The sequence below is a fragment of the Oryctolagus cuniculus genome, chromosome 4, assembly GCF_964237555.1.
Source record: "Oryctolagus cuniculus chromosome 4, mOryCun1.1, whole genome shotgun sequence".
Lineage (NCBI taxonomy): Eukaryota > Metazoa > Chordata > Mammalia > Lagomorpha > Leporidae > Oryctolagus > Oryctolagus cuniculus.
In genome coordinates this window covers 42,613,957-42,686,045 of record NC_091435.1, presented here as the reverse complement: position 1 = coordinate 42,686,045, position 72,089 = coordinate 42,613,957, and positions in this window count along the sequence as shown.

Sequence of the window (72,089 nt, the reverse complement as noted above, 5' to 3'; positions counted from 1 at the left end):
ATCAAGGTCTAGGTAATTGTTGGTCTAAAGAAACTGCTTTGTTCTTGGTATTTAGACAAACTTAAATGATTCCTCAAGACGGAAACCCAATAAGAACCAATATATGACCTGTCAAATAAATCAGTCATAAAATGAATCTAAATGAAGAATGGGATTGAGAGGTAGTGGGAGATGGGATGGTTGTGGGTGGGAGGGAGGTAATGGAAGGGACAGCCACTATAATCCAAAAGTTGTACTTTGGAAATTTATATGTATTAAATAAAAGTTGAAAAAATCAGTCATAAAGCATGATGAAATAGTTATCTGGAGAGAGAGAGAGAGAGAGAGAGAGAGAGAGAGACAGAGAGAGAAACGGACACAGAGAGAGAGAGCAACACAGCTAACATACTTGTTTGTTTATAAGATGCATAAAGACTCAGATAGTCTTTATTCTCTCGAATCAAAGGGACAGATGAGATGAGGGATGGTGCCTTTCTTCTCTCATCAGTCTGTCTCCCAGCAGTCTAGTACTCAGAGCCTAATATTTGCAACTGGTTTTGTAAAAATCAAAGTTAAGGAAGTTTTATTTTCAATTGACTCTCTGTGATGCTTTTACACTAGGTTTTCTGTTCTCTTTTGTATACGTACTTCAGAAGATTAAAGCAATGCTTTTTAATACTGTCTCAAATGTTATTTCACCTTGTTGAAGTGAAAAATTGAATTTTTTTTCTGTAATTTGTATCTGGTCTGTTAATTTCAGTATGAAATCTTAATACACTCTAGCTGTTGCTTCCTCAGGCTCCTAAATGTGGTTGTGTAGATGTACAAGTGTTTGAGCCTGGAAGACAGACACATCATTAGCCACCTTTTCCTCCCTAAATCACTTTTAAATGGAACCAAAGCCTTGTATTTTGTCCTATCTCCTTCACCTAGTATGACCTCTTATCAGAACACTTCAAATGCTGAAGGTTCCAACTCCTTTTGCTCAGAGATCACATCTCTGAAACTATGGGATGACAACATGATCTCCAGGTATGATTATGTCCTTTGCCTCAGCTTCGTTCATATCTACCAGATCTACATTATGAAAGCATCCATATTCAGGTTCATTTCCCAGCCCACCTCCTCCTCCCAAGCCTAAATAACTTCCTGATTGCAATTATCCTTTAAAAAGTATATCAACTGGTCTCATTTTTCATCCAATACTTAAGGGCATGCTGATACAATAGAGCTTGGAAGCCATCTATTAATGTCATTTTCTCTTGTTAATAAGTGTGCTTTGCTCACCCTTTTCTCAGAACTCCCATTGCTTGCATATACATTTTGTACTTATGTATGATTAATACATTTTCCTGTTTAGTTTCCTCTTTCCAGATTTTCCTCCCAACAAACCTTTCATGATAGTAGTAATATTTAATTGTTTCTCATTTTATACCCTTGGAAACAATACTGTAAAATTTTGTGACTTTCGGCAATATATATTACTTGTAAAATGGTACCTCACTGTTATTTTAATTAGAAGTTCATTCATTGGTAAAAGTGTTCAGCATCTCCTCATATATATATTGGTCATTTGTGTTTTTGCTATGTAAAATCCCTTTCACTCATATTTCTTTGAATGTGAGTAACTCATTTTGAAAGGCAGGGTTACAAACAGAGTGGAGAAAGAGAGAAAGTGAGAGATCTTCCAACAGCTCATTGACTTCCCAAAGGGCACCAGCGGCCAGGGCTGGGCCAGGCCAAAGCCTCTAGATCTCCTATGTGGGTGTGGGGGCCCAAGTATTTGGGCCATTTTCAGCTGTTTTCTCAGGCACATTGTCTGGGAGATGGATTTTAAGTGGAACAACCATCTTGAACAGGTACCCTTATGGGATGCATGTACGACAGGTAGAGACTTAACCTACTCTGCTATGATATCAACCCCTCAACAGATTTTTTTTTAATGAAAATGTAATTTGATTACCATTTTCCATTTTATTTCTGTGTCCATGAAATATTCTCTCTTAGCTTTGTGATCTTTTATTTTACTCTAAGCTTTTTGTTTTTAAATGCACTGAAATTCTTAATTTTTTTTTTTTTTGACAGGCAGAGTGGACAGTGAGAGAGAGACAGAGAGAAAGTTCTTCCTTCCATTGGTTCACCCCCCAACGGCCACTGTGGCCGGCGTGCTGTGCTGATCCGAAGCCAGGAGCCAGGTGCTTCTCCTGGTCTCCCATGCAGGTGCAGGGCCCAAGGACTTGGGCCGTCCACCACTGCACTCCTGGGCCACAGCAGAGAGTTGGACTGGAAGAGGAGCAACTGAGACTGGGACTAGAACCTGGGGTGCTGGCACCACATGCAGAGGATTAGCCTATTGAGCCATGGTGCCGGCCTGAAGTTCTTAATTTTAAGTAACCAAATTTATCAGTATTTTTTCTTAAGGTTAGTATTTTTATTTTCTTTTGAAATAAAGTTATATATATTCTGAAGACATAAATATTCTATCCTGTATTTTGTGCTATTGTGAAGTTTTATCTTCCACATTTAAGTCCTTGTATTTATAGGATTGTTTATTATATCACAAAGCAGAAAACCAATTGCATAGAGTTATACTTACAAATTTGAATAAATAAAATCATTTTCTAATACATACTATACATATATATTGAAATATTTACTTTAAAGACAGTGTTACAGAGACAGAGACAGAGCAGAGACAGAGACAGAGAGAGATCTATCCTCTGGTTCATTCCCCAAACAGCCTCAGTGGCCAGGGCTGGGCATTGTCAAAGTCAGGATCTTCATCAGGATTTCCTATGTGAGTGGCATGGGTCTAACACTTGGGCCATCTTTTGCTACATTCCCAAGTGTGTTTGGAGGGAGCTGGATTGGAAACAGAGCAACTGGTACTCAAATTGGTGCTCTTATGGGATAAGGAGTCCCAGGATGTGACTTGACCCGCTATGCTATAACACTGGTCCCTATACTTTCTTAAGAACTTATATTGAGAAGAAAGAGGCATAATACAGTGAGTTATATGCACTCAGAAATCTTAAAGAATTGGGGGAATGATTCTCAAAAAACCACAAGGAAATTTCTACTTCTCATAAAACGAAGAATGTGGAGTGTTGCTGAAGGGCACTGGGAAAGTCCATAGCTAAGTGCCACTGCGTGCTCCCCAGCTCTACCCAGAAATGCACATCACCCACTTGGGAAAACCTACTGAATGTTGGGAACCCTCCCCCTGACTAAGAAGGGACCATTGCTACAAGCATATACCTCAGATTGTAGTCAACACTGTAGCAGTAGTCTGTCCTGCTTGTCTGTTGCTGCCTTTTAGCATGTTCAATAGATCCAGCTCTGCTCACTCTAACTGCTCAAATGAATTCCTCCTCTGCCTGCCGCATCAGCCTCAACTGGTCACTCTGTGACAAAGAAGTGACAGAAGAGTTTGTTTTTCTGCCAAATATTAGCTCTATTGTTTTTTCATTAGCTGTAGTATTGCAATGTGTTGACTGCCTATGTGGTATTTGACACACCACATAATGCAGTATTGGATGTCTTAAACAACATATCTTTTCTATACTTCCCTTGGTTCTGAATTTAATCTCTTGGTAATTACAACATTGGCAGAACTTGAGCCACACCAGGACTTTGCATAAACACTGCAGATGTGTTTATAACATTTAGTTTAGTAGTTTCTCTTTATCTTCAGTTTTACTTTGTGGATTTAGTTATTTGAAGTCAACTGTGGTTTAAAAATATTAAGGGATATCGCTTCTCAACATTTTGGCTAAGATTGAGTATGAAAATATTAAGAGGAAACTTCCAGAAAAAAACTGTTTGTATGTTTAAAATTGAATGCTGTTTGAAAGTGTGATTAAGTCTTGCACCATCCCACTTGTCTCACTGAGGAAGTGAACTATCCCTTGTTCAGTGTATTTGCACTGTATACAATGTGCCTGTCATTTTGTAGCAGAATCGAGTACCAGATCAGATACAGTATCGTGACAGTTGTATTCAAGTAAGAGGGTAAATAATAAGCGAAAACTATGTGACAAGATCTACATCATTTACCTTAGTTCATCTCTTTATGTGGATATTACATTATCCTACATTATCACAAGAAGATGGATAAGGATGATAAGGTATTTTGAAACAGAGAACAACTCACATAACCTTCACTACAGTAGAATGCTATAATCACTCTATTTTATTATTAGTAGGTAATGTTAAGATCTAATATTGTTCCTGATTATAAATTAAAGTTGACAATAGTACGGCCGTATACTACTTAGCAATGAACACATGTTATGAGAAATGTGTCTTTAGGCTTTTGTAAATTTTTTAATGTAAACAAAGTTCATATATTTCATATATACAGATTTAGGACCATAGTGATACTTCCCATCCGTAGTGATCCCTTCCCGCCCTCAGTGTTGCCCTTCCTCCTCCTTCCTTTCTTAATCTTTCTCTTAATTTTTGCAATGATCTACTTTCAGTTTATTTTATACTCATAAGATTAACCCTACACTAAGTAAAGAGTTCAACAAACAAAAAAAGAAAAAGAATCACTTTTCCTCAACAGTAGATACAAGGGCTGTAAACAATCATTGAATCTCATAGTGTTCATTTCACTCACATACATTACATTTTTTGATACTATATTAGTTACCACAGATAAAGGAAAATGTAGGATATTTATTTTTTTGGAACTATCTTATTTCACTAAGTATAATATTTTTCAGTTGCATTCATTTTGTTGCATAAGATGAGATTTCAATCTTTTTTATGATTGAGTAGCATTCCATTTTATCCATTATCTATCTATCTATCTATCTATCTATCTACCTATCTATAATTTCTTTATCCAATCATCAGTTGATAGATATCTGTGTTGATTCTTACTGTGCAAACATCATAGAGTATATTTACACAAGCCTAGCATAGCATAGATTGGTCACTCAAATGACCTCTTTTTTTTTTTTTTCATTTATTTGACAGGTAGAGTTATACACAGTGATCGAGAGAGACAGAGAGAAAGGTCTTCCTTCCGTTGGTTCACTCCCCAAGTGGTCACAACGGCTGGAGCTGTGCCGATCCAGAGCCAGGAGCTAGGTGCTTCTCTTCCCGGTCTCCCATGCACGTGCAGGGGCCCAAGCACCCAGGCCATCCTCCATTGCCCTCCTGGGCCACAGTAGAGAGCTGGACTGGAAGAGGAGTAACCGGGACTAGAACCCAGCACCCATATGGGATGCCAGCACCTCAGGCAGAGAATTAACCAAGTGAACCATGGTGCAGGCCCCTCAAATGACCTCTTAAAACAATCAAGAGACATGATAAATACAAGATCTATCAATCTACTGTTGGCAGAATAGTATTTAAAAGCAAACATTTTATTAATTAATAGAATTATACTCTAAAATATTAATAAACTATATTATATATTAAATGCATTTAATAAATCAAATTATTAATTAAAATTATTAAATTAAATTAATATAAAGATATTGAAAATGAATATTGATGTGAATGGAATGGGAGAGGGAGTTGGAGATGGAAGGGGTGCGGGTGGGAGGGAAGTTATGTGGTGGAAAAGCCATTGTATTCCATAAACTGTACTTTGGAAAATTATATTTACTAAATAAAAGTGTTTATAAAATAAAATAATAAATAAAGGACAAAAGGCAAACTAAAAAAATAAATTAAATTATTAATTAAAATTAATTAAAATTAAAATATTACATTAAATTATTAATTGAAATTATTACATTAAATAAATTAAATTACATTAACTAGTAACAATTATTTATTATCATTAAGTATTATATAATGTGCATAATTGAATGAAATATACTATTATGTGAGTGGCAGACTTGTAGGTTTGTTTTCACAAGCATCACCTCAAATATGTGAGTAATGCATTGACCCATGATGTTATGATGACTAAGTGATAAGCACTTCGAAACCTATGAGTACAATGAATCTTCAAAAAGCTCATAGAAAATTGGTATTACTTTTTTTAATATTTTTAACTTTTATTTAATGAATATAAATTTCCAAAGTACAGCTCTTGGATTACAATGGCTTCCCCGCACCCATAACTTCCCTCCCACCCGCACCCCTCCCCTTTCCCGCTCCCTCCCACTCCCTCTCTGCTTCCATTCACATCAAGATTCATTTTCAATTATTTTAATATACAGAAGATCAGTTTAGTATATATTAAATAAAGATGTCAACAGTTTGCTCCCACATAGAAACACAAAGTGAACAATACTGTTTGAGTACTAGTTATAGCATGAAGTCACAATGTACAGCACATTAAGGACAGAGATCCTACATGAGGAGTAAGTGCACAGTGACGCCTGTTGTTGACTTAACAAATTGACACTCTTGTTTATGGCATCAGTAATCTCCCTAGGCTCTTGTCATGAATTGCCAAGGCTACGGAAGCCTTTTGAGTTCACCGACTCTGATCGTATTTAGACAAGGTCATAGTCAAAGTGGAAGTTCTCTCCTCCCTTCAGAGAAAGGTACCTCCTTTTTTGATGACCCGTTCTTTCCACTGGGACACTGGGATCTCACTCGTGGAGATCTTTCATATAGGTCATTTCTTTTTTTTTTTTTTTTTTTTTTTTCCCTAGAGTGTCTTGGCTTTCCATGCCTGAAATACTCTCATGGGCTTTTCAGCTGGATCCGAAAATTGGTATTACTTTTAAAAAACTATGTCTGGGTTTCAAAAATTTTTGCAACAAGATAAGTTAGTCTTTTAATTCTATTTTCCATAAAATTTTAAAAGTATGCTTTATATCTCCATAATACAGATATTATTTATAACCAGAACAAGCCTTTACCTTGTCTCAATCCATATATTTAACATCCTCTATTCTTCAGGAGTACTTGTATTCTCGAGCTTTTGCATTTCAGTATAAATTGCAGAACCAACTTCTGAAGGTTTCAACATAAACTAAAATTGCATTAAATTTAATGGGCACCCTCTCATCAGGCACTTTTACTATCTCTTTGGAGCTGATCATGAGAGTATTTAATTTAATTGAAGTCATGATCACATGATCACTAGTGGTAGTTGATGTGTCTTCTCTAGATTAAAAAGATTTGCTCTTGAAATTATGTGAGCAGGACGTTTCCATGTGGAATATCTTTTAATTACTGATTTGTTTTCTTTAATAGTTCTATGATTATTCTGGATTTTAATTTCTATTTTTGTTGTTGGTTTTGGTAATTAGATGGTGATGAATTTTCCCAGCTTTTGTTTGGCGAGGAGTCTTTTCCTTTATCATTCTTTATTTTTGAAGAACAGTTCCAAGTATTGCTTTGTTCTCAGTGACCCCCCAGATCTTGAGCCCATTTTATTCGGAGACTGGGGAGATTGAAGCAGTCTCTTGGAGAGCCACCTGAAAAGTCTCAATATTGGGTATGTATTTCTTTTTGTATTTCTTTTGGCAGGCAGAGTTAGACAGAGAGAGAGAGAGAGAGAGAGAGAGAGAGAGAGAGAGAGAGAGAGAGAGAAAGGTCTTCCTTCCATTGGTTCAGCCCCCAAACGGCTGCTGCGGCTGGCGTGATACACCGTTGCGAAGCTAGGAGCAGGTGCTTCCTCCTGGTCTCCCATCCGGGTGCAGGTGCCCAAGCACTTGGGCCATCCTTCACTGCCTTCCTGGGTTACAGCAGAGGGCTGGACTGGAAAAGGAGCAACCGAGACTAGAACTTGGAGCCCATATGGGATGCTGGAGCCACAGCTGGAGGATTAGCCAAGTGAGCCACGGTGCCGGCCCAGTATTGGGTATGTATTTCAATGTTGTCTCCTCGTGTGTCCACAGGGATAAGCCAAGAACCGGGGCTCTTGCCAATCATGTTGTATTATGATGTTGGTGGGGTCTAGGAAGGACTCCAAGAGTACTTGTATGATAGTCTCACCCATTGTGTTTGTTCTTAGTGGTCAACAGGTGTTTAGACTGTGTGGGCTCCCTTTAGTGTTCTTAGGTGAGACACAAGCTGTTGTCTTCAGGAAACTCTAGAAAAGTTGAAATGTTGAATACAGAGTTCAGCTTTTCTGACCCAAGAAGAAGCTGGATTTTGGGGTAGTCACCAGTTCACAGGGTGCAGGATCCAAGGCAGGGGAAATGGAGAGTGCTTGAATGCTAATCTAAGCTGCTGTGTTTGTTTTCAGTGGCTCTCAATTTGGGATTCTTTCTTATCAATGATCAGATCCAGGAAAGACCAAAACCAGTCCTTTTTTTCAGTGCCTGGAAAAATCAGAACGTTGGGAAAATGCACCAGTCCCCTCTTTTTCTCCCAATGAAAACGTTAGTGGGTTCCTTCCAGTGGTATCAATTTGATGCCAGATTCAGGGAGGGATTATGGTGAGAGGATATCTCAGACTTTACTGTTGGTATCAGTGTGGCTGGTTTTGCAAATTTCTGGGAGTGCAGGGGCCTGTTGGCTGATTTCTTAATTTTGTACAAAAGGAATTTGTATATACACTGATTTTTTGTTTAGTTTTGTTTTACAATCAAATGTAGTTATTTTTATTAAGGGCAAGTGTGTGCATATACTGTCACTTGTTTCACTTATAAGCATCAATGATGAGGGCTCTTGTTCTATCCTCCTGGGCCATTCCCAGAGCCTGGTAATAATATGCTACCATAGTGGAGGCATGCCACTGTTCTTTCAAGTATGTGCAGTTTTGGTCTACCAGATGGCATTTTCTCCTGTAACTGCTTAACCTTTCACACCCAACTTTCTTTCTGCAGTTTCTTCCATTGCTTTCTCTTGGCAAAGTAATCAGCACATACTGCCTTCTCAAAAGGACCCCAGTGACCTAAAATTGGATCATGTAATTGAACAGTAGACTGGGATACATAGGTAAACCTTTGTAATGTAACATAAATTGTATAAACTAAAAAAAATTTCTACCATAATTGATTAAACTCATGTAAGTTGTTAGGTATATGTGTAAGATGGTCCCCTTACTGAAATTATAAGTAATGAGTATATGAAGTAAAAAAAATATAGACAAAGCAAAGATAGGGCATCTTATTCCTGAGATTTGAAATCTATGTGGCAGAATGAGGAAGTTAGAGGAGGGGAGTTGTGGTTGGAGAAGGAATTCTTGTGGAGGAAATTGAATTTTTCCTTGTTAGTTCCAAGGTACACTCTAATGGAAGCCTCCCTAATAATGCTTTAAGTTTTGGAAGGAAGAATTTTTTTTTTTTTTTTACTTAAGAGTTGCTTCTACTGAAGTTCATAGGAAAAAATTACTGAAACTATGTATGCTATATATCTATTTTGCTTTGGTTTAGGGCGTGGTAGGAACATAGGTTCAAGAGTATTTTTCAGGGTTCAAATCAAGGAATTGGATCAATGACAGGCAATGTGGGCCATTTGGACTTGTGAGTGAGGTCTGATCTCTGAGGAAGGTATAGACAGATTGCTGGATATAAAGCAATTTCCATATAGAAAGGGAATCACAATGTAGGGAATGAAATCATGATATTTGAAAAATAAGTATGTATTATGTACTCTGCAGACAAACTAGCCTGGAGACTAAAGTTTGAACTATTTTTCATTAGCTTTGGAAAGAACAGACGTAACTTTCAGTTATTTGCATCTTATAACATAAGTAAAACTAAGCATATACCTGTAAGTTATAAAAACCCACCTCAAAGAAGTATTGCAGGATATGTATCTGACAATAAAAATAAACCTGGCACCTAAGAAAGGCTCAAACAGGGGCTGGCACTGTGATTCACTTGGTTAATCCTCCGCCTGCGGTGCTGGCATCCCACATGGGCACTGGTTCTAATCTCGGTTGCTCATCTTCCAGTCCAGCTCTCTGCTGTGGCCCGGGAAGGCAGTAGAGGATGGCCCAAGTGCTTGGGCCCTGCACCCACATGGGAGACCTGGAGGAAGCACCTGGCTCCTGGCTTCGGATCAGTGGAGCTCCGGCTGTTGCGGCCATTTGGGGAGTGAACCAACGGATGGAAGAACCTTTCTTTCTGTCTCTCTCTCTCTCTCTCTAACTGTCTAACTCTATCTGTCAAATGAATTAATAAAAAAAAAAAGGCTCGAACCATTCAAGTTTTTTTTTATTACTTACTATCTATGTGGATATTAGAAAGCCAGGGTCCTTGGGATAATTATGTAGAGATAGCCCAACAAATATTTTTGATCTTTATTTTTCCATCTCTGTCCCATATCTATCTACATCAATAGCTATATATATATATTTAAATTTATAGCTTGTAATGAAAATTTTCTCAAGTGCTCTACAACACATAGATTTTTTTTCCCAGAAAGATTGTGAATCTGTTGTAAATATTGTGCAACATATTCTTAAAACTTAGTCTGTAATATATAGTATCATTTTTATTGCTGGGAACTGGCTATAAACTTGGGATTCTATAATATTGAAAAATCCATTTACTTATATAAAGCAAAACATGAAATACCTAGGAAAGTTAGGTTTTGGGAGCAAATACAATACTGAATATAACCCCAGGGAAAGAACAAATGATCAAATACAGCTATTAGTTGTTTTCACTTACAAACTCTACCAACTTAACACTCAGACTTATTGGTTAACATTTGATTCATCTGATGAGGTAAAATAGAATGTCTTTGTTACTTCAATTTGTTACATAATTTTCAATTTCTAGTTCTCCTTTCAAAGGGGGATGACATTATAATTGGATACCATCTTTACTCATTATATAAAAGCATGCTGTGAAGTCATTCCAGGACTTGCTTTTGGTTTCTACACAATTGGTTGTTTCTGGAACAATTCAGTAAAGGAGAAAAAGAGGAGGTAAGATACACTGAAAATTCGTGTCTTGAGAATCACTAGTCATTCAAAGAGTATGCATAAGTCAAAATTACTTATAGAAAAATTATGAAGATTATTTTCCTCATCTGTGTTTAATAGTCTTTATGAAAATGGTTCAAATTATTAAGTAAAAAATCCTGAAGGCAAATGTCCCAGCAATAGAATACACATTTTCAAATAATGAAGATAATCATCTTCTCATCCATTTATTCTTTACACACTTGTGTACCACACATTGGGTTAGATACTACAGATCTCTCAATTTAATGTGGGATATAGTTATGAAAATATTTATCTTCAAGGAAATATAGAATAAAATTAGGTAAATTATGTATCATAAGTCTACAAATTAGACTCTTAATAGCATTGGATTAGATGGTGCATTGAATTGTTGATCCCAATTCTTTATTTTTCACTCTTGTCATGGAAAGGCATAGACAAAATGACTTCCTTGTACTTTATCTTAATATTAATTACACGACTAAATTTTGTCACTACATGTTAAAGCACTCAAACCAAGTTGAGGATCGAAATGTACGTACATGCTTGTGGTGCCTTGTTGAGCTTTTTGTATCACCAAAAGAGCACACACCTGGTAATCACTTTCCCTTTAACCTAACTACCAACATGAGACACATGGAACACATACGCACTTAAACCAATACCTGGAGCCAACCTGGGTAGATATAAGCAAGTGTAGCTAAGATCAACCAAAAAACATTTGATTGTCAAATCTGAAACTGAAAGAAATAATTCTTTGTGTTGTTGTAACGCATTATTATACGTTTGAGAGTGTTATATATATTGTTATAGTGGACAGGTATTATATAGAGTTTAAGTGTTAGAAACAAGAAAGCAAAGGAAAAGGCTTACTTTCTCAACTAGGGTAAATTTGGCCTTCACAGGGACAAGGAATGATATCTGCAGATATTTTTGGATGTCATAAATCAGGGAATTCCTTTTTCAAATCAGCGGCCGGTGCACCGCGCTGATCCAATGGCAGGAGCCAGGTGCTTATCCTGGTCTCCCACGCGGGTGCAGGGCCCAAGCACTTGGGCCATCCTCCACTGCACTCCCTGGCCACAGCAGAGAGCTGGCCTGGAAGAGGGGCAACCGGGACAGAATCCGGTGCCCCGACTGGGACTAGAACCTGGTGTGCCGGCGCCGCTAGGCGGAGGATTAATCTATTGAGCACCAGCTTTAACTTTTAATTATTTCCAGTTAAGTATCATAATGAAGAAATATCAAATCAGTATCAAATCAAAGCATATTCTTAACGTGAAAATTTTGCAAATGTACATCAATAGAATTCTTTTGGAAAGGAGCTTCTGCTTGTTATCTGGATTAATGCTGTTATTATAAGAATTGTGCAATCTCTCAGATCTGTTAGCATCATGAAAATATCAATGCAAGTCAAGTTAACTCTGAAATATTTTTAAATCAATACTTGTGAGTAATAATATATGAACTGATCATGTATCTGATGGTACAGGGATGTTGCAGACATTAATAAAAGTTGTCTTTATATTAATAAAAGCATAATGTTCTTTAATTTGAATAGTTTGATTAAAATTAATTTAAAGTCAATGAAAATGTTCTCATACACAAATAAGAGAATGCAATTAACATGAAGCCAAGATCAAAGGGAATATGTGGAATGCTAAAACCCAAATATTTTACTCTTTATTTGATTCCTGTAATCATAACTCTTTCTTTGAAGCTTCTTTGTTTTGGGAATTCAAATTGAATTTTCTGTGTCTAATATATGTATCATCTTGTGTTAATTTTTACTGAATATCAAATACTATCAAAATGAACTGCATTTTCAGATAAACAATTCATTCTGAAAAGCATAGATTTTTTTTGTTGCAATATCTGTATCTTATAGCCAACTCAGAGATGTTCCCATGTCTTTGAAATCCTCAATTAAACAGAACTTTTAAAAAAGGCCTTATAGTAAAAAAATTGTGATTGTATGTGTAAGTTTATATTCTTAGCTTGAATATATGTTTCTTGGAGAATATATTTTCCTTTCTTAAGACAGAAGTATTTTGTAGGTTAATATGCTTTTAGACTCAACTGTATTACACATTTGAATGCTAACCTTTGTGTGTTGGCTTATTCCTTTCAAGAATGCTAAAGCAAGAGAGCAGGTGTATTCCAGTTTGTGATGATTCATAGAGGACTGACGTGTCCCAGACCTGAGGAGTTCCTACAATGTAGACATGCACTGGGATGGCAAATCAGGTTCAAGGACAAACCAGATTCAAACCAAAATGTCGTCAAGTAAAAAATAAACTAAAAAATAGGGTCTCAAATTTCTGTTTGCAAAATTTCAAGATTAACTGTTAATGCCTATTTTTTCATTCAGGAGATCATCATGAAAATGACTTTTGAGTGCAATCAACTGAATGAAACATGTTTTTTCAATTTCACTAACTAGAGAAGTTAAAGACAAACACCATTTGAGATAAAAATCAATGTGTTTTGAATATATGCATTCTCTATATGCTTACCTCTGTTATTTTCTAGTATAAAATATGCAAGAAAATTATATGTAAACAGATGCTCTGGGCCATGGGTAGCTACCCTGCTGCCCCCGTATTACATTGACCGAGAACTTCAGAAGAGTGTCAGAATTCTAGAACTAAATTTCATACTTTCAAAAAGGGGCCCTTAATGCAAGAGATGCATTTACAAAATTGCTTCCATTACCTACAAATATCATAAGGAAAAGTGACAGTACTGCCTAAGCAGAGAATTACATCACCAGAAGTTAGAGGAAGAATGCACTTTGTATCCAACTTTAACTGCTGAGAATGAATAACCAGGAAAAATGTTACAGAGAATAAAATACCAACAAAAGTCTCCAAAAGTGAAGTGAGGAAAATAAGGGGCTCATCATTCTAAATTCTGCAAGAGAGCACTAGATTAAATCAGTGGAATCACGCATTATGTGGTAACTTTTACAATTTTATGCTTCTTTACACTTTTTATTAATTGAATGACAATTTCTATTTACTGTGGAGCGTTGGGAAATTCTGACATACAGTGAAGTATTCTTCTCAGAAGAATGAAGGGCACATCCTTCAAAAATGAATACACATAAAAATAATTGCTATGGCTAGCTTCCTAAATTCAGACTAGCTTTAAGAAAAATTGTTCTAAATGATATTTTGATTGAGAATAATTAAAAATCAATAAGTAAATGACAGCTTTTGATATGAAGAAGTGATTGCTAAACACACACTTCTTGACAATTTGACCTAAATGGCCATATCGTAACATGAACCTGTACACAGAGCTAGAAAAGGGTTTAACTATTTTTTTAAAGATCCACTTATTTATTTGAAAAGCAGATTTACAGAGAGACAGAGGCAGAAATATACAGAGAGGACTTCTATTCACTGGCTCACTCCCAAAGTGGCCACAATGCCCAGGGCTGGGTTGATCCATAGCCAGGGACCTGGAGCCTCCTCTGAGTCTCTCACATGGGTGCAGGGGCCCAAGGACTTGGGCCATCTTCTGCTGATTTCCCAGGCCATAGCAGAGAGCTGGATTGGGAGTGGAGCTGCCAGGACTTGAGCCAGTGCCCATATGGAATGCCAGCACTGCAGGTGCCAGATTTACCTGCTACACCACAGCACCGGCCCCTGAAAGAATTAATATGTATTTTGATGAACAAAAGTACCTATGGTGACATTTATAAGTGCAGTATCTTCAACCTAAGGAGCTTTCTTAAGCCCCTTAGGGTAATAATGTATCTAGGTAAAATTGAACAATAGTGTACACCTTACACTGTACATTAAACTCCTAAATTCTTGAGTCTTTATGGACTTTTTTCACTTTATATCTTCATATATTTATAAAATATTAGTAAATGGCATTTACGTTTTGGGCTACTCATTTGTGTTCTAATTCAGAAGTTAAAAAATCATTACTACGGACTTAGAAATATTTCACTGAGAATACTTTTATCAGCAGTATTATTGTCATATGAAAGGTAATATAGGATGTGGAAGAAATATTTTTCTTTTATAAAAAATCCAAAATTGTAATTACATTCAGCGTTTCTTTTTTTTGAAGATTTGCTTATTCATTTGAAATTCAGAGTAAAAGAAAAGAGAGGGAGAGACAGAAAGATCTTCCATCCACTGAGTGACTCCCCAAATAGCTGCAAAGGCCAGGCCAGGTCTAGGCCAGGCCAAAGCCAGGATCTAGGAGCTTCCTTGGGATCCCTCATGTTAGTGGCAGGGTCTAACCACATGGGCCATCTTTTTTTAATTTATTTAAGTTATACAAGTTTGATGTATTTTATAAATACAGATTTGGGACCATCTTTCACTGCTTTACCACAAGCAGGGAGCAGGATCACAAGTGGAACAGCTGGGACAAAAACCAGTGCCCATTTGGGATGCCACTGTCACAGGCAGTAGCCCAACCTGCTATGAGACAAAGGCCAACTCCATTTTCAATGCTTTCTAAACCATTGATAGCAAATGGTCCATAGGTTAACCTAACCTCCTGATGACTTTTGTAAATAAAGTTTTTTTAGAAAACAGCTGTGTTCATTAATTTGCCTATCATCTAGGGTTACTTTGAGAACTCAGCGCATACATGAGTAGTTGTAGCAGAGATCAAAGATAGCCTCTATAAGTGAAAAACATTCTATGGCCCTTTACAGAAAAGTTTCTGAAAACTCTTGCTGTAACCCATCAAAAGGCAATTATTAGTTCTTTGTCACATCTTTTTGACTGTAGAAGTGTCTAATTATTTCTATATATTACATTTAGTAAAGTAACCGTGATTTGGGGATATTAAGAGGTTATTTGCAGTGAATGCTTTTCTGCTTAGCCTAGGGGGTTGACCTTTACAACAAATATAAGAATTTGGGAAAAAAAGTAAATTCAGCAAGGGAAGTTATTAAAATAATATTTGGGACAGGATTGGAGAGGCACAAAAGGATTATGGGTACAATCTGTGGCCCTCAATTACATAACTACTCCACAGTTACTAACAGTTAATAAGTTCAATATTTTACCAAAGAAACCTTTTATTTAAGGAATACAAATTTCACAAGTACAACTTTAGAAATATAGTGATTCTTCCCACCACACTTACCCTCCTACCCCAACTCCCATCCCACCTCCTCCTCCCTCCCTATTCCCTGTCCCATTCTCCTTTAAGATTTATTTTCAATTAACTTTATATAAAAAGACCAACTCTATACTATGTAAAGATTGCAATAATTTGCAGATACACACAAAAAATTGTTTGAGAACAAGTTTTACAGTTAACTCTCAGAATACATCTCATTGAGCACAGAGGTCCTATATGGGAAGTTAGTGCACAATGACTCCCATTGTTAATTTAGCAAATAAAACTCTTATGTATGATATCAGTTACCACCTGAGGCTCTTGACATGAGCTGCCTAGACTATGGAAGCCTTTTGAATCCATAAACTCTCAGTATTTAGACAAGGCCATAAGCAAAATGGAAGTACTTTCCTTCCTTCAGAGAAAAGTACCTCCTTCTTTGATGGCCACTTCTTTCTACTGGGGTCTCACTCACAGAGATCCTTCACATAGAACATTTTTTGCCACAGTGTGTTGGCTTTCCATGCCTGAAATGCTCTAATCAGCTTTTCAGCCAGACCAGGGTGCCTTATGGGCTGATTTTGTGGTCAGAGTGCTACTTAAAGTGATTGTCATTCTATGATTCTGCATTGTAGACAGCTTCTCATGTTGGAACATTCTCTCCTTTTTAATTCTATTACTGTTATCAGGTACTATTTATATGATCTCTTTAACAATTAATCCTACCTATATGTTCATTTTAATACTTAATATGATCAATTTAACACATAAGTTGTCAATTTTACCTTCCAGCTTAATGGGATAGATTCAAAAATCCTCAACAAAATAAAGCCAATCAAATCCAACAACACATCAGAAAGATAATTCACCCAGACCAAGTGGGATTTATCCCTGGTATGCAGAGATGGTTCAACATTCGCAAATCAGTGTGATAGATCACATTGTGATTAATAACCTGAAGAATAAAACCATATATTATTTCAATAGATGCAGAGAAAGCATTTGATAAAATACAACAACCTTTGATGATGAAAACTCTAAGAAAATTTGTATAGAAGTAACATTACTCAACACAACCAAGGCAATTTACAACAAACCCATGGCCAGTATCCTATTGAAGGGGAAAAATTGGAAGCATTCCCACTGAGATCCACTACTAGACAAGGATACCAACTCTCATCATTGCCATTCAATATAATCCTGGAAGTTTTAGCCAGAGCCATCAGGCAGCAAAAAGAAATCAAAGGGATACAAATTGGGAAGGAGGAATTCAAACCATCCTTATTTGCAGATGACACGATTCTATAAAGGAGATTGACACCACCAAGAGACTATTGGAACTCATAGAAGAGTTTAGTAAAGTAACAGGATATACAATCAATGCACAAAATCAACAGCATTTGTATACACAGAAAATTCCACAGCTGAGAATCAACTTCTAAGAACAATCCCATTCACTATAGCTACAAAAAAATCAAATACATTGGAATAAATTTATCCAAGGATGTCAAAGATCTCTATGATGAGAATTACAAAACATTAAAGAAATAAATAGAAGAAGATACAAAAAATGAAAAAAATCTTCCATGTTCATGGATTGGAAGAATCAATATCATCAAAATGTCCATTCTTCCAAAAGCAATTTATGCACTCAATGCTATCCAATCAAAATACCAAAGACATTATCCTCAGATATAGAAAAGATGATGCTTAAATTTATATGAAAACACAGGAGACCTTGAATAGCTAAAGCAATCTTATATGACAAAAACAAAGCTGAATTTCAAGACATATTACAAAGCAGTTATAATCAAACCAGCATGGTACTGGTACAAAAACAGATGGATAGACCAGTGGAACAGAATAGAAACACCAGAAATCCATCCAAGTAACTACAACCAACTTATATTTGATTAAGGCACTAAATCCAATTTCTGAAGCAAGGACAGTCTCTTCAACAAATGGTGGTTGAAAACTGGATTTCTTCATGCAGAAGTATGAAGCAGGATGGCTAACTTACACTTTACACAAAAATCCACTCAAAATGGATTAAAGACATAAATCTATGACCCAACACCATCAAATTATTAGAGAACATTGGGGAAACCCTGTAAGACATTGGCACAGGAAAAGAGGTATTGGAAAAGAACTCAGAGGCACAGGCAATCAAATCCAAAATTAACACATGGGATTACATAAAATGGAGAAACTTCTGTACTGCAAAAGAAACATTTAGGAAAGTGAAGAGGCAACCAACAGAATATGAGAAATTATTTGTAGACTATGCAGCTGATAAAAGATTAATAACCAGAATATATGGAGATGAAGAAACACCACAACAACAAAACAAATAACCCAGTTAATAAGTGGGCAAAGGACTTAAACAGACATTTTTCTAATGAGGAAATCCGAATGGTCAACAGACACATGAAAAAATGTTCAGGATCACTAGCTGTCAGCAAAATGCCAATCAAAACTACAATGAGTTTTCACCTCACCCTAGCTAGAATGGCTTTCATACATAAATCAACAGACAACAAATGCTGGCGAGCATGTGCAGAAAAAGGTTACCCTAATCCACTGTTCGTGGGAATGTAAACTGGTAAAACATTTATGGAAGACATTATGGAGATACCTCAGAAATCTGAATATAGACCTACAATATTACCCAGCTATTCCACTACTGGGAATCTACCTAAGGGAAATGAAATTGGTAAATGAAGGAGTTATCTGCACCACCATGTTTATTGCAGCTCCATTCACAATAGCTAAGACTTCAATTTAACCTAAATGCTTATTAACTGAAGACTGGATAAAGAAACTATGGAATATTTACACTATGGAATACTACACCGTAGTAAAAAAAATGAAATCTGGTTATTTCCAACAAAATGGATGAATCTGGAAAACATCATACATAGTGAAATAAGCCATTCACAAAGGAACAAATGCAATGTGTTCTCCCTAATATGTGATAACTAATAGAGTATATAGAAGGAAATCTGTAGAAATGAAATTGACACTTCCAGAAGCAATGACTTGAACAGACCTTGTCTTGACTCTCAAAGAACAGTTTTTCTTTCTTTATACTATTTATTGATCTCTTCACTTAACATAGAGTTAATCATATGTGTATGGAGTCAATTGAGATAGATCTCAGTAAAAAGTGTGGGAATATGAGAAGTAGGAGAAATTTTGTAACTATAAAGCTGTATATTTCTGCATATATTTTTACAGACTTACTTTTAAGAGTACAGTTTAAAAACTTGCCAAGATTTTTATATCAATACTACTGTATGCTTGACTTAAGTGGTCAGTCCAGTTTTGCAGGTATAACAGAAATATAATTCAAAATTCCCAAGATATAATCCACTGTGTCACAGTATTATTGAGCTGTGAAATAACTCTTATGTTGTATCTGAGTTACTGGGTCTTGCCAGTAGATACACTAATGAAGGCTTTTGTCTAAGTTATGTGACTAATAACTTGACATTCTTCCCTCTGAAAAATTTTTAGATACCCAATGGATGTATTATGTATTACTGGGAACCGTGCCTCTCTCCATACACTGCTTAATACCTGTCTCTAACCAGTACATCTCCTGAGACTGCTGTTAGTTGTGTTTTCACAGTTTCTTTTTTGTTTTTCTTTCCATCTTCTAGGTCAGAGTGATTTATATGTAGTATTGTTTCTCCTCTTGTTCCTGCTGTCATCTCCTGCCTTAATGGTACGCTTATGAGGATGGATGCTATTATTAGTCTCACTTGCTTACATAGTATGGAGCCATTATAATCTCAATAGAAGACGAAGAACAGAATGGTTCAACTATAATGGCTTCAGTGGAAGATGCTCATGCATCATATGATTTCATTATCTCTTTTTGTTTGATTTTAATGTTTAACTTTAAAAAGATTTTAAAGCCAAACTATGGAAAAATTAATACACCTTTTACAATCCTGGCAAATTTTTAGATACACAGTTATCACACAAAAATACTGACAATACAAATAATAGAATTTGTGCCTTTGGATCAGTATCCTAACCATATTTTTTAACCTTATTTCTATGATTTCTTCAATGAGCAATTACAAAATTTTTATAAAGACACTGACAAATGCACGGCTCTGCACTATGATTTTAAAAGTTTTGGAAAAACAAATATTTTTCTATATAAAATTGTTTATGTTTTAACACAAAATTTTAGATACAAATCATTTTGGCCTTGTTATTATCTTGAGAGTAGTATTGTTAAATAATCTGTGTAAGCAGACATTTCTGCAAGTATTTATAACTGAATTCCTTCTCCACTTTTGAAACATATCCAGATGCAACTGCAAGTAAAAGAGTTCCTATCATACATTTTCAGCTTGTCAAGAAATTAACATGTTTTACTGCCATCACACAGGACTCTAGGCCAGAGATTTTTTTTTTCAATTCTAATCTCACTATTATTTCTCCATTTGCAAAGATGTGAGAGCAGTGAAAATATTCCTTCAACAATCAAATTGTCAGTGTATTTGTCTGGTGATGGATTTAGACTACCATTTTACACCTTTGTACTACCATTTCTGAATCGGAGTCTGCTTAGTGGCGTAAAATTATTCCATTTAATTCTGTTACCACAAGCAGATGTGCATTTCATCTACTTGCCACAATGCCCTATCTTAATACATTAAAGCTCATTTATTTTCAAGGCACTGGGACAGGCTTTTCACGGTTTTTAAGTGACACATGGCCCTACCTTGTGCCATGGAGATGTTCCAGACTGCAAAGGGTAAGTTGTTTTGCATGAATATTGAATTTCTTTTATAACAAATTTTCACTCCCAGTACCTTGGAGTAATTCAATACAAGTTGGCTCAATAAATAAGGACACATTTAACTTTATAGAGATAGGATTCTTAATAGCTCTTCATAGAGGACTTTCTACAGAACTAATGAAGTGAGTGGTCACAAATAGAAGTAGAATTTTCTCAAGAGACACTATAATTAATAATTTCTTTGACAAATAACTTCAATAATCCAAACTTCCTAAGTGCAAATTCTCAAGTTGATAGTGTGTGACATTAGGTATTACTTGTTTCACAAACGATCATTAACCTACGTGTCTAGAAGTCAGTCACCCTGCTTGTTGACTATACACAAAGTTAAACTGATCAATGGTCCTTAATGGTCCTGGTTCCTCTGTGAATTGTTCAAGAGATGTTTTTCAAGGAAACGCCTGTACAAACGGAAGTCTATTAAAAGCACTAATTTTGATTTACAATGTTTAATATCTCAGACCAGTGAAAACATTTGGTTGAATATAGGTGTTGTGGCAGTACTTTATATGCTCTTGTAATAGTGAGCACTCAACAAGTACTATTTGTTTATGTAGGAGTATACCCTTACCAGACATGATTCATCTGTAGGAATACTTGTATCAAATATTTACCCTCTGAATAAATTCTAAATTAAGATAAGATAAAAACTGTATGTCACAGTAGAGTTCCATTTAGATGTTTCCAGACAGGGAAATGAGGTAACCCTAAAGAAGAGCAATGCTTGTAAACACGTAAGTACAATGAGGTTAACATGTTATTACTATTTTGATTTAGCTATGACAATAACCATATGTCTCTCTGGGTGAAATTTAAGGTTTGGTAACAATGCAGATTACAAGTGGTTTCTGGTCTTCTTGTGCTCAGTTTGTTATGTTCTCCTGACACTTGCAGGTTCACACCCAGCCTCCAGTCCTGGCTTGCATTTATGTCTGTGGCAAGATGGAAAGCAATCAGTAGTAGCTTGAGTTCTGAGTTATAAATTTGTGTTCTAGTTAGGAAAAAGTGCCTAATGAAGCAACTCACAAGACTCAGAAAAATAAATATGCAAGAGCACCTGTTCTGGCAGGGACACGGAACTTTTCCATCAGGGTACTTTCTCAAGATCCTTCTTTTCTATTATGTAGATTACTGCCTACTACATACTCTTAAAGGCCCACTGAAATTAGATTATTTCCATTTTTACTCTTTTGTATTCAAGTTTTCAAGCATTTTTCATATGTAATTTTCACATTGTAATGAGTGCAATTAAATGTTTAACTTTTCTTTGCACTTCCTGAACATAGATATTAAAGTTTTCTTTTTTCTTTTTTTTTTTTTTTTTTTTTGACAGGCAGAGTGGACAGTGTGAGAGAGACAGAGAGAAAGGTCTTCCTTTGCAGTTGGTTCACCCTCCAGCGCGCCACACTGATCCGATGGCAGGAGTCAGGTGCTTCTCCTGGTCTCCCATGCTGGTGCAGGGCCCAAGCACTTGGGCCATCCTCCACTGCACTTCCGGGCCACAGCAGAGAGCTGGCCTGGAAGAGGAGCAACCGGGACAGAATCCGGTGCCCCGACTGGGACTAGAACCTGGTGTGCCGGCACCGCAAGGCAGAGGATTAGCCTACTGAACAGCAGCGCTGGCCTATTTTTTTCATTTTATACATTTTAAATTTCTTCATCTTTTGTGAAAATATGTAGCAATATAAAATGTAGTTGATTTTGTGTGGATGGTTTTAACACTATAAAATTTTGTTCTAAATGGATATTTTTATGTCTGTAGGAGATTTCATCTACTGTGATAGCTTAAAAGGATATTAACACTGTAAACATAATGTTAAATAACTAATGCTTTTGTGTCTTCTCATAATTTTCCCCATGAGACAATTGGGAAGGAGAGAAGAAAGTTATAGAAATATAGCAGTCGCTAATGTTATCTAGATGTTTTCTAGTTCATCCTTCAAGTGAGCTGTTAAATAATACAGATCACTATTAAGAAAACTGAATTCTAACTTTACTGCAGTCAGATGTTGGGTGTGGTGAACTCAATTTGTTGATAGTAAGGGGGTATGATATTTTACTTTGGTGCTAACAATAATATGGTTTCTAGGATTCTCTTCATTTCTTGTTAAATCAATGGAACGATCTATGTGACTCATTAAAAGATATATTCCACACAAGACTAAGATTATTTCTTCTACCTACTTGTTTTTCTTTGTACTTGAATTTGAATAGTAGAAGCAGCTGGAATCTAAAGAAACTGTAGTCAAGGATGTGCTTTGAGAAAAATCAATGAACTGCTTTGACTGGCCAGGTCAATAAAAACAGCCTATGCATACTGAAACCGACTAAAATAATCATACAGAGCCTGATGGTCTGGGGAGCATGAATGCCAAAACACGCTAACTTGTGTTAATTTTGGATTTCATGAAAGAAAAGAGACATATTTGGCAATAGTGTTAATCCTCAATCAACCTTTCAGATATGATGTTTTAGCCAGTAATTGAACTAGTGAATCATTTGACCTTTTATAATCTTCAATTTGTCCTCAGATTGTGCAGCTCTATAGAGTTAATTCTGTTTTCCTTTATTTTGGTGGCTGTATTTCTTTGTATCTTATTTAATTCAATAGAAGTTTTTTCAGTGAGAGACAGAAATTAAATCACTACTGGTTCATCTTCATTGAATTCAGACATATTGATAGTTCAACCTAGGCCTGATGAACTTCCATTGTGATAATTATATATCCATGCAACCTGTGATGTGTTATAAAGTTCAAATGTATTATATTAGATGCTTATTTTTTTTGACAGGAAGAGTTAGACAGTGAGAGAGACATAGAGTTATAGAGAAAGGTCTTCCTTCCGTTGATTCACTCCCCCAATGGCTGCAACAGCCGGCGCTGCAGCAATCCGAAGCCTGGAGCTGGGTGCTTCTTCCCAGTCTCCCTTGCGGATGCAGGGACCCAAGTTCTTGGGCCATCCTCCACTGCCCTCCTGGGCTACAGCAGAGAGCCGGACTGGAAGAGGAGCAACTGGAACTAGTACCCAGCACCCCAACCGGGACTAGAACCTGGGGTGCTGGCGCTGCAGGCTGAGGATTAGCCAAGTGAGCCACGGTGCCAGCCAGATGCTTATTCTTTTGATTTCCCTTTCCACAACTAACAGTTATTTGGTTTCTCATTTACTAAGCGTGTTATGAATATTACCTTAAATTTTATTTCTAGAGGAAGAAGACAATTCAATCGTGGAGCTCCAATGTTGCTTCTAAGAAGAAGAAGAACATATTAAGCTTGAGATAGGTTATGCATACCATCAAAGATAACATATTCCTGGGTATTTTTCAATAAAACTTGGATGCTCCATTCATAGTGCTCCATTCATCACTACTAAGAATGAAGTGATTAAATGCTGCATAGTATTCATCTACAGCAGTGATGACATGCCACAGCTCTTTCAAAGACCTCTTTGTTTACTGCTGGAATGGCAGCCAATATAGCAAATTAGATGGATACCACCTACTGATTTTTCGCATCCTATCTACTTCAAAAATCTGCTTTGTTCAAAACATATTTGAACAAAGAGTAAGACATTTTCTACTGTTAAAACAGGCACAGGAAAATGTAAAACTTGTTGAATCAGTAAGAATAACACTCTTGAAGAGCTTGGAAGATTGTTATTAGGTTCCCTTTGTAGAGGGACCCTATTTACACTGCTTAAAACAGTGAGTCCTCTGCAACCAAAATGAACTGAAACCATGAGGATCAGGAACTAATTGCTACCCAAGTGTTTAACCTAAGACCTGAACAAGTGACTCATTTTAACATTTGAAATTTAACTGACAAAAGATCCAAATTATTGAAAAATGCAGAGATTTTCACAATGTTGTAGAGATCATACCATCAGTAAATCATTATATTTTACTTCAGAAAATCCAGGAACAATATATTTCTGATCCTTACATCTAGGTAGAGGTATGTGACAAATTTTGTGTGATGAAATGAGGACAGACATGATCTTCATTGCACTTTTTATTACCCATATTCAGAAGAAAAATAATCCAATGAAGTGCCCTGAGGTCCTTGGATGGTGCCTTAGTCCATTTCATGGTATTATAACAGAATAGCTGATACTGGGTAACTTATAGAGAACATAAATATGCTTTACTGTTCTGGAGCTGGCAAGTCCAAGATCAGCCAGCAGTATCTGGTGATGGCCTTGTGTTGCTTTAGCTAATGGCAGAAAATGGAAGAAGTGGGAAAATGCAGATGAGAAAAAAAGTGCTGAGCTCCCATGGTAGCTCACCCATTCTGTCAAGAAAGGCATTAGTGTTTTCTGGAGGACTTCACACCCATTATCCAAATTCCTCTCAATGGGCCACAACTCCTGACTCCCAGAATGGTAAACAAGTTTCAACATGAGCTTTGGAGGGAACAGACCATGTTCAAACCATATCAACTGATAAACCTCTTGGAGCCTAATTTCTGAATCACTGTGTGCAAATATGCCTACAAAAACTTGGTTGGATGAATACAGACAAACAAACAGACTTTTATTGTGTTTGACAAATGAAATTTTGGGGACATTTATTACAATAGATTATTTACTCTTAGTTATACATATATGGCAAAAAGCATGTGAAATATAATGACTGTATACAAATCTACATATTTCAAAACTGAATATTTGATTCCTTATTCAAACTGTACATTTCTTCTTTTTTTGTGTTTAAACAATGAACATTCAAGCAAGGATGGTACAGATTGAATCGTGTCATATCTTATAGCGCTACTTTAAGTAACTCAAAATTGAATCACTAGAAATAGAAAGAGTATAAATGTGGCATAAAGCAAACAATTCTTGTTTTTATTATACCACCAGTTCAAGATACTCTATCCTCTTAGCAAATATATACAGATACTAGCTTTTACAAAATTCTGACCATAGCTACAATCACTTCGTTGTGAAGAATCACATTCTTCAGTGACTTAATATAGAGAACAAATTAGATTTAAATAATATAATTAGCAGATTTTTATTACATATCAAGATGTCATACATCTTGTAAAATAGGGCCTTCTTGTTAAGATGCAAAAACATGACCTTCAAAAAGAATCATCAACATAGTATGACTACCCAGTTAGATAAGTATGTGATTCTCCATGACTAATACCAGAATACAATGTACTCCTTCTGATATGTTATATTTACAAGAAGTCTGCAGTACATTGAGAGATTAAATTTATCAAAAACCAAAAACAACACTTGCATGCTCCTGCATAATGCAAAGTAACAACAAATACTTATGTTAACTTTGAAAATTATTGAGCAACTGAAATCTTTATATTTCCATTTACCACACAGGCATTATTGAGCAGGAGATATAAGATGTTTTTCCTCTGTTAGTCTATATTTGAGTTAATGTTGGTAGTTGTTTCAGGAGTTGAACAATCAGAGCTCATAACCTTTCAGTTATCCAACTCGCTCAATATTCTATTGGATTCCTGATTATTGTTCTTCTTTGAGTTTCTCATTCAGGCCACAAAACTATAATTAGGGAGGGACAATTGGTACTCTGTCTTAGTTCACCCAAATTTAGAGGGTACAACATGAAAATAATAATTGTAAAGACTTAGCACCTACTTAGCAAGAATTATTAGCTAAAATAGGAAGTCACCAGATGGCACACATGGTAATAACATCCATCTGCAAGCCACGTCATGAATAAGAGTTGATTTGAGGGCACGTTTACTTCTGCTTATACCAAATAAAAGATTATTACACCTCTGTTGGGCCACAATTTCAAATAAACTACTTTTTACCAGGAAACAATACAGTTGGTTTAATTAAAAAAAAAAAAAAAGAAAGACTTAGAGATATGGAAAATGATCTAGCCTGCGATATTCTAGAATCCAGATGAAGCATTCTGGTTTGTGAACACATAAATTATCAGTATATTATGGTGACTAAATGCTTAAGATTTATAGCTAGACTACTTAATGTCAAATATTAACTTCATTTCTTACCATCTGTGTCACTTAGACCAACAATTGAAGTTCCCTGTAGCAAAATTACCTTATTCTATTCCATCTGGAAAGTGGGAATGAAAAAAAAAAATATATTATCTACCTATTAGGACAGTTAGGTGTGCAAATACGTTATTTTTAGAGCATTTAGAACAGATTCTTAAGCATAATAAACATCGTATAGGTTTGACTGATTTAGTAACTGTGCCTTTTTTCCTATTCTTATTTAACTAGAAGAGTGGCTTTGTGTGAACTTTGTACTGTTTCCTACACAGTTTGAAATGTTAACTTCTTCAATGCAACTTACTAACCTATTGAGTACATTGCCATGCAACCAATCTAGTACAGATTGCTAGAAAAACATAATCTGAGTCATTATCCAAGTAAATGTACTTGGAGGCTATGAAATGTCTAAGCACATGTACATTCTTAATACTGATACTCATCTTTTTTCTTTTCCAGCTGGTGATGAAAACTATTTCCCTTGTCACTGGAACACATTTCCTTTTTCCTTGCTGTGCGATCTACCAGAAGTGAGGAAAGGTGCAGGGAGCCTGGGTGAATTGCCAGCAGTCTCCACTAGGCTTCCAGAGCATCACAAACTTTAAATAAATCTGGAAATATCGATCTGGCCTTCTCTTTAGCTGGAGAATACCACTATGACATCAACAAACCTTAAGATCGAATATACATGTACATGAGTATCTTCTAAATATTTAAAAGGCTTATACCCATACTTTAGTGAAATACAATTTAAAAAGTAATAAAAAAAAGAATTTTAAACAAGCTCTAAATTGTTCATCAGATTTTCACGCAATTATAGCTGTTTACCAATGTGTATGTATTAGAACAATGTATTAAGGTAGTACTCACATTTATCTTTTAATTGGAAATCATCCTTTGGAAATCCTTTTTGAAAAATATTACTTTTCCTCTATAAATGTATTAATCATTACATTGATACTGAATGTAAAATCACAAACTTTTAATCTGTGAAATTTTTACTTTCCATGAAGGTCAAGTTTTATGGTAGATGGAGAATAACAGTCATCCCTCTCCCCTTTTTAAACCTGTGAATGTATTGGTAGGGAGATGAGTCACTACTCATTTTGTGATTCCAAGGAGTGATTCCTCTTTTCTTCCTGTAAATATAAGAGTTACGTTTTAAACAACATCACATAAGAATGTTCTAGGTCAATCCAAGTTACTCATTATGTAGGAATAAAACATTGGGTCTTAAGTCTGATAAATGAAAATATTTCATTGAGTAAGTTAGTGTGTGCATTTGAATGCATTCTACCTCTAGTTGGGTGAAAGTTATTTCTGCAGCTCTCCCTTCCTCTTTTCATCCCTGTCTTTCTGTACTCAGTGTTGCCCTATTTTTATTGTACCACCTTATAGAGACGTATAACTTGAACATATTTGAACAAATAATAGTTAGCATATATGCTATTATAATTTCAGTATAAGTTGATAGGTATACATCAAAATGGTTTCCCATGTGTCTGCAAGAGATATATTTTTCACTTATTCCATTAGAGAAGACTAGAAGGACACAGAGGAATGTATGCACAATTGTAGGGGTTCAGTTTGAAAGGACTATCTTTGTGAGAAGAAGGGGACAACTTTCTGTGCTAGAACTCTGAAAGCAGGGTGCAGGAGACGTAATAAAGAAAACCAGAGTATCAACTTAATCTAAAGGAAGCTCTTCGATACGGGATGAGCATTTTTATATTGGTAAAGTTTAAGGTAGGAGAAAGGACACAATGTTTCTTCCCTTTTTTCTGTGACCTTATAAAATTAATGAACTCCAACATATTTGTCACTTAATATAGCAAAAATTTATTCCTTATTCCTGCATACCTACTGTTCTTCTTGGTGACTCTCCTGGGTGCTGCATTCAAACATGCTTTCATGATGACTATGAAAAAAGTCTAAAGTTAAGCAATAGCATTGATATATACACTCAGAAATAACACAGATCACTTCCTTCCAAAAGGTTTGTACTAAAGCTGTAGTTGCATTCGTTTGTGGAAATGTAGCTCTACTATGTATAAAACATACATATTCTACATATATATTTCCATGTGAATTTATTAATTTTCTGTGAGTTGAGATTAAATATTTTCCTGTGCTTCCAGACTGATAGGAGCAGGAGTCAACAGACTATGTTATTGAACATATATATTTTCCATATCTGGCTACAGCTATCATCCTGTATTATGAGAATGTAACCAATAGTCATTTGCATCACTTTCTTCCAAGTATCATTATACTATACTCCTGCACCTGTCTCCTAGTGTTATAAAACCCAAGGCACTGTTTATTTATTCCTCATCTTGATTGGACATCTTTGACATTTAATGTATTTGACACACTTCGTCTTCCGAAATCTTTCTCTTCTCATGACTTCTTTGACCCTGACATTTCTATTTCTTTTTCCTGCTGCTCAATTTCCTTCTCTGACTACCGTGCTCTTTAAGATTGATCTACCTCAGAATTTTTCTATGTTCTATTCTCTCATAATTCATCACACTTTCTTTAGATTTTATTATTCCAATTGGCTTTCTTTAGATTTTCACTGATGTTCCATTGTTTACAATGGAATCTTCAGATGAAGAAGGAGTAGAAATGAGTTTCATCTGCAGAAAAAGAAAATAACAGTATTAGTTTCAGGAAATGACATCTATAAGAAATGAGGGTCTGAAAATGAAGGCCATCTTGTTACACAGAAAAACATTAAACAAGCCATGAGAAACATGCTGAATGCTGTAGTTTGAATGATTTTGTTCCTCTACAGTTCATGTTGGAATTTAATCCCCAGTGTATCAGCACTAAGAGCTGTGGCCTTTGGGAAGTGATAGAGTCATGAGGGCTCATGAATGGGATAAGGCACCCTAATAAGCATCCTTAGTTGTGTTCAACTCTTTCATCCTCTTTGCCATCTGAGGACACAGTGTTCATCCCATCTGGAGGATGGAGCAACATGCCCCATTTTGGAAGTGGAAACTGGATCCTTATCAGACAAGTAAGCATGCTGTATCCTTATCTTGGATTTCTCATTTTCCAGAATTGTGAGAAATACACTTTAAAAAATAACTTACAGGTATTTATTTTTTTATTTTATTTATTTATTTATCTATCTATTTACTTATTTATTTATTTTACAAATAGAATTACAGACAGTGAGAGAAAGAGGGAGACAGAGAGAAAGGTCTTCCTTCCGTTGGTTCACTCCCCAAATGACCGCCACGGCCAGAACTGCGCCGGTCTGAAGCCAGGAGCCAGGTGCTTCCTACTGGTCTCCCATGTGGGTGCAGGGCCCAAGGACCTGGGCCATCCTCCACTGCACTCCCGGGCCACAGCAGAGAGCTGGACTGGAAGAGGAGCAACCAGGACTAGAACCCGGTGCCCATATGGGATGCTGGTGCCGCAGGCAGAGGATTAACCTAGTGCGTCACAACGTCGGCCTCTAGGTATTTATTTTTTTAAAAAGCAGCACAACTGACCTAATATACTGGGTCAGGTAAGACTGAATGGTAGGTAAAAACAGACAGTTGCTAGAGTCAAAAACTGATAATTATAACAATAACTTGTTTTTTTTTTTTTTTTAAGATTTATTTATTTACTTGAGAGGAAGTGTTACAGACAGAGACAGAGAGAGGTCTTTCATCCACTGGTTTATTCCCCAGATGGCCGCAACTGCCAGAGCTGGGCTGATCCGAAGCCAGGAGCCAGGAGCTTCTTCCTAGCCTCCTATGTTGGTTCAGGTGCCCAAGCGCTTGGATCATCTCCCGTTGCTTTCCCAGGCACATTAGCAAGGAGCTGGATCAGAAGTGGAGCAGCCAGGACTGAAACTGGTGCCCATATGGGATTCTGTCGGCACAGGCAGATACTTAACCTATTATTCCATTGTGCTGGCCCCATAACTGAACTTATTAAGAGCTCATTCTACATTGACGTTTTATTTGGTAATTTATATATTGAAGTTTATAATCCCTTCCTTCTAACTTTTTGCATAAAATAGTATTGCAGTTCTGAATATTTCAGGTTTTAGGAAACCAAAAACCTGTATACATTGTATAATTTGAAACACCCACAATTAACAATCATAGAATGTTCACATTATGCATAATAAATAAAGACTATAAAGAACTACAAATAGCCAGTATTCAAGTCAGGTCAAATTTTCCCCACAGATGGTTTTGCAACAGACTTAATAGAAGGAAAAATAACTGCTAGATTTTTAGAGCTTAATAGGTTTCTAAACTATACAAAAGGTATTCTATGCTTAAATTATTCAGTTATTGTGAGAATGTTAAATTACAATCATTCACATCCACTGATTGGAAAACTGAGATTTAGAAAAAGTAACCCAACAGTCGTCAACAAGTAGATGACAAAGGGATTATCTGAATATAAGTCTGTGTGACAGTCCACTCTTTCCATTCTCGACCCCTGATAATAGTGTCTCAGTGAAGAATGAGAAACACAAATGCTCTTTGAAACAGAACTTTTTTTTTGTAAAGATTTATTTGTTTGAAAGATAGAATGACAGAGAAACAGGAAGAGACAGAGTGCTTCCCATCCATTGGTTTTCTCCTCAAATGCCCACAACGGAAGAGTTCGGCTGCTGAAGCCAGGAGCCAGAAAAACTTTTGAGGGCTCCCAAGTGGCTAACAGGATTCCAATTATTTGAGCCATCACAGCTTTCTCCTGTGAACATTAGCATGAAACTAGAATCGGGAGCCAGGGGTTGGTATTGAACCAGGGCACTCTGGTATGGTACACATGCACCTTAACTGCCAGGCCAGCCACCTGCCCTAACATTTTCCATTTTTTAGTATCCAAGTTCCTTTCAGTTGCTCCTGCTAATATAATTTTTTCTTTTCTGGTTTATTTCATTTAAGTGTATATCTGAGTCAAGTTTTTCCCTCTTCAATTGCTACGAAGATTAAGTTTAAAATCCTTTTACTTAATTGTGTTGTTTCTGTGCATTAATGACATATAAACTGCTACCAACACTGATAGGATAATTTTCAATTTCCTTAACTTGCCATGACAGCAATTTGTAGATCTAACCCATTTTACCATTCTAATTACAGCTTTCGCTATCCCCACAATCCTCACTATAATCCAGTCACATTGAGTTTCTGATTAGTTTTTGAGTTGTCTGTGCTCTTTCATGCCCGAATATGTTAGCATATGTTGTCCTTGCTGATTGTCAATCTCCCTCTGTTCTTCCTGACAAACCCATTTCTCAAAACTCAAGTCAGCATTATTCCCCCATGTAACCTCCCCAATTACTTGAGGCAGAGTTAATTGTCCTCACTTTCAGGCTCAAATGACAATTTATTCAATGTCCCGAGACAATAATTATCACACTGAATTTTATTTATTCAAATGTCTTTGTCACTCAGTAGTTTGAGTTTATAAATGGAGAGATCACTGACAAATAACCTTTTATAAACTTACTTATAGAACATAAAACAGTACGTGGCTATTGAATAGATGAATCAGAATTTTAATTTAATTTAGGATTCTGTAAATTATACCCAGTAGTAAACTACATTCTATTTATATCTTCTCATTAAAAATAAGCAGCAATTATCCCCAGTATGTTTTAAACTGCAGTGACTCTTTGACCCCAGGAAGTCTTAGAACTTCACAGGAAAACTATCCACTGGTTCTTAGTCCATTCTCTACTTTTACCAATGACAAAGCTACCTGCAGCTGAGGGTGATGGAGAGTTCAACACTGAATCAGCTAGAATCATGCTAGAATAAAATATTTTTAATTAAATTAGCAAAAGTGGTAGAACTAATATTAGTAATTCAGGCAAATCATTTAAATGCTTTTGAGAAAACACATGATGATATTTTAAGGCTATATTAACTAGTATTTTTAGCTGAGGCATTGTACTTTCACTTATATCAACATGAAACAAGCTATATGTCTGCTATTTTAGGATCATTTTCATCTTCTATTAGTAAATTTTCTATTATGTTAGAATGAAAGCCATCAGCATAGGCTCCAAGTACAACTACTAGAATAGAGATGACTATAAAATAATTTTTAGTAGGTCACCAGGTGTTTATTAGAAACTTACATCATGTGGAGAACACCAAAATAAACAAATAAGATCCCAGAGGAAACACCACACTTCTTGACTTTGATTTCTGCTCCCGACTGTAGCCTCTTGCTAATACAGACCCTGGGAGAAGTGGAAATATTTCAAGTCCTTGTGTCTCAGCTTTGGCCTGGCCCAGCCCAGGCCATTGCAGGAATTTAGGAAGTGAAAAGCAGTAGGTCTCTCTCTCTCTCTCTCTCTCTCTCTCTCTCTCTTTCCTTCTCCAAAATAAATAAATAAATTTTAAAATAGTTCTTATTGAAAAAAAAATATTCACTTTGAACCAGGAAGGCAGTTATATACTGTGTACTAACTAAGGATTTATTCTAGAACCAAAATAATATTTATCAGACTTCTGAGACTCCTGTATTTAAAACAGTTTAGTTATTTGAGTTTTGTTTGGGTTGATTATGTTGAATCAGAAGTACATTTTTGAAAGGAATGGAAATGTAAGAAAAATAAATAAATAAATAAATTCCAAAAATTGTAGGTGTTATGTTAGAAGTGTTTTATTTCTGATAAAAATACTGTTTTTAAACTCCAATTTAGGATATTTTTATTTAAACTCTTAAAGACTAACAAAGGACCAATTTACACCATCTGCTTCAGTTTCACTCCGTTGCAGATTTTCTCTTTATTTCTTTCTTTAAATAGACATTCTGCTTGGCACCTTGTGCTAAAGTACACGTCTTTGAGTAAAAAATGTAGTTTGTCTGACTTCCTGTCAAACCAATATTTATTCACAAATATCTGTTTTGTTGTTTTCTCACATAAGATCATATAGCACTTTTCCCATGTGAAGAGTTGGCTAGTTGGTGGTAGTGCAAGGTGCCAGCTGGAGCTTTTGCAGTTTTTAGTGTGCCAGCTGCTTTCATGATGGACAATTTGTTCCCTGCCTTTAGCTTCACTTTTTTTTTTTTTTTAAATGGGAGTGTGTTACTTTTGCTCCAATTATGAGAGAACAGGGTATTGCCTCTTATGCTCCTCACATACTTTATTTTGATTGTTCAGTTAACACCAACAATAGGATTTCTTTGAAACTACTATCCTGGTGACCTTTTTTTGAGACAAAGGCAAACCAGACACTAAGCCACATCTCTTTGTAAAACACCTTTCAAATATCTTAAAAGTCTTCTTTGGAAGTTTCTGTTAACATGACACATTTGAAGAAGAGAAAAATAGAATAGGAGCTAGAAGGGTAGACCAGGGTCTTTGACTTACAAGGATACTTTGTGTGGGAATTTTCTGGGCATCTAACATTTTTGCTTGTCCATGTTGCTGTTTCAGGCAAGTTAAGAACAGATCTGTCTGTCCTGACTCAGCTTTGGGACTATTTTACAATGAATGAGAGAATACATCAGGATTACTTCCTCTACAGTGTTTCAGTATTTTTCCAAAATAACACATTGCACATGAGGTGTGGGTAAGAAAAATCCAGTAAACTGAAAATGTACAATTTTTTTTCTTGGCTATTTATAAGACTTTTTTCACCTTCAAGAGGGCTCTACTTATGCCGTTATCCCTGTGTGTCATTTTTCAGTTTATGTGATCATTGAGAAACAAATTTGAGCTTTAATTAAATAGAGAATTCATAGTCCCCATATAAATACCCATTTCCTTTAGGATGCCAAAATTGATAACTATTAACAACAATATTTCCATTCATTGACAAATTAAGCCAGAAAGAGAGTAAAAACAAAAACTAAATCAGATTATATACACACACAGCCTAAGATTTTGGAAATATAGACTCCATTGAGTAGCAAATAGTTAACATTTTATGTAATCAGAATAGTAAGGAAACAAACAAGAAAATAATATCCACTTTTGTTACAATATGATTATCAAAAATCCTTCTGCTAATTACAATACTACCTAAATACACTGATAAGAAGAGGGGCTGGCATTGCAGGACAGGCCACTGCTTACAACTCTGGCATGCCATATAGGAGTACTGGTTCAAGTCTTGGCTGCTCCATTTTCCATCCAGCTCCCTGTTAATGAGCCTAGGAAAGAGGCAGAGGATGACCCAAGAGCTTGGGCCAAGCCACCCATGTGGGGGATCTGGATAGAGTTTCTGGCTCCTGGCTTCTCTCTGGCACAGTTTTGGCTACTGTAGCCATTTAGAGAGTCAACCAGCATATGAAAGATCTCTTTCCCTGTCTTCAAATACAATAAATAAATATATCTAATATACATATATATTTTAAATATTTATTTATAATTTGAATGGCAGAGTTTAAAGAGAGAGAGGAAGAGAGCAAGAAAGAGAGACTCAAAGAGCAAGAGAGAGAGAACTTTCACCTACTGATTCGCTCTCCAAATGGCGGCAATAGCCAGGGTCAGGACAAGCTGAAGCCTGGAGCTTCTTCCATGAGGATGCGGGGGCCCAAAGACTTGGGGCATCCTCTTCTGCTTTCCTGGGTGCAATAGCAGGCAGCTGGATCGGAAGTGGAACAGCTGGGACTAGAACCAGCGCCCATGTGGGATGCCAGAGTCAGAGGCCACTGCTTTACTTGCTCTGCCACTTTGCCAGTCCTAAAAAATATTTTTAAATAAAAGCTGAAGAACCTTTCCACTAAGTGCAATTTTTAGTCAAAGAAGTTATCAAGATAGAGTATGAACATAATTATTCATTCACCAAGAATGCTTCCCATATACTAGATATATTCAAAAACTTCATGGAAAATGTAAAATATGAACATAATTATGCATGAGTTTTAAATATTCTTTGCATAAAAATAGTTATCTTCTAATTCCACTTTTCCTCGACGTTTTTGATGTACCCTCATTCATCTCCTATACATGTCTGCTATGTGCATTGCACCAAAGCAGCTTCATATTAAGGTTTTAGCTGTTTCTTAATCGCATTAACCTGAACATTGGATAAATCATTGGTGCATATTTTGGGAGTTGGCATTGTAGATGCCAGCTTATCTTATGTTTACTTCAGATAATGAAGTTAAAAGTTGATAGTCAGTTTCATGCTGCTCTTTAGAGAACCAGATTAACATAATAATGCACTGCAAGTCCTTAAAGATTTTGAGAACTGAACTAAATGAAAATACGAGAATGTTTTATTTTATGATAAAGTTTATTTTCTCTTCAGAAATCTTAAGATGTGAAATTTTATGTTCATGTTTGAAGTTATATTTGATCTAAATGTGTGACAGAAAGATTGTTTAGGTTTACTTTACTAGGAAGGAAATTATGTTCTATACAGGACCCAAACAGGGAAATGTATCACTATTCAAGTTAATTCCTTTCCTAGAGATACATACATAGGCATAGATGCCAACATGTGTGTGTGTGCCATGTAATTATACTTGTGTTTCCAGTTGTTTGCTGTTTAGTAAGGAGCATATTCATAGAATTTCTTTTTGAAATGACTAGGGGATGCAATTGCCTAAATTTAAAAGATTTTTTTAAAGAAACACACATGAAAATATATATCTGTCTATAAATAGAGTTATATTCCATGTATATTATCTTCTGTTCATTTTTTCAGTTGAATTTAATATACAACTCATATACAAATAACAGTTTTGGATTAAAAAACATGGATTTAAAAATATTATCAAGTTGTTATAGTAAGTTAATATTTACATTCCCACTGCGGACTTTTACAACTGTAATTGTTTCTAGATGCTTAGATTTACACTCAGAAATTGCAGAATAAGCATTTTTGCCTAACAAAAAGTGACATTTACTATGATACATAAATGAAAGTGCAAAAGCATTGAGAGATATTCGAATAAGCCTGTATGACTCTGATTACTGTTCACTCGGCATTTCTCATCACCGTTTATCCCAAATTCATTCAAATAAAAAAGAAGGCACTGGGGCCGGCACTGTGGCCTAGTGGGTAAAGCTGCCGCCTGAAGTGCTGGCATCTCATATGAGCACCGGTTCGAGTCCCAGCTGCTCCACTTCTAATCAAACTCTCCACTACGGCCTGGGAAAGCGGTAGAAGATGGCCCAAGTCCTTGGGCCCTTGCACCTACTTGAGAGACCCAGAGAAGCTCCTGGCTCCTGGTTTCAGATGGGCACAGCTCAGGCCACTGAGGCCATTTGAGGAGTGAACCAGCAGATGGAAGACCTCTCTCTCTCTCTGCCTCTCCTTCTCTTTCTGTGTAGGTCTGACTTTCAAATAAATAAATCAATATTTTAAAAAAAGGCATTAAGAAAATAAAAACAAAACACAAACCTCTGTGTTTTGGTTCAACATTACTTTAATTAATTAATTAATTAACTGGATTAAATGATTCAATTTAACATGTATTCTATTCAAATGTATTTTTTTAACTTTTATTTAATGAATATAAATTTCCAAAGTACAGCTTACGGATTACAATGGCTTCCCCCCCATAACGTCCCTACAACCCGCAACCCTCCCCTTTCCCACTCCCTCTCCCCTTCCATTCACATCAAGATTCATTTTTGATTCTCTTTATATACAGAACATCAGTTTAGCATACATTAAGTAAAGATTTCAACAGTTTGCTCCCACACAGAAACATAAAGTGAAAAATACTGTTTGAGTACTAGTTATAGCATTAAATCATAATGTACAGCACACTAAGGACAGAGATCCTACATGAGGAGTAAGTGCACAGTGACTCCAGTTGCTGACTTAACAAATTGACACTCTTGTTTATTGCATCAGTAATCTCCCTAGGCTCTTGTCATGAGTTGCCAAGGCTATGGAAGCCCCCTGAGTTCACTGACTCTGATCATTTTTAGACAAGGCCATGGTCAAAGTGGAAGTTCTCTCCTCCCTTCAGAGAAAGGTACCTCCTTCTTTGATGACCCATTCTTTCCACTGGGATCTCACTCGTGGAGATCTTTCATTTAGGTGGTGGTGGTGTGTTTTTTGTTTGTTTGTTTGTTTTTGTTTTTTTTTTGTTTGTTTGTTTTTTGTTTTTTGTTTTTTTTTGTTTTTTTTTCCCAGAGTGTCTTGGCTTTCCACGCCTGAAATACTCTCATGGGCTTTTCAGCCAGATCCGCATGCCTTAAGGGCTGATGCTGAGGCCAGAGTGCTGTTTAGGACATCTGCCATTCTATGGGTCTGCTGTGTATCTCACTTCCCATGTTGGATCCTTCTCTCCCTTTTTTATCCTATCAGCTAGTATTTGCAGACACTATTCTTGTTTATGTGATCCCTTTGGTTCTTAGTCCTATCATTATGATCAATTGTGAACGGAATTTGATCACTGGGACTAGTGAGCTGGCATTGGTACATGCCACCTTGATAGGATTGAATTGGAATCCCCTGGTATGTTTCTAACTCTACCGTTTGAGGTAAGTCAGCTTGAGCATGTCCCGAATTGCACATCTCTTCCCTCTCTTATTCCCACTCTTATATTTAACAACGATCACTTTTCAGTTAAGTTTCAACACTTAAGAAGAATTGTGTATTGATTACAGTATTCAACCAAAAGTATTAAGTAGAACAAACAAAAAAAATACTAAGAGGGATAACATATATTAAGTTGCTCATCGACAATCAGGGTGAGGGCTTATCAAGTCACCGTTTCTCATAGTATTCATTTCACTTTAACAGGTTTCTTTTTGGTGCTCAGTTAGTTGTCACCTATCAGGAAGAACAAGTGGTATTTGTCCCTTTGGGATTGGCTTATTTCACTCAGCATAATGTTTTCCAAATTCCTAACAGGGATCATTTTTCAGTTAAATTTAAACACCTAAGATGAATTATGTGTTAATTACAGAGTTCAACCAATGGTACTAGAACAATAAAAATACTAAAATGGATAAAGTATTACAATGTACATCAACCGTCAGGACAAGAGCTGATCAAGTCACTGTTTCTCATAGTGTGCATTTCACTTCAACAGGTTTCCCCTTTGGTGCTCAGTTAGTTGTTAATTAACTGGATTAAATGTTTCAATTTAACATGTATTCTATTTAAATGTATTTACTATGTCATTTAAATCAATCAACAAATCTAAAAAATTAAATAATTTAATTAATTAAATGTTTATTTTTTTTTTTAAACAGGCTGAGTTAGAGAGAGAGAGAGACAGAGAGAAAGGTCTTCCTTCCATTGGTTCACTCCTCAAATGTGGCCAGTGCGCTGCGCCAATCCAAAGCCAGGAACCAGGTGCTTCCTCACGGTCTCCCGTATGGGTGCAGGGCCCAAGCACTTGGGCCATCCTCCACTGCATTCCCAGCCCACAACAGAGAGCTGGACTGGAAGAGGGGCAACCAGGACAGAATCCGGCGCCTCAACTGGGACTAGAACCCGGAGTGCCAGTGCTGCAGGCGGAGGATTAGCCTAGTGAGCCACTGCACCAGCCAAATATTTACTTTTTTAAAGATGTATTTATTTATCTGAAAGGCAAAGTTACACACACACACACACATAGAGAGAGAGAGAGAGAGGCAGAGAGAGAGTGAGAGAGAGGTCTTTCATCCATTGGTTCACTCTCCAATTGGCTGCAATGGCTGGAGCTATGCTGATCTGAAGCCAGGAGCAAGGAGCTTCTTCCAGGTCTCCCACACTGGTACAGGGGCCAAAGGACTTGGGTCATCCTTCACTGCTTTCCAAGGCCATAGCAGAGAGCTGGATAGGAAGTGGAGCAGCTGTGACTCAAACCGACACCCATATGGGATGCCTGCACTGCAGATGGTGGCTCCACGTACTACACCACAGTGCCAGCCCCATTAAATATTTACATTTAACATACGCATTCTATTTAAATATATTTTAAAATTTGTAAGTGCTTTCACAAAAAAAAAAATAATACCAGGTGAGGTCAAGCTTAACTATTAGCTCCTATTTTTGGAAGTTATGTATTGATGAGTGGGTGAAGTTTAATAAGCTGCTACGATACAGCAAATTCTTGAGTGTTACAAATTAATTTCAAAGACATTTTACATATATTATTTGACATATAATTTACAAACATATATACATATATATATATGAAATAAATTTTCACCAAAATAAAATATGCACATGGTGGAAAATAAAACTGTGGAGTTTATGAGAGAAAAATTTTATGGTCACAACCTTGCCCTTGATACATCTACTTCACTTTTTTAAATTTATTTGACAGGTAGAGTTATAGACAGTGAGAGAGACATACAGACAGAAAAGTCTTCCTTCCGTTGGTTCACTCCCCAAATGGCCGCGACAGCGGGCGCTGCGCCAATCCGAAGCGCTGATCTGAAACCAGGAGCCAGGTGCCCCCTCCTGATCTCCCATGTGGGTGCAGGGGCCCAAGCACTTGGCCATCCTCCACTGCCCTCCCGGGCCACAGCAGAGAGCCAGACTTGAAGAAGAGCAACCGGGACTAGAACCCGGTGCCCATATGGGATGCCAGTGCTGCAGGCAGAGGGTTAACTAAGTAAGCCATGGTGCTGGCCTTGCTTCACAATTTAAAACAAATTGCTTGATGTTATTCTCATGCTGTTTCTTCTCGTGATTGCCTCCATAATTCTAGAAGGTATATCAAGTCTTTTTTCTTGAGATATCAAATTTGGACAGTATGTGATTGACCACTATTTTAACTATTGTTTACTCTTCCTTTCTTCCAAGCTTGGTATCTATATTTTGAGTTTTTCATTTGTGGTATTAGTACATAGTTGCATTACTAAATGTAATGGAATCATTTCGACTTATTTCATATATGTTTGACAATGTTTTTCGATCCTAACTTTGTAAGACAGTATATTGGAAACTCCGTATTTTCTGCTGCCATTCTTTAAAAACATTTATTCATTTGAAAGGGAGGAGGGAGGGAAAAAGAGAGAGAGAGAGAGAGGAAAGAAGGAAAGAAGGAAGGAAGGAAGGAAGGAAGGAAGGAAGGAGGTAAGGAGTGAGGGAGGGAGGGAGGGAGGAAGGAGGGAAGGAAGGAGGGAGGGAAGGAAACAGGAGACTGACAGACTGATAGAGGAAGGTAAATTGCATCTGCAGTTTCGCTCAAATGGTCGCAATAGCCAGAGCTGGGTCAGGCTGAAACTGGAAGCTGGAAACTAAATTCTGATCTTTCAAGTGGATGTATGGACTCAGCTTCTTGAGTCATCCCCCACTGCCTCTCAGAGTCTGAATTACCAAGAGGCAAGGATCAGGAGCACAGTCAGAAGGTGTAAAAGGTGTCTGAATAACTCGAAAAAATGTCCACCCAATGTTCTACTATTCGTGATAATTTATTTCAAAAAAAGTTTTATTCTATCTATTTGAAAGGCAGAATTACAGAGAGAGAGAGAGAGAGAGAGAGAGAGAGAGAGAGAGAGAGAGAGATCTATTCTCTGGTTTGCTCTACAGTTGGCCACGATGGCCAGGGATGGTTCAATCCAAAGCCAGGAGCCAGAAGTTTCATCCAGGTTTCTGACGTGGTTATCAGAGGCACAAGGACTCTGCTGCTTTTCCCAAGTCCTTAGTATGGAGCTGGATCAGAAGTGGAGCAGCCTGGACAAGAACTGGTGCCCATATTGGGTGCCAGTGTTGCAGGTGGTGGCTTAACCAGATATGCCACAACACCAGCCCCTCTTGATGATTTCAAGTCTCACCTTCTGTTTACACTCTGTCTTGTAGCTACAATAAGACTTCTTGGCTTTATCTTTAGACTGGCTATTACACATTAATTTCCCTTTATCCACTGGGAATATGTTCTAAGATCTCCAGTGAATGTCTGCAACAACAGCAACTACTAACCCTAAATGGACTATGTTTCTTTTCATATGCCTTGTCATATAGTTCCAGAGTTAATCTGGCCTTGTATATTTTATACCCTGATACCTACTTTGCAGCACTATTTTTGCACTTCTGGGCATTTTTAGGGTTGTTAAACACAAGTACTGTCATACACAAGCTCAATCTGCTAACGCAAATGTCTATTAAGTGACTCATAGGAAAGTAAGGCAGTAAGCATGGACCCACTGGAAAGGGGAGATTTCACATTTTAGAAGAGAATAATGTGGTGTAAACCTTTATCATGCTATTCAAAACAATAACCAACTTAACTTAAAAATTTGATTCCATAAAAAGCTCTCAGACCGATTGATCTCAAGCAACTATAATCACAGGAAACCAAACTCTGTAATGCAAAATTGATGAGAAACTAACAGAACAATTCAATATTATTCAAATTGGGACCAAGTATTTTGCTAAGATTACCTTTCCTTCTTGCATTTACATTGTGTTAAGTAAGGAGCCACTCTAAGTAAATGCTGACAAAACTAAGATAAAATATATTTTGTTTAAAGTGTTATTTGAAAACAGACATATAGTTTTCTTTTTAAAACTTGAATTTGATTTTTTTTGTCTAACTTTTTTGGTGTTGTTTGTTTTGGTTTGATTTGAATTTTTAGTACAGTTTTTTGTGCTGTTGTGTGTGTAGGTGAAAGGTGTGTGAATCATATTCTCAAGTTTTACATGGTTTCAATATTTCTGTGTACTCAAGAGACCTCTATGCTTAGATCTTGTCTGGTGGAGCCATCCTTTCTCATCTTGAAGTATTCTTTATTTCGTAACCAATGTTATAAAGCACTTATTAGATGCCACCTGCTGTTTTAGGCATCTTACAATGTCAGCTGGGTCTTTCCCAGGACTTCATTGTACTGCATCCTTTTATTGCTTTTATATGCTAGAATCTACACTGTTGACGAATCTGTGCTTTTCCACATTATGATTTTTGTTTTCTTCTGTTTAAAAACATGGTAAAAATGAATGCTCCAGAGGAAACATGTGTGTGTTCAATGCTATTTGAATATTCAGTCCTCACAATTACTTTGTAGCCATGTCCAGTTTCCAAATTCTCCTTCAGAAGTACCAAGTCATTTTATATTGTATTTTCTTGTCATTATATTTTTTAAAGATTGATTTATTTATTTGAAAGTCAGAGTTACACACAGAGAGAAGGAGAGGCTGAGAGAGAGAGAGAGAGAGAGAGAGAGAGAGAGGGAGGTCTTCCATCCACTGGTTCACTCCCCGATTGGCTGCAATGGCCGGAGCTGTGTTGATCTGAAGCCAGGATCCAGGAGTTTCCTCTGGGTCTCTCATGTGGGCTCAGGGGCCCAAGGACTTGGGCCATCTTCTAATGCTTTCCCAGACCATAGCAGAGAGCTGGATTGGAAGTGGAGCAGCTGTTAGTTTTGGATTCATTCTGAGAGGAGGAGTGTGGTGGGGGCAAGAGGCACGGAGTCACCACACAGACCCCAGGAGTCGGGTAAAAGAAGGCTAGAGGCAAGCAGCCCACAGACTCATTTATTTCAGTTGGTACAGCAGCTTAAATAGCCAAGGCAGCCAATCTGGTCAAGGGGCAGTCTATGCCCTAACCAATCACAGCCTGTTGCCAGGCAGTTTCCAAAGCCATCCAATCATAGCCTGTTGCCAGGCAGGCTCTGGAGTCAGCGGCCATCTTGGCATGGTCTTCTCATTCCACCACAAGCAGCCAGCACCCGTATGGAATGCCGGCACTGCAGGTGGCAGCTTAACCCATTATGCCACAGAGCTGGCCCCATCAATACTTCCGATAAATAGCCCAATGTACTTTGTAATGATCTTATTTCTTCCCACTTAGAAGAACTTTGGATTCTTTACATTCACTTGCTTTTCAAAAATTGTATGAGAGTAAGGTTTTTAAAACCTATTGTCGCCGGCGCCGCGGCTCACTAGGCTAATCCTCCGCCTAGCGGCGCCGGCACACGGGGTTCTAGTCCCGGTCGGGGCGCCGGATTCTGTCCCGGTTGCCCCTCTTCCAGGCCAGCCCTCTGCTGTGGCCAGGGAGTGCAGTGGAAGATGGCCCAAGTGCTTGGGCCCTGCACCCCATGGGAGACCAGGAAAAGCACCTGGCTCCTGGCTCCTGCCATCGGATCAGCGTGGTGCGCCGGCCGCAGCGCGCCGGCTGCGGCAGCCATTGGAGGGTGAACCAACGGCAAAGGAAGACCTTTCTCTCTGTCTCTCTCTCTCACTGTCCACTCTGCCTGTCAAAAAAAAACAAACAAAAAAAAAAAACAAACAAAAAAAAACAAAACAAAACTATTGTCTAGTATTTCATTGATAATTATTTTCTTTTGAATTTCTTGTTCTTTTATTCTGATGCTTTCATCATATTTTTAAATCAAATACTTACTCTTATTCTCTGAAATTTATTCCTCTTTATTAAGATAACAATACTCAGTTGGATGCTTATGTTCTTAAATAATCCTTCCAATAATATGAAGGATAAATTCCTATTCAAGACATATTTTCTCTAGTTTTTTTTAATTATGTCTGTGGCTCCAGAGGTCAGTATTTTTGTTTGACTTTGATCTTCTGTTTTATGTGACTTATTATCTAAATATTCCAGATTATTGGCTCTCTGTTTATACTAAGACAGCAGAATGTCTTAGTAGCTGCTTTGCACTTCATTTGTTGTCATGCAAGTAAATCATATCTTCCAGGCAATTCTGGAGGGAATTAGTGAGGATGCCCTATGAAATGGGTTCCTAAGAGTGTTTCCTGAAGTGTAATGAAGATTTAGTCAAGGTAAGAGGATGTCAAAATGGCCAAATATAGATGATCAGCACTCTTTTCTTCCTCTACAAATAGAACCGAAGCAACAAATAAAGAGCTGCATTTTGGAGTAAGCGACAGGAGACAAGTATAAGAAATCATCAAGGAAAGATGAGGATCTTGTAAGGAATGGACACCTGAGATGGCAACACAGAAACAGGAATACAATGCAAAGGCCACTAGGACCCTGGATCCTTTATAGGGGGCACTCCTTAGTGCAAGAAAATGGCAAACAGAGGATTGCCAGCATATCTCACTGCTGTGGGTACTGGAAATACTGTTTATTGGAGCAATACACAGTCATCACAGGCTTTCAGTCCACAGGGAGGAATTGCCTGGAATCTAAAGAATAGCTTTGCTTTAGAGAAGAAACTCACATTGTTTCCCCAGCAATTCTCAGGGACCAGGATATTGTAGTTTGATGCTACCATGAGAAGAGAGTTGCTGTCAGAATTCATACTGCTCAAGGGGTTAACCTCTGCATACGACATATCCCTGGTTTCCCACAAATATTTAATCATATCAGCTCAGGAAACTGTAGTCTTATGAACCTAATTCTATCAGCAAAGCAGCTGTGACCCAGAACCGAACCCTGCACAGTGTCCTGCAACACAGGGATCGGTGGTTCAGTTCAGATGGTGGGTGCCAAGGCATTTGTTCAATGTAATCTGTTGCTCATACCCCTCGACTTGACACCACAGTTTACCATAGTTGGTCAAATATGGACCGACACAATCACTGGGACTGAGGATGGATGCTGCATGTGCCCTGTGTCTGTTACCTCCCTCTGTGGTCAGGTAATCATCAGTGCTCATTGCTTCTGAGAATGAGGTTAAGTGCAAAATGTCAGCTTCTGCCTGACATGGGTCAAATCCATATCATTTTGTGTGACTTAGAGACTATGTTTCACACTCCTCACCCCTTTCTCTTGCACCCAACCACCTATTAGTCTGCACTGAGACTGAAGCTTGGAGATGAAAGCTCCCTTCTCCTACCAGTGCTGCCAATATTGGATTTCCCTAATAACAGCACAGTTTACCCCAGTGGAAACTGAGGAAACATTAACTACATGCCACATTCCTCATACCATCATGCTTATTGCCAGATTGAGACAGTGAGAGCCCCACCCAATTTGCTATGTGCACCAGACACATCTCTATCACTAAAGTTTCCCCACCACCAAACAGAGAGAGATCCACATCCAAAGAAATCAGTTACAGCTGATGAAACTACATGGTGCGTAACTGGAACCAAAGCCAATAGAGACTACCAAAGCAACATCCAAAGACACGTTTTCAGCAAAAAGTTTTCTATGTGAAAGAACTTTGCAGAATTGTAGAGAGAAATGATCCATCTCATGTGCAGTTATCAATATAGGGACACAAGAATTATGTGAAAAGCCTGAGAAGATGATGCCTTCAAGGAACATAGTAACTCTCTAGCAACAGAGCCCAAAGGAAATGCCTTTGGTTAAAAGCCTTATAAAGAACTCAAATAATGATTCAACAGAACCACAGTGGTATGTAAGAGAGCACAGACAACTCAAGGCAATTCGAAAAACAACTCATGCTATGAATAAGAAATTCAGCAAAGTAATACAGATCATGAAAAAGAACCTAATAGGACTCTTGGAAATGAAAGAATACAATTGAGAGACTCAAGAACAAATTTGATTAAGCAGCAAAAAAAAAAGTCTGAATTTGAAGACAGGTCTTCTTAAATTTTCTATCATATCAGAAAACAAAGAAAAAGGAACAAAAAGAATATAGACACTCTCTAACAGATGTGGAACAGAATTAAACAAATTTTTGAATTTTGTGAGTCTCAGAAAGTGAAGAAAAGGGAAAGAGCATAGATAATTTATTAATTGAAATAATAGATACAAAATTCCTGAAATTGGAGAAAGATATGAATGTATCTATTTACAGGAAGTCCAAAGCGGAACAGATTCCGTAAAGGTTCTTTAGAATAGCACATTATAGTTAGACTGTCAAAGTACAAGAAAAAAGTTAATTTTCAACCAGCAAGAGAAAAGAATGGATACATATTTAGGGAAAACTGCATTAGAGTAGCAACAAATTTCCCAGTAGAAATTTTACAGGACAGCAGGCAATAGGAAGACATTTTCAAACTTCCAAAAAACACAAACCTACCAACCGAGAAAAGAATACCCTGAAAAATTTTCCTTCAGAAGCAACGGAGCTGCAAACCTACCTTACAAAATATACTCAGAGAAGTTCTATATTCAGAAGTAGAAGAAAGATAGCTACTATCATGAAAACAAGAGAAAATATAAAGCCTACTAGAATAGCAGAGACAAAAACAAGAAAAAAATTCAATCTATTCAATACAGAAAAACAGAAAATCTCAAAGATAAATAGAGCGAGATCAAACTGAAAGATATTCAAAACATTCAGAAGAAAAATAATAAAGTCTTAAGAGTAAGTGATGCTGGCGCTGTGGCTCACTAGGCTAATCCTCCGCCTTGCAGCGCCGGCACACTGGATTCTAGTCCCGCTCGGGGAGCTGGATTCTGTCCCGGTTGCCCCTCTTCCAGGCCAGCTCTCTGCTGTGGCCAGGGAGGGCAGTGGAGGATGGCCCAAGTGCTTGGGCCCTGCACCCGCGTGGGAGACCAGGAGAAGCACCTGGCTCCTGCCTTTGGATCAGCGCAGTGCGCCAGCCGCAGCGCACCAGCAGTGGCGGCCATTGGAGGGTGAACCAATGGCAAAGGAAGACCTTTCTCTCTGTCTCTCTCTCTCTCACTGTCCACTCTCCCTATCAAAAAAAAAAAAAAAAAAAAAAGAGTAAGTGATAAGAATAAACTTATAAATTTTCACATATCAATATTAACCATGAATTTAAATGGATTAAATTTCCCAATTATAAGATATAGACTGGCTGAATTGCTTTCAATAAATAAAAAAATCCAACAGTATGCTGCCTGTAAAAATTTCACTTCACCAGTAAAGAAACTGCAGATTGGAAGCAAATATGGGAAAATATATTCCATGCAAATGGAAACCAAAAGTGAACAGGTGTAGCTATATTTGTACCAGACAAAATATACTTTAAGGCAACAACTGTAGAGACAGAGAGTGGAACAATATGATCAAGGGATCAATTTAGTAAGAAAATATAATGACGTAAATGTCTATGCACCTACATTGGAACACCAAATTTTAAAAACATTAGATCTAAAAAGATATAAATGGATCAAAAATAAAAGTAGAAAAAACACCCCTATTGTATCAATGGGCAAATCACATAAAATATTAACAAATATACATCAGAGTTATTATATATCAAATTGACCTGCTAGACATTTACAGAACAATCCATTCAATAGCTGCACAATACAAAATTTTCTCATCAGCACAGGGAACATTTTCTAATATAGGCTATAAATTGTGTCATAAAATATCTCTGAACAAGTTTTAAAAACTTGAAATCATTTCATGTATCTTCTGTACCACAATATAACACAACTAAAAACAACAGACAAGGTGAACTACATAAAAATGTCCCAGATCATACAAATTAAATAGCATTCTCATGAATCAAAGAAGAAATGAAAAGGGAAATTTAAAGTTTTCTTGAAACAAATGAAAATGGAAACAGGCATATAGCATACAAAACTTATGGGCTGTATAGCAAAAGCCATATTCACAGAGAAGATTATAGAAGTGGGCCATATTCATGAAATTACCAAGGTATTTTTCAGAAAACTGAAAAAAAAAAACCTGATTCATGCTGAAGCATAAGACTACAAATATTCAAAGCAATATTAAAGAAAACAATACAGCTGGACCTCAGAATCAGCCCTTAAGGCATTCTGGTCTGGCTGAAAAGCCCATGAAAGCATTTCAAACATAACAAGCCAAGGCACTGTGGCAAAAAAAAAAAAAAAAAAAAAAAAAAAAAAAGTCTTCATGAAGGATCTCTGTGAGTGAGTCCCCAGGGGAAAGAAGGGGCCATCAAAGAAGGATGTACTTTTCTCTGAAGGGAGGAGAGAACTTCCATTTTTCCTATGGCCTTCTCTAATTACTGATGGTTATTGTGGTCTCAAAAGGTTTCCATAGTCTTGGCAGCTCATGTCAAGAGCCTTGGGTGATCACTGATATCATACATAAGTGTTGATTGTTAAATTAACAAGAGTCACTGGGCACTTACTCCTCATGCAAGACCTCCATCCTTAATGAGTTGTACTATGAGAATTAACTGTAAAATGTATTCTCAGTTTTTTATATTTTGTGTGTGTGTGCAAATTGTTGAAATCTTTACTTAGTATAGAGTCAGTCTTCTGTGTATTAAGTTAATTGAAAATAAATTTCAATGGAGAATGGGACTGGAAATGAGAGAGGGAGGAGGTGGGGTAGGGATGGGAGGGCAGGTAAGGTGGGAAGAATCACTATATTCCTAAAATTGCACTTATGAAATTTGTAGTTATTAAATAAAAGTTAGGGTTTTTTTGGAAAAAAACACAGCTGTAGGCTTCATGAAACCAGATCTTGAAGCGTACTACAGTGATATAGAACCAAAAGAGCTAATTACTGGTACAAAAACTGATATACAGACGAATGGAACAGAATGAGGCTCTGGTAAATAAATCCACACATATACAGCCAAGTAATTCTCAGGAAAGACACCAAAAACATACACTGGAGAAAGAACAGTGTCTCAATGAATGATTCTGGTAAAACTAGAAGACACAAAACTTTACTCCTTCTCTCAATGTATACAAAAATCAACTGAAATTGGATGGAAGACTTAAATGTAAGATCTGTAAGTTCAAAACTACCAGAAGAAAACACTGGGGAAATATTTTACTATTTCAATCCAGACGATGTGATTTTTTGTTTTGTTTTGCTTTTTGTAAGATGCCAAAATAACAAATAAGAACAGTAAATGACAAATATGATTACACAAACAAAGAGCTTCTGCATGACAAAAGAAACAGTCAACAAAGTGAATTGATAACATGTATAATGGGGAAAGTACTTGCAAACTATTCATCTGATAAAGGATTAATACCCAGAATATGGAGTCAAGGCAGAATAAGAAGTCAAAGAACTCAACAACAGCAACAATAACAAAGAAAACCAAATTAAATGATTTGAATAGACATTTTGCAAAACAAAGTAATTCAGATAATCATAATATTTGTGAAAAAATTCTCAACATAATTATTCTTCAGGAAAATTCGAGGGAAAATTTCAATGAAACATTGCCACTCCCAGTTATAAGGGTTGATATTAAAAAGACAAAAAAGGAAGCTGGTGTGGATGGGGTAAAAATGAAACATACAGCAAGGGTGGGAATGTAAATTAGTACAGCCATTATTTAGAACAGTATGGAGTTTCTAAAAAAAAAATTACAGAATAGTTATACCATGTGATCCAGCTATCCCATTTCTAGGGATATATTTTATAAAACATAATTCAATAGCTGATCCAAATGTAAAATGCGATTAGTAGAGGCTAGGAAGGATGAGTGGGAGGTGGTTTAGTGGGCACCAGAAGAATAAGTTCTAGAGATCCAGCGAAAAGCAAATGCTATATTTATAATAATGAATTATATTTTATGAATAATTAGAAGAAGTCAAAATAGCTAAACACAAAATAAAGAGAATGGAAATGTTAATTATATTTATATGACCAATGTACATTGTATGTATGCATTGAAATATCAAAAGCAAGCTTTCAGCCTACCAGTTAAGGAGCTGGTTAAGACACTTATGTCCTATTAGAGTACTGGATTCAATATCTGCCTCAGGCTACTAAGTCCAGCTTCTTTTAACACAGAATCTGGGAAGCAGTGGTGGAGGCCCATGTAGTGGAATTCTTGCCATCTCTGTGGGAGACCTGAACTGAGTTCCCAGCTCCCGGACTTGACCTTCACAGCCCTGGCTGTTGTGGGCAGTTGGGGACTAGATCAGATAGGTAGGAACCCTCTTTATCTTTACCTCTTTTCTCTCTATCCTGGCTATGCTTCTCAGATTAATAAATAAAAATTAAAAAGCACAGTATGTTCCATAAATATATACAATTATTAAATGTTAATCAAAATTTAAAAAAAACACTGATGTTTAAGGACATGTGAATGCTGATGACCCTGATTTATTCATCACACATTTTATGGAAATATTGAATAATTATACAGTACTCCATAAATATGTACAATAAAATAATAAAAAAGAAAGACTAGATAATAAGAAATAATAAGAATAACAAATAAGAATAAAAATAAGAAATAAGAATAATAAGAAAGATATAATAGGTATTATGAGGAAGAAAAGAAAGATGCTATGTACCAAACTGTGACATATTTATGTTTAGTTGATGGGGACAGAGATGACACAGGCTTTCGGGTTGACAATAGGAGTAAGACCACATCATGAGGACTTTGCACATGTTTGAATATAGAAGCATTACAATTAGGTGTGACAAAGTCATGTGATATTTTAGACTACTCTTGGTACTTTGTGGCATATGAATAGGGTGCCCAAGACTAGACACAGATATTACAGTGAAAACTCCACGATCTTTTAGAAGAAAAATAAGACTGACTTCAACTAGGGAATAATTGGTAAGAAAAAATCCTGAAATTTACTGAGCTGGGCACATGACAGTAAACAACAGTACACACAATATATGGAACAGAAAATAATTCGACTAATGAAGTAGAGAAAAATGGGTCAGGGATAAATATTCAGTTTGTAGCATGAGTGTCTAGTGTGGATGATTGTGCTAATGTTGATTCTAGACCATTCACAACAAGAATTTTTGGGGGATTAATCATAATAGATTCAAATTTGAACATGCTGTGCTTGAAGGAACATTAAGTCATTCTGTTGTATTGTCCAACAAATTGTATTCTTAGTAAACTGAAGTTTAGTAAATTAATCAAGGTTTACATGATATACCAATGTGTCAGTTCCACCCAGGTGACAATCAGAATCTACATGAAATGAAAAAATAAAGTATGAACCAAAAGTCGATCTGTGTAATAATGTAAAGGTAAGATCATAAAAGCCCAAATATAATGTAGATAACAAAAGAAAACTACCAGAAAGCTGAAATGTGATTGTCAGAATGTTAGTAAAAGAGAGGCCTGCATTTTGGCACAGCAGGTTAACCTGCCACTTGTTAAGACAGCATGTCTTGTGAGTGCCTTTTTGAGTCCTGGCTGTTCTACATCCCATACAACTTTCTGCTAATGGGCCTGGAAAGGCAGTGGAAGATGGTCCAAGTATTTGGACCCATGACACTCATGTGGGAGACTCAGATGGAATCCTAGGTTCCTGGCTTTGTCCTGGCCTAGTCTGGGCATTGCAACCATTTGGAGAGTGAACCAGTGGATGGAAATCTTGATTTCTTTTTCCTTCTCTCTCTTTCTCTCTCTCTCTCTCTCTCTCTCCCCCATCTCTCATTCTTCCCCATCTCCCTCTCTCTCTTCCTTTCACTCTCCCTCTTTTTTTATAATTGTCTTTCAAATGAATAAAATGAGTCTTTTGGGGCTTGTGCAGCCTTCCCCTGCAGGCCATCATCCTATATGGGAGCCAGTTCGTGTCCCAGCTGCTCCTCTTGCAATCCAGCTCTCTGCTTATGGCCTGGGAAAGCAGTGGAAGATGGCCCAAGTGCTTGGGCCCCTGCATCCACATGGGAGACCCAGAGGAAACTGGCTTCCGGTTGTCTCAGCTCCAGCCATAGCAGCCATTTGGAGAGTGACAGAGAGACCTCTCCCTCTGTCTGTAGCTCTACCTCTCAAACAAATAAATAAATCTTAAAAATTAAATACTAGTAAACAAGAACATGAGTTTATTACAACTGAAAGAGAAAATAGTTTCAGTTGGAAGGGGTGAGAAGTATGTTCTGCCAGTCGGGTTTTGTAGCAATGGTCTCCTCTGCTTTGCATGCTTATTTACCTACTCCCCTCATACCACTTCCTGACTTATCTATCCTTCAGGTCTATGCTAAAATGTAATCTTCTCTGAGAGACTTTCTCAATATTTAGTAACAGCTCAGTATGATCCTTTTCATAATAACTGATCTTCTGGGGCCCGGTGCTGTGGCATAGAGGGTGAAGCTGCCCCCTGCAGTGCCGGCATCCCATATGGCTGCGGTTCGAGTCCCGGCTGATCCACTTTTGATCCAGCACTCTGCAATGGCCTGGGAAAGCAGTGGAGGGTGACCCAAGTCCATGGGCCCCTGTACCCATGTGCAAGACCTGGAAAAAGCTCCTGGATCCTGGCTTCGGATCAGCACAATTCTGGCCGTTTCAGCCAATGGGGAGTGAATCAGTGGATGAAGACCCCTCTCTTTCTCTGCCTCTCCTTCCCTCTCTGTAGCTCTGACTTCCAAATAAATCAATAAATCTTTAAAAAAACTTATATTCTTTATATAATTTTCTTGTCATGATGATCTTTATGTGTTCATTTATTCATTATTGTTTTTAAGCATTATTTTTTACTTGTATATTGAAGAGATATTGAGAATGGTGGCTTTATCATGTTTATTTTATATTTTAGATATAGGGATACCAGTATGTCATAAATATAGCTCAATTTCTGACACATTTGTTGTTCAGTAAGTATGACTTGGATGAATTAATGGAGCATAGGGAAAGAAGAGAAAAAAGATGCAGAGGAGAATCTCCCTGGTTTTCTGTTTTTAAGAATTATTTTATTTATTTGAAAGATATAATTACAGAGAGAAGTAAGGAGAGAGAGAGAGAGAGAGAGAGAGACAGAGACAAAGAAAGAGAGAGAGAGACATCTTCTATCCACTGGTTCACTTCCTAGATGTCCACGATGGCCAGAGCTGTGCCGATCTGAAGCCAGGACCCAGGAGCTTTTGTGGGTCTCCCGCAGGGTTGCAATTGCCCAATGACCAGAGCCATCTTCTACTGCTTTCCTGGGCCATAGTGGGAGCTGGATCAGAAGTAGAGCAGCTGTGACTCGAACCAGCATCCATATGGGATGCCAGCACTGTAGGCCAGAGCTTTAACCTGCTACACCACAGCGTTGCCCCTTCTCTTGTTGTTTTTAAAATAAGAATAATCATTATGTACCTTATGAAGATCATTTCAAATGAATTAATATAACAATAATAAGAAAAAGAATAAATTGTTTACTCTGCTTCTGGTGTTGTGTTAATTTCCCCATACTACCTCATTTAATGCTCAAGACAATGTTACAGGTTGTTATTATTTCTATGTCAACTGTGACTATCGGACAACAATGAGTTTAAATTTCCTCAGTGAAGAAATGTTCATGCTAATACCCGATTCTCTGTGATTGAAGCAGTTACTATCATGGAAAGGAAATGAAGAGAGAGAGTGGGAACACATCACACTTGAATTTAAGAAGAGAATAAAAGAATGTTTGATGAGATTTGAAGGCAGGAAATACATTACATAACCTAGGCATTTATGTACTTTGATCAACATGTGGTTAAATATTTGTCAGTAGATTTTGAAACAAAATAATTGATCAATAGTATAAAATCTGAAGGGCTTGAGAAGTCATGTAATGATGAGTAAAGATGACACTAAAATACTTATGGATTGAAAGGAAGGGCAAAATTGGGGTGCATATAATCTGTAGTTGAGAAGGGACATATAGTTCAGAGACTTCATACCCAAAATATTCAGTTTGCTAGGTTTTTCATGTGTTGGTTTTTGAGAGTTTGCAGGAGAAAAAGACATATACCTTTGACTAGGAGGCCAAAAGGAGTAAAGGCTGGTCTTAACTGTACTATTGGTAAAATATAAGAAATTGGGAGAGAGTAGCTGCTGGGCTACCTCTCAAATTTCATAAGGCTGAGAATAGGCCCCATTTTTGCCAACCAAATTGAACCTGGGGTAAAGAACTAATTGCCAACTAGTTAATAATTGCATTCATGAACTGTATATGGCATGTCAGTAAGAGGACCTTGAAAATAATGAGAAAATAGAACCATTTGAGACTTTGACTGACTTAAACTATGATATTATTATCCCCAAACTATGGATTATATACACAAAAAAAGAAAGTGAAATGGCTCAAACAGATGCCCAGTTCATTACTAAAATCCTAACATAGTGAGATCTGCATAGTCTATTGTATTTAAAGGACTTGAAAATTTTAGTGGTTAATATGCATGAAAACAATAAATCAACATTTTGTTTCTTTTGCACACATTGTAGGTTCTCAGCTCCATGCAAGTTACGATTGTGGAAATTAAAAAAAAATAATACAGAGCATGACCTTTGTCTTTAAGAGGCTAATAATGTATCTGTAGCAATAGAAGAAAACGTGTGAAATAATTAGAGAATATTCATGAAGAAAAAGCTGTGAAATTGAATTACATATACAATAGAAGGAAAAGAATGGAGAGGTCACTGTCATTTTAAGTAATCAAAGAAAAGCTACAATGAGGCATATGAACTTAATTCTGGGTCAGAGAACCTAAGTAAGATGGAGATAAACAAAAGGACCGTGAGAGAGACAATCACAATAGGGTAATATTGGGGACCAAGGTTTAAAGGTGACAAAGGACAAGCATCTTGAAAGACATCAACACTCTGAAAGTAGCTGAAGTCTTCAAACTACAATCAAAGACAATTGAAGAAACACTTCAGCAAAAAAGAGCCAGGAGCTCTGTGGCAGACATTCGGATTGCCTGCAGCAGGAGGAGAAGCAGACCGACCAGATGGGGCTGCAGAATCCAGAGATGGGCTGGATCTTTTTAAAAATAGGCATCAAGCTACCCATTAAATTGAAGAGCAGAGCCCAGGATGGTGACAGGTTTTGAAAAGAATGGGCGGAAAGAAACATAAGCCACAATTTGGTTTATTGCAGCCACACTTGTACAAATGGAAAATATCTTCCAACATGAAAGATGGGAGTGTGAAGTCCAGACCTTAGAGACTTTGACTTTCCTATTTGAGTTTTCTCTAATTTTTAAGTTCATTTTATTATGTCAAATTATTCAGTAATGTTTGGTTACATAGTTTATTTCTCTAATGGGTTATCATATAAAGTAATATAATATGCAATACAGCAATAAATAGTATTGTCAGAAAACAGCTTTTTAAGGTGATTGAGAACACTTTAAAAGAGCTATTCTACTTCTTTACAAACAGTGTTGTAATATTGGTTAATTCCTTCCACTTGCTACTCTTATGGCTTAGTTATTTATTTTTCTGACATCTTTCACTAATTTTGGATTATTATTTTTGCATGTGGTTGGACTTTAGATTATTTTTCAGTTATTGCAGTGTATTGCCTCAAATTGTCATAGAGGCACTGCAGAAGTGATTAGGCTAAAATTCTTGAGATGGGGAGGTTACCATGCATTGTATATGTGAGCCTGATATAGGAGTGAGGCAGGTCTATTAAGAATCATAAGGACATGCGATCATGGAACCTGAATTAGAAAGAGAAGTTGGTAGGACACTGCCTTTCAAGATAACCAAAACAAGAACTGTGGGGAAGCTCTAGAGGCTTAGGTAAGAAGATAGATTCTTCCTTGAGAAATCCACAATAAACCAGCCCTGGGAAAACTTGGTGTTAGCCTTGCAGGATTCATTTTGGACTTCTGATCTCCAGAACTATAAGGTACCAATTTGCATTTCATTAAGTCACTGAGTTTCTGGTAGCTTCTTAAATAAATAGCAGGAAACTAATATAGCCAATTTGCCAACTTGATTTTTATATACTGTAAAAATGAAAACATTCAAAAGGAACTTGCACTTCTTAAACAGATTAAGAGTAGAAGAAAAGAGGCAACACTTGGAGTGGAACTTAAGTTATAGAGGCTAAGAGCACGTGGGCTGGCGCTGTGGCATAGCAGGTTAATTCTCTGCCTGTGGTTCCAGCATCCCATACTGGCGCTGGTTCTAGTCTTGGCTGCTCCTCTTCCAATCCAGCTCTCCACTACGGCCTTGGAAAGCAGTAGAAGATGGCCCAAGTACTTGGACCGCTGCGCCCACATGGGAGACCTGGAGGAAGCTTCTGGCTCCTGGCTTCGGATTGGCTCAGCTCTGGCTGTTGTGGCCATTTGGGGAGTGAACCAGCAGAAGGAAGACCTTTGTCTCTTCCTCTGACTGTCTGTAACTTTACCTCTCAAATAAATAAATAAAATCTTAAAAAAAAAGATGAAGTATGTACATAAATCCAGGTTGTAAAACAGAATGTCTCCAGAGGAATGAAAAGAAAACCAAGACCACATGATATCCGAGAGGTAAACAAGGATCAACTAACGAGATCCTGTCAGCCACATTCAGTGATTCTTCATTGATAGATAGATATAGAATTCAAGTGGATACATAAAATTGAATGGGAAAAATTATATCTCCAATCTTCAATGAAAATGCAGAATTTTTTTCAAATGTGAACATCAATAACATAACTGATAAGTGTTAGCAGTCAATACCTATGATTATATTAGCAATAGAAATCAGATATTTTCATATTTTTGAATTCTCAAACAATTATTTCCATATTTTATTATTTTGAAAGTGTGTTTCTTAGGCTTCTGTTGTAGATAATCAATGTGATAATGTTTTTGATAATTTTTAAAATTAATTTTCTTTATAAAACAACATATTTTTAAAAAATATACTTGTTAGTTTTATTTGAAAAGCAAAGTGAAACAGAGAGAGAGAGAAAGAGAGAGAGAGAGAGAGAGTGAGTTCTTCCATCCACTGCTTCTCTAACCAAATGGCCACTATAGCTGGGGTAGGCCAGGCCAAAGACAGGAGCCCAGGAGCTCCATCCTGGTTTCCCACATGGGGAACAGAGGCACAAGTACTCAGGTCATCATTTTCTGCCTTCCTGGGTGCATTAGCAAGAATCTACATCTGAAGCAGAATAACCAGGACTCTGAATACACACACACACACACACACACACATATATATATATATATATAAAACACACACACACACACACATATATATACATATATATAGTCTAGGGAAAGTCTGGACATTCCTAGATAATATTTAAGTGGTCATAACTAGGATGCTGATGGAAATATGTATAATATAGGCTATTTTGACAAGATCTCAGGTGAAAATGAGGAATATCTTCCAAAAAATAGAATAATAAAATTTATCTTTAGTATAAAATATCAAATAGGGTGGGCATTTGGCTTTATAGTTAAGATGTCAATTGGGATGTCTGCACCCCGTTTTGGAATACCTGGGTTTGAGCCCCAACTCTGCTATCAATTCCACCTTCCTGATAATGCACACTCTGGGAGGCAGTGGGTAATGACTCAAGTATTTGAGTCCTTGTCACCAATGTAAAAAACTTTGGTTGAGTTCTGAGCTCCCAGCTTTGGCCTGGCCAAGTACCAGTCCCAGTTTTTTTGGACATTTGAGGAGTAAACTGGAAGACGAAAACTCTTCTAGTTCTCTCTCTGCCTTTCTTTCTTTCTTTCTCTCTCTCTCTCTCTCTCTCTCTCTCTCTCTTTCAACAGGCAGAGTTAGACAGTGAGAGAGAGAGACAGAGAGAAAGGTCTTCCTTCCGTTGGTTCACCCCCTAAATTGCCGCTATGGCCAGTGTGCTGCTCTGATCTGAAGCCAGGAGCCAGGTGCTTCCTCCTGGTCTCCCATGTGGGTGCAAGGGGCAAGCACTTGGGCCATCCTCCACTGCCTTCCCGGGCCACAGCAGAGAGCTGGACTGGAAGAGGAGCAACCAGGACAGAACCGGTGCCCCAACCAGGACTAGAACCCAGGATGCCAACGCCTCAGGCAGAGGATTAGCCTAGTGAGCCAAGTCGCCGGCCTCTCTGCCTTTCAAAATAAATAAATAAATAAATAAATAAAAATAAAGGAGCAAAGCAATTGGTGGAATTCTGTTCATGTCCTAGGACTTTGCATAAGAAAGAAAGAAGGAGCTGTGAGCTAGTGTATCCAGCAGAAGTCTCTAAGCAGCAGCACACATAGGCTGCTGTGTTCATACCTTTAATTGATTACACAGATATATAGAAACAAAGCACTGACGAAAAGATGGAATTCACAAATAAAAAGGATGCAAAGTGCAAATGTTTGGAAATTTCACAGCTTGGCCAGATAAAGAACAGCAGGAGAGTGGTTAAGAAACTGCTAAGGAAGTAACTATGAATGGAAAGTACCTAGGTGCTGTTGATCAAGGCAAGGAAAAAAGCACATTGAAGATACTTCAGGTGTCTTTGAAGCTACCACTCATATAACACAACCAGAGTACTGGAAGATAAAATGGTTACAGGGGACTAACTTGGGGCGCCTTCCAAAGCCTTGGTGCCCAGGGACACATTGGTTTTCTATTTCCAGTATTCTGATGAAGGGTTCATCACTTCCTCCAGCCATGGGTCAAATGGTCCCAGGCATGACTTAGGCCAGTGTTCTGGGGGGTATAAGCCATAAGTCTCATATCCAAGTGTTTCTAATTCTGCAGGCATGCAGAATGGAGGAGGTATAGAAGCACAGTAGTGTCCAATTAGATTTCAAAGATGGATCAAGGTGCCAGGGAGCCCAGCAGAAATCTGTCACAGAGCCACCACAGGGAGTCCATTCTTGGGTAATGCCTAATAGAGTCCTGGGAGCAGGACTGCTTCTAGAAGTCCAAAACTGTAGAACCATTAGCAGTATACATTGCCAACAGGGAAAAGTTGAAGTTATCAGTGTGTAACTTCAACCTGAGACAGAACTGAGCTCAGAAAAACTATGAGGATGAGGTTATATGATGTTTTTGTGCCCAAATCCCTTACTATGTCCTGTAAATTCCACATGGAATGGTACGTTATAGAATTTGAAGATTTAATGTTTGCATGGTTGCCTTTGTTGGGTTTTGAACTTGCTTTCAGCTGGTTATTCTTTTCTTCTTCCATAATTATTCTTTTAGAAATGGGAATGTTTACTCTATGCTTGTCTCACCATCATATAAGATAAATAAATAACACATTTTCAAAAGTTGAAGGAGTTTGCCTTGAATTTTGCATGGGATTGGACTTTTGGACTTTTGAGTTGGTGTTGTAACACTAAGAATTTTGGAACATGAAATGATTATGTTTTGTATGTGAGGAGCTTGGTAATCCAGATATAGAAGATTATAGTTTGATTTAAATTCATGTTGAGATTTTCGTTTCCAGTGTAACATTGGTGAGATGTGGTAGAACATTCAAGAGGCATTTGGATCATGGAAACTACCCTCATGAAAAGAACTATGCAGTGCCCAAGAGAACGTGTTAATTATTATAAAAGCTGGTTGTTATAAGTCACCTTGCCCCCTTTTACTGTCTTCAATTCTACATGTGCTCATATGGTCCTCAGTGGAAGATGAGCAGATTCTGTCACATGTTCTTGGACATTCCAGTCTACAGAACTGTGAAACAAACTAAATTATTGGGAGGAACATGCGTTTGGCTATTGGCTAAGACACCAGGTAAGATGCGTGTGTCCCACATCAGAGTATCTAATTCCAATGCCTGGCTCTGGATTATGACTCTAGCTTCATGATAATGTAGATGTGGGAAGGAGCATTGATGACTCATGTAGTTGAGTCCTGTCATCCACATAGGAGACTTGGATTGAATTTCTGACTCCCAGCTTCAGCCCATCCTAGTCCCAGCTCTTGCAGATATTTAAACAGTAGCCAGCAGATGGGAAGGCAGACTTACTTTCTCTCTCTCACTCTCTATTTTTTGCCCCTCAAATCAATAAAATTAACTCTTTTGGATAATGAGTACAATTAATTTTGGTAGGGTAACAATTGGTGATGCACAATTAAACAGGAAGATTTGCCATGATCTTAGAAGGAAATAATGATAGCATGTCCCAGAATAATGGCAACTGATGCAGAAAAAAATCTCAATGAATTTCTCAAAGAAATACATTGAAAGGATTTTTTGGTGTTTAATTGAAAGCAAAAATTTCCTTGGACAATAAGATGCACCCATTTCCTTGATGGGAAATTCAGGTAGATAAGTAGATTTGGGGGGGGGGGGATGAGCGAGCTCAGCTTGAAACTCATTAAATTTAAGGTTCCTAGGGACATTTATTTGTGACAATGGAGTAATACGTGAATATATTATTTGACACTGACAAAGTTCTAAAGTTATGTTTAAGTTTCAAAGTTATCAAACTATGGATTTTATTTTACAGTGGAATGAATGACATTAAATCATATAATGTGGGCTGGCCCCATGGCTCACTAGGCTAATTCTCTGCCTGCAGCGCCGGCACCCCGGTTGGGACGCCAGATTCTGTCCCGGTTGCTCCTCTTCCAGGCCAGCTCTCTGCTGTGGCCCGGGAGTGCAGTGGTGGATGGCTCAGGTCCTTGGGCCCTGCACCCGCATGAGAGACCAGGAGAAGCACCTGGCTCCTGGCTTTGGATCAGCGCAGTGCGCTGGCCGTAGCAGCCTTTTGGGGGGTGAACCGATGGAAGGAAGACCTTTCTCTCTGTCTCTTTCTCTCTCTCACTGTCTAACTCTGCCTGTCAAAAAAAAATCATATAATGTGTTTTATAAAATATGACCAGAATAGTGGATAAAACAGACACTTGGTTGCCACTAATGTATAAAATAGAAGATTAAGAATTTAAAGAAATTAGCTACATAGGTCTAAGCAAAACTGTAGAAAGGGGGCATTCTGAAATTAGGGGAGAACAATATTCTGAGGACTCAACAGTCTGGCGTCAATGACCTGAAAGAGGATCAACGTGAATAAAGATTTGCTGTGGATTCAAGGCAAGGAGCTCCAAGGAGATAGATCGGAGCAGCTTCAACAGAATAGTAGGTGAAAGTAATACTTCAGTGCACTTTACGTCAGGCAGGGAATGAGGAATGACAGAGAGATTTCATGCTTTTCTTTGAAGATATTTGGTTCTTAAAAAAAGAAAATTGGAACACTGAAGGGTAACAAAGAACCCGAGTAAAGCATTTGATTTTTCAAACTGGAGGCACCTGTGATAGTTAAGTGTTAACAGAACCCTCCCATGGAAAGGCCGAGAGGTTGAAAACAAAGGAAGAAGAAAAATCAAACATAAAAATCTCCAGGTATAGACACAATAATAGTTTTTTATAGTTTTATTGTAATAACTCAAATATTGGTTGAAATGCCCCCTTGGATATTAGCTGTTAAGTATCAATTACTTCATATGACAAGATTTGATTAGTAAACTTTGACTTAAGCCAGAAAAGACTGGCAATTTGTTTTGGACTTTTGCTTGCAGATTGCAATATGATTTATATGATTTTGATACTGCCCTCCTGGGCCAACCTTCAATTTGTTTGCACTGAAATATGAGTTTACAATAGTTCTGTTGGAGGAATTCTCCACGATGGTTATATAGAGGTGCCCATTGTTTGTGTTTTCCTCCATGGACAAGAGCCAAATTTATAAATAAAGAGTTGCATTTCAGAGTGAATCCTTGAGGGAAAACCCTGGAATTCAGCAAGGGAAAAACAGGAATCCCACGGGCCACGGAGACCTGGGATACTAGGCTAAAGAGATTGCAGCTGCAACTCTGGGCTCATGGACAAGGAGAGCTCTGATTACATGGGAAATTGTAAAAAAAAAAAACAAAACAAACAAACAAAAAAACCAAAGAAGAGCCCCAGGAGACCTGTCTCTTGAGATGCTGGACATCAGCCACCTTAGCTACTGAAGGGATAGAGTTACCTCAGTCTCAAAGACCAGCAGGGAAGTTCCCTGGGGTACAGAGAAAGAACTTACATTGTCGCCACTCTAACCCCCAAAACACAGGTTGTGCCTATGTGGCACCACTTTGAGAAAGGGGCTACTGTCCGTATCTATACTGCCCTAGGGGTCAGAAACTCCTGCATGTCTCTCACCCCAGGGCCCCACACAGAGACCACCACTGCAGCAAATAGAACTGCAGCGTGACAAATCCAACTGGTCAAATTTGAAGACAGTTTTTGTAGCATGTTTATCAAGATTAATGGTATTATATGAAAGATTTCTAAAATTTATAACACAAAAGACAGCCCAACAGAAAAAAGGAATATTAGAGCACACAATTCACAAAAAGGTAATATTTGTTATCAAGTATTTAGAGTGTTTAACCTCATTACCAATCATGTAAGTAAAAATTAAAAGCACAATTAGACGTTACTACCCTCAATAAATTGCCTAATTGGGGCCGGCACTGTGGCGTAGCAGGTAAAGCCACCGCCTGCAGTGCCGGCATCCCATATTGGCACCGGTTCGAGTCCTGGCTGCTCCACTTCCGATCGAGCTCTCTGTTGTGGCCTGAGAAAGCAGTAGAAGATGGCCCAAGTGCTTGGGCCCCTGCACCTGGGTGGGAAGAATCTCCTGGCTCCTGGCTTCCGATTGGCGCAGCTCCGGCCATTGCGGCCAATTGGAGAGTTAATCAGCATATGGAAGACTCTCTCTTTGGCTCTCTCTCTTTCTTCCTCTCCTCTCTCTAACTCTTCCAAATAAATAAATACATCTCTAAAAAATAAAATAACCTAATTATAATAAAAATGTAAGAAATAGTATATACATTGTCGAAGACATAAACGATGAAGACTTTCATGTTGCTACTGTGATATATCAATGTGAGCGTAACATACACTGATCTCTCTAGAAAACTGAGTTTACAATCAGAACACAATTAGCTTATTGTGGGGAGCAATCCGGACTGGACTGAGTTACTGGAATTAAGACTTATTCTATGCATCTGCTCTCCCACAATATGGCGCTGGGAGAGAAGTAAACAGCTTCCGCACAGCTGCCTCCAGTTCAACTAATAAACTGTAGGACTTGCTCCTGATTGGAGGAGAGCAGCGTACTCGGTGTGTGGGCAGCCGAGTTAGGATTGGCGGAGGAGGACTATAAAGGAGGAGAGAGACGGCATGCACCAGGGAACATCTATGGGGAACATCTAGCTGAAGGAACGCCTGTGCAGCCCCCAGAGAGCCAGCCGGCGGTGTGCCGCTCCCCTGCGGAAGTGGGGAATGTGGCCAGGGGGAACTGCCCTTCCACGGAGGTGGAAGGGATAGTAGCCAACCCGGGAAGAACCAGCAGCAAACCCGGGGAGGGCCGGGCAGACAAAAGAACAGCGCAGGGTCTTGTGTCGTTCCTCCACGAAGAGGGGGAGCGACATAATGGTGCCGTGACTCGGATATGAAGCCTAGGCAGGGTTTAGTGTCGTTCCTCCACGAAGAGGGGGAGCGACATAATGGTGCCGTGACTCGGATAGGAAACCTAGGACGGATAGGAAACCTAGGACGGATAGGAAACTTAGGAGGGAAGAAACGGGAAGAACTGGGAAAATACCGGAGGGAGAGACTAGCAAACAGCCTAGGGAAAAGCCGGACGAAAAGGGTGCCGGAAGAAGCTATTGAAAGCCTAGGCATAGACTCGGATACGGACTACGGGGGGAAGCTGGGAGAAATCTCTAAGGTCGAAAGCGAAAGTGAAAGCTAGAACAAACAGACTCGGATGCGGACTGTGGGGAGAGGCCAGGAGAAATGAGGGAGGAGTATTGTTGGAGGAAAGCTTGGGGAAACATACCGGATAGAGAAAAGTGTTAGGGAAATTGAAGCCGCGGGGGGCAGGCCAAGGCGGACACGAAAGCCACTTTGGGATTCTCAAGTTAGCCCGGGAATAGGGGGCGAAAAGTTAAAACCAGAAGCTGAAACGTAAGCCAGATTGGGATCCGTCTGATTAGCCCGGGGAGCATAGGACGGAAGCCAAACCGTGGGGCGGAGACGTATGCTGGGTTGAATTCGCCAGGCTAGCCCGGGGAACTTAGATTGAATGCTAGTGGCGGACACGTAAGCTACGCTGTGTTACTCGCGGAAGCCGCCGCGTGCAGAGAGAGCACGGGGCGTGAATAGATAGGGAACGGGGCTGGTTCAGACGCGAAGGGCGTGGAGACCGCGGAGCGCGCGAAGCCAAGCCGCGCAAAGCCGGGAAGCTGCGCAGATGAGAGAGGCGCGGGCTGAAGCGGCTCAGCCAGGAAGCCGCCGAGAAGCAGCCTCGGGGCGGGCAGCGGGAAGCTGCGGGGATAAGAGAAACAAAAGTTTAGAAGTAAAATGAGAGAAATGGGAATGTTGGCAGACAGAAGTAAAATGGGAGAAATAGGAATGCCCGGAGATAGAGAAATAGAGAAAAATAAGGCCTCCCCTCAACATGGCAATGAGAAAGCTTGGATTCGGTCTGCCTGATTAAGTGAGGCGATGAGCACGATGAGCACCTGCGGCGGCTAGCAGCTTATGCGCCGCAGGTCACCGAAGACAGGCACGAATTAACATCAGTAAGGCCTCCCCACAAAAAGGCAATGAGAAGGCTTGGATTCGGTTTGCCTGATAGGGCTTGTAAGCCCCTGCAGGCAGAGCAGAGCATGCGCTGCAGGGCACCGAACACAGGCACGTATCAGCGCCTAAAAACTTCCTCACAATGGCTAAGAGAGGACCCGGATTCGGTTTGCCTGATTGATAGGACTTGTAAGAGCCTGTGGCAACTCTAGCAAGTAGAGCAGAGTGTGTGCCGCGGGACACCGAAGACAGGTGCGTATCAACGCCAAAAAATAAAAAGAAAGGGGGATCTGTGGGGAGCAATCCGGACTGGACTGAGTTACTGGAATTAAGACTTATTCTATGCATCTGCTCTCCCACGAAGAGGGGGAGCGACAGCTTATGAAGACTTTATGTGTATGTCTGCATGTTTACATCTTTATGAGTGCTATCATTTGAAGGACTGGTGATATTCTTGATTATAGATCCTAGTGATACCGATTTGCTTATTAATATTTCTCAAAATTAATAAACTGTGTGAGCTCTTGCCATGAATTCAAAGAATTTTGAATATTGGTTCAAATAAACCAGGCAGCATGGTAAGTTTTTAAGCTTTTTATTCAGTGAGAGGAATGCACAGGAAAGTGAGGGATCTACCAAAAAGAGAAAGGGAAATCTGGGTTCATATGGAGCAGAGAATAGGCCAAAAGCCAGCTGTGTGGAGAAGCATGCAGGCCGGAAAGCATGAAGGCCACACACCCCGAAGGCGTGGGGAGCAAAGGGATCAAGGGCAGGGAGGAAAAAAAGAGGCCCGGTCCACTGTGCTCCAGGCCTTTTTCCAAAGTGGAGTAGTTAATTAGCCTGATTGGCTGGTGGGCACACAGGTGTGCCCAGGTAGGGGCATGAGTTAACACGGGTGTGTTGAACGTGTGGTCTTCCAGCCCACAAATCTAATCAATTTTATCCTATATGCCTGTCTATATTTAATAAAAACTCATTAATGTTTTAGTAAGTATTATCTTAGATTTGATTGACCTGTAATCCACATATATTTTTATATGGTATAATGTGACATTTCAATATATGCATGTACTGTGCATTGTTCACTTCATGGTAATAAACATATCCAAAACTTTAAACAGTTCTGTTTTGTTCATGATGACTAAGAACATTCAAAACCCTCCCTTCTAGCTTTCTGATAATGTTCAGTATATTTATATTTTTAAAGATTTATTTATTTATTTGAAAGGCACACACACACACACACACACACAAAGAGAGAGATTCCAACTGCTGGTTCACATCCAAATGATCACAACAGCCAGGGCTAGACCAAAGGAAGCCAGGAGCCAGGAACTTCATCCAGGTCTCCCATATGGGTGCAGGGGCCCACGGATTTGGGTTATCTCTCACTGCTTTCCCAGACATATTAGCAGGAAGCTGGATCAGAAGTGGAGCAGCTGGCACCCACATGGGATGCTGGCATTGCAGGCAGAGGCCTAGCCCTCGATGCCACAGCACTGGCCACTGTATACAGTATATTAACTACTTCACCTTACTATACAATAGACCTTGAGAGTTTATTTCTCTTATATATATAATGAGGTAATCATGGATCAAACTCTCCCCAACCCTCCCTCATCCGCTACTCTTCCAGCCTCTTGTTACCACTATTCTGTCTTCTACTAAAATCAGCATTTTTATGCAATACATTTGAATATGGTTATGTGGTATTTGTCTTTCTGTGCTTGGTTTATTTCAGTTATCATAATGTAGTCCAGGTTTATTCATCCTGTCACAAATAACAGGGTCTCATCACTTTTTATGATTGAATAGTGTTCTACTGTGTGTGTACACATCACACAGTTGGGGCTTCTTCATTTCTCTTCATTAATTGTGTATTACTTTTCTAGAACTGCCATAAAAAAGTATCCCGACCTGGGTATCTTAAAACAGCAGTGATTTATTGAGTCACATTTCAATAGCCCCGAAACGTGGAATTACGTCCTTCTAGAAGGTCTGAGGGAGATTTTCCTTCCTAGCTTCTGTTAACATTCAGCAATTCCTGGTGGTCCTTGATGTGGAGTTGCATCACTTCAATCTCTGACTCCTCATCACGTGACCCTTCTCGATAGCTCCAGGTTTCATTTTCTGTCTCTTTTTTTTTTTTTTTTTTTTTTTTTTGACAGGCAGAGTGGACAGTGAGAGAGAGAGACAGAGAGAGAAAGGTCTTCCTTTGCCGCTGGTTCACCCTCCAATGGGCGCCGCTGCAGCCAGCGCACCGCGCTGATCCTGGCAGGAGCCAGGAGCCAGGTGCTTTTTCCTGGTCTCCCATGGGGTGCAGGGCCCAAGCACCTGGGCCATCCTCCACTGCACTCCCTGGCCATAGCAGAGAGCTGGCCTGGAAGAGGGGCAACCGGGACAGAATCCGGCGCCCCAACCGGGACTAGAACCCGGTGTGCCGGCGCCGCAAGGTGGAGGATTAGCCTATTGAGCCACGGCGCCGGCCCATTTTCTGTCTCTTACAGGAACATTCTCACTCCATTTGGGACTCGGCTTACTCCATGAATCATCTGAATCTTTTGATTACATCTACAGACTCCAATTTCCCAAAAGCCACATTCTGAGGTTTGGAGTAAATATGATATTAGAGGGTCAATATATCATGACTATATTCCATATGTATTGATTTGAATAGTATTCCCCCAAATTAATATAAATGAGGTATATATATAATTATATTGTAATAATAATAAAATAATTTAAATTCTGTTACAAATACCAATAATACACATGATTAAATTTACAGATTCACTAAATTGTATACAAAGTATATAATGTTAAAATATTATTTTGTATTGGTTAATTAAATGTTTAATGCTTAGTTTTGGTAGTACGTTCATTTCACCGAAGTCTATTTTATGCTGCAGTATAATTGTATCTTGGATCTCTTTTTATTGGGACTAAAAGTGGAAAAATAAAAAAAAAAATCTGTAGAAACAAATAAACCAAAAGATTAAATCACCCCAAGCACAAAGGGAGATCATTGATGAGGGAACAACAATTCGGTAATAGAAGTATTGCCTGAAAATAACCATTACGCTAGAAACATGTCCCCAGAAAATCTATTTCTCAAGAGTAAATATTTTTGGATCAAAAAATTTACTGTGACAATACAAAATACACAGATGTGTAAATATGTCTGCTGCATTGGAGTCTTTTCATCATTTAACATGTTGCTTTTTAACCCTGCCTTTGAGACATTTAAAATTTGACAAAATAAAAAATTAAAACAAAATTTATTTTATGGATGTTGATTTACTTTAATTAAGTAACTTTCTTAGATTAAAGTCAGGGACATATGATGAATTACTGTTAAACTTTAAGTAATTCTTTGTGTTGATATGTTGTGGAACTGAGGGTGACAATGTTACAATTTGGAAACCAAAAGTCTTTTTTTTATATTGTCACATAATTTAAATATTTACCACCAGCACATACTACAAATGCTAATCACGTATGATCTTAATTACAGTTTTCTTGTCTCCTTTTTACATTCTAAAGACAGGATTTAGTCCCCACCTTTAAAAAAATTCCTCTTATAATATGCAATATGTTCATCATTATTTTCTATGTGGCAAATTAGAATGAAGAATCCTATCTTTATTTAATCCATATAGCTTTTTAAACTAAATCTCAATTTCCAAATTAAGATAGGAGTGCTTTAGCATTGCTTGTCTATCTGCATATCAAAATACCTTATCCTGGTTTTATGATGTTTGTAAGCTCTGGAGATATTGACGCTAATTTCATCTTTGTTATGTTCTTGGGTAATCTGTTCTGAGGCTTTGTGTATTGCTGACATACAATGTTTAGATTTTCTTTTTCCTTAGTGGAGACTGTTTGGTCTTGCTGTCACTAAAGCTTGTTATCATTTATCCTGCTCATTCAGCTGCAAGGTTCAATCCCTGTCCATCATGCTCTCTAATGCCCAATGTCTGTATGTTTTTGCAATTCTTTGTTTTTATTTATTGACATAAGCTCTTTTTCCCCTTTGGGAAGATCATAGTCTACAGTAATAATCATTTAAACCTATTCTCTCATTTTCAAAATATAACATAGTTTAGCCTTTATATTTAAGGAAGAAATAGTTTTATGGTGTCTTTCAGTAATATATTGTTTAAAATGGGAAATTTATTAGAGAAAACTCTTGGATAACAAGCTTAGGACAGAGGCATAGAAGCATATTAAATTACATTGCTGTAGCTAATATAAAAAAGCTATTTACAAACAAAAATCAGTCTTTCAAATATTATGAGAGAAAATATTACACATGAAACCATATCAGAAAATCTATACCCCTAATGCTATGATGGTCAGTTAATTACAGAAATATAAAATAAAGTTACCCATCCAAGTTATGGGTCAGCTTCTTAGTGAGTTGATATCAAAAAACCCACCAGATGCCCTTGTCCATCTCTTGTTATGTGGGTTACAATAGAACCAGAGATTTTCTATCATCCCAAAATGTATGGATTAGTCAAAATTGTTTGAAAAAAAAAAGTCATGCTTTGGATAGCAAAGCTTCTTTTCGTCACCATTTATATGTAGTTCAACAAATGACAGGTTAGTTTATGGTTGTGACAATTGTTAAAAATATCCGATTCCATTCAACCTTGGCACTTGCTATTCTTTGCATTCGGGAATCTTGCTGCAGTAGGCATCTTCAACTCTTTATCTCATGATTTCACCACATGCATGTACCTGAAATGAAGGCTAGAATTGTTGTGCAAGCAAATATCCAGGGAGCAGCCCTTATCCAACAACAGCATAGGAGAAAACCGACTGCAGCTTCCTTGCCTTGTGGCTAGAACAATTCACATGTGGACGGCAAGGTGAATCCACATACTGAAAGCACCATAATCAGTTAGGGATCTGTTAGCAAACCTCTGGCCCATAGTAGCCCATACTAGACAGTCAGCTGAAGTGTTTACTTTTGGAGGCCAAAGGCAGAGAATGACTTCCTTGTCTTTGCAACATTCTAGACGTTACCTAATCCCTTGACTTGCGGTGCTTTATCTTCCAAAGCAGCAGGGTAGTGGCATTGTGTCTCTTTCATGGATTCTATTTCTGCGTTTCCACTGCTTTCTTCTGTCTGACTTTCCTCCGTCCCTCTTACGGGGACCCTTGTGATGACACTGGGTGCACAGGATGATTCAGGATAATCTCTGCAACTCAAGGTATTTAATGAACCATATCTGTAAAGTTTCTTCTGCCATGTAAAGTGATATATTCAGGCTCTATGTATTAGGTTGTGGACCTTTTTTTGGGGGGATGTTATTCAGTGTCCCATAGGCCATATAATAAATATTTTAAGCAGTGACTGCCAGGAGGCAAAAATTGAAGCTACTAAGGTATTACGTAGGCAACTTACATACCACGATAGAAAAGCCCCATGCCCTGGGATAGCCCATCCAGGAGTGAGGCAGCTATGGCCTCACTGAAGAAATTTTCCAGAGCAAGAACACTTAGCTTGAGGAAGACATTGGACAGGGAGAAGTGTTGGCTTCCTCTCTATGTATCAGTTTTACTTTTTGCTCCTGGAAGACCCAAATCCTTGCATTCCTTTATTTCTCTTGAGGTGTTTGGTGAACTCAATTTGAACACCTAGTGATGAGGCAAAGTTGTGGGACCGCAGTTCTCACTTAGATTGAAATTCAAACACTGAGTGCTTAGAACTTGGTGACTGCCAAGGGCTCTGTGCAGCAGTTAAGGGCAGCTGCTGGCTGAAGAGACAAGTGCTGAGAGAAACAGGGGGAAAGGAATTATCTCAACTTGCTCTTCATGACTCCGGGCTAGAATCTCAGAACGATGCCCCTGTGCATAGCAGGTATGAAAGCAGACCACGTGGCAGATTTAACCTAATGGCTTTAGTTTGCAGGTTTCCTCTGCAGTCTCCCAGAGATCACCATTGTGAAAGACTTGCAGTTACCCATAGCAAGGATCTACTCATATCGTCACACCCTCTCTGCATTTCCTATCCTTTCCTGTCTCATGTCCTCTGCCTTCCAACTAATGTTTCCTGAAATAATTTCCCCAATAAAATACTTGTTTTTAAATCCTGCCTTCAGGAACATTGCTGAGGTAACACAACTAAGAAATGTTATGACTAAAGAGAGCAGAAATATTTTTTGAAGTCAATTCTGTTTGTCAAATATATACCGATTATAAACTCGGTTTCTTGTATAATGTCAGGCTTTTAGCAACTAGAAAGTTATGTTCTTTTTTTTTTTCAAAATACCTATATTTTTTTTCATGTGCTTTCCCATTTGTTTATTATCCTAGTGTTTTATATAGATAGAAGAGCAGTAATATCATTAAGGCAAAATTTATGGGTGATCTCTAAATAAAGCTATGAATAGAGGGGCAATCATCTAGAGATATAAGAAAATGAATAATGACTAAAAGAACATTGTGCACTGCAATTCGTTGTGTGGACCTCTAATGTTTGAAAATCATTCTAAAAGAACAAAGTGCAGGTTGTGTTTTTGCCCACTTAGGAGAGCGTTTTCTGAGTACACTAATAGTTTTGCTAAAGGTCTGAAAAATGTTTCCCTAGTACAAAGTCAAAAGTTTGAAATCATAAAAAACTATTTGTTTCAATTAGATAAAAGGAAGGACCATTTAAGAAAATGCTTTCATGTTTATAAGGCATCCAAGGTCAAAAAAAGAATAAGATGACTGAGACGGAATATTCCGAAGGAGAGTGCAAACGTTTCAGCTAAGACAATGTATTTTAGATAGAAAATATTGAACATTTTGATCCAAGATAGCAAGATGCTATTTATTTTTCACAAAAATGTGGCTAATACCTTAGGAACACACATTTTACAAGTTCTAACTAATCAAGCTAACAGTTGGCACAACATATCCTCTTTTAATATCGTAATTAAGAAGGAAGAGTTCATGTAGTGTGATTGTCACCAGCTAGATTCCACTTTAACTATAATAACATTAGTGAGTGGGGCCGGTGCCGTGGAGCAGTAGGTTAATCCTCCACCTGCGGCGCTGGCATCCCATATGGACGCCATATGGACGCTTGGCTGCTCCACTTCCAGTCCAGCTCTCTGCTGTGGCCCGGGAAGGCAGTGGAGGATGGCCCAAGTGCTTCCGCCCCTGCACCTGCATGGGAGACCAAGAAGATGTGCCTGGCTCTGGCTTCGGATCAGCACAGCTCTGGCTGTTGCAGCCATTTGGGGAGTGAACCAATGGAAAGAAGACCTTTCTCTCTGTCTTTCCCTCTCACTGTCTGTAACTCTACCTCTAAAATAGATAAATAAAATGTTTAAAAAAAAAAAAACAAAGAAATAACATTAGTGAGTAAGGGGGAAGTGGAAATGCACTCTATGACACAGCAGATAAGATAAAAGTTTTATATCCACACTGTATGTAGAATGTGATTTCAACCATCTTGGTGCCTCTG